The 66,489-nt window shown below is 41.0% G+C and overlaps 4 protein-coding genes across 6 annotated transcripts; all 4 read right to left on the bottom strand.

Moving 5' to 3' along the window:
• Window positions 1–1,995: 1,995 nt before the first annotated feature.
• Window positions 1,996–4,787, bottom strand: LOC121179163 (acidic mammalian chitinase-like). Its single transcript, XM_041033830.1, has 11 exons — window positions 4,763–4,787; window positions 4,650–4,676; window positions 4,335–4,539; window positions 4,102–4,158; window positions 3,519–3,684; window positions 3,286–3,410; window positions 3,071–3,194; window positions 2,799–2,981; window positions 2,566–2,682; window positions 2,345–2,477; window positions 1,996–2,243 (listed from the first exon to the last, which is right to left on the bottom strand). The coding sequence occupies exons 1-11, from the start codon at window positions 4,785–4,787 to the stop codon at window positions 1,996–1,998; spliced, it is 1,410 nt and encodes a 469-aa protein (XP_040889764.1).
• A 3,643-nt stretch (window positions 4,788–8,430) lies between these two features.
• LOC121179161 (acidic mammalian chitinase-like) lies at window positions 8,431–12,485 on the bottom strand. Of its 3 annotated transcripts, none has more exons than XM_041033823.1 (12): window positions 12,461–12,485; window positions 12,278–12,304; window positions 11,926–12,130; window positions 11,657–11,713; window positions 10,687–10,852; window positions 10,459–10,583; window positions 10,216–10,339; window positions 9,434–9,616; window positions 9,222–9,338; window positions 8,997–9,129; window positions 8,735–8,807; window positions 8,431–8,608 (listed from the first exon to the last, which is right to left on the bottom strand). In XM_041033823.1, exons 1-12 carry the CDS (start codon window positions 12,483–12,485, stop codon window positions 8,431–8,433), a joined length of 1,413 nt encoding a protein of 470 aa, XP_040889757.1. The 3 variants fall into 3 exon arrangements, with proteins under 3 accessions (XP_040889757.1, XP_040889758.1, XP_040889755.1); XM_041033824.1 differs by having other exon boundaries at window positions 8,431–8,605; XM_041033821.1 differs by having other exon boundaries at window positions 8,431–8,807.
• Window positions 12,486–18,552: 6,067 nt separating this feature from the next.
• Window positions 18,553–24,912, bottom strand: LOC121179203 (acidic mammalian chitinase-like). Its single transcript, XM_041033893.1, has 11 exons — window positions 24,894–24,912; window positions 24,503–24,532; window positions 22,583–22,787; window positions 21,925–21,981; window positions 21,632–21,797; window positions 21,009–21,133; window positions 20,519–20,642; window positions 19,990–20,172; window positions 19,343–19,459; window positions 18,997–19,123; window positions 18,553–18,761 (listed from the first exon to the last, which is right to left on the bottom strand). The coding sequence occupies exons 1-11, from the start codon at window positions 24,910–24,912 to the stop codon at window positions 18,553–18,555; spliced, it is 1,362 nt and encodes a 453-aa protein (XP_040889827.1).
• Window positions 24,913–30,413: 5,501 nt separating this feature from the next.
• Window positions 30,414–51,306, bottom strand: cntn2 (contactin 2). Its single transcript, XM_041033851.1, has 22 exons — window positions 51,177–51,306; window positions 50,704–50,845; window positions 49,548–49,723; window positions 49,215–49,310; window positions 48,596–48,808; window positions 46,427–46,529; window positions 45,985–46,166; window positions 45,743–45,879; window positions 44,494–44,623; window positions 43,830–43,980; window positions 39,773–39,900; window positions 39,358–39,533; window positions 38,304–38,424; window positions 37,628–37,786; window positions 36,787–36,936; window positions 36,372–36,442; window positions 35,176–35,410; window positions 34,473–34,588; window positions 33,345–33,531; window positions 32,512–32,624; window positions 31,618–31,786; window positions 30,414–30,523 (listed from the first exon to the last, which is right to left on the bottom strand). Exons 1-22 carry the CDS (start codon window positions 51,232–51,234, stop codon window positions 30,414–30,416), a joined length of 3,123 nt encoding a protein of 1,040 aa, XP_040889785.1. The 5' UTR covers window positions 51,235–51,306.
• Between the last annotated feature and the right edge of the window lie 15,183 nt (window positions 51,307–66,489).

Raw genomic sequence — 66,489 nt, 5'->3', positions numbered from 1 at the left:
AGGCAATGAGAACAAGACATTTTTGCTATACTACTTAAAAATGTTTGAAAAGGCACTGACTTAGGTAATGATAGATAAATAAAATAAACAAAAAATACACTTTATCTACACAAAAATACACTCTATCTACACAGATGCCTATACTTATTGCACATGGGTTATATTGCACACAGAAAGACACTTTAGATTATTGCACATGAGCCTCAGTGAGGTAGTTGGTGTGACAGTTCTTATTATTCCTAAAACTCAGACTGACTGAGGCAGGAAAGAAGCTGCTGTGGAATCTGCTTGTGTGACTAGTGATACTGTCTGCTCTGCAGTGTCTCAGGTTGTGTGGTGTGTGTTTGTGTTCGAAGATGGAGTGTGCTGGGTGGTTTGTGTCCTTGTAGCTGTTCAGTGCCTTCTTTCTGAAGCGTGTTGTGTAAATGGTGCCCATGGATGGAAGATCAGTTCTGATGATCTTCTCTGTTGTTTTGACTATTCTCTGGAGAGCTTTCCTCTCTGCCTGGGTGGTGTTCCTGTACCAGACAGTGATAGTAGTGAGGATGCTCTCCACGAGCCCGCTGTAGGCTTGTGTGAGGGGGTCCCGGCTCACCCCAGCCTTCCTGAGCAGTTGGATAAAGTATAGTCTTTTCTGAGCCCTTTTCACTGTGGCAACAGTGTTTTCTGACCAGCTCAGGTTGAAGTTTCTTTTAACATTTTGATTCTGTTCATCCTACTTTGACACTTTTTTCCCCGCGAGTCCGGTTTGCCATTTGATTGTGATTGCTGTGAATACAAGCTGACCGTTAGGGAGAAAGCAGACCCACATTGACCCAGTTGAAATAAAGTCCTCCACATATACCTGCCATGGAAATATGTTTCATGCGTTCAAGCTGGCATAAAAATGTAGGCATCATGTGGTTTGTGATTCAGTGATCCATGTCACACCAATAAGTCATTTTGATAATAAAACTGAACACTTATCAATGACAGCAATGTCTTTATTATCTGTGGGCTCGTGCAAATTCGCTGGACAAAGTCACTTGCTGTAAATGAATATTCACGGTTTCCTTCCTTCTCTTTATTCTGGACTGAACTCAAAAAAGTGTGTGAAAGTTAAAACTGAGTCTTGCCCCTTCACACCCTTCTTATTTTGAAGTTTACTGGTGGCAATGTTACTGATGGCAATGTTATTCTCATTGTTGTATTTGTTATGTTAGATATCAGGTTGTGTTCTCTTTGCTTGAAGTTATTTCTTCCCAGCAGGATTGTGTTTAGTGATGCACTGGTTTGGCAATTTGTATTATATCTTTGAAAAGATACATTACAAGGAGAAGCAGAAACCATTGGCCTAACAAACTGACTGAGAAAACAACCTTTTAATGCCCTGTAGGTGACTGATAACTTGTTTATGTAAGGGAATGTATTACTTCAAGACATTTTATCTCAGTAATAAAAACCTATCATGATATGCACATTGTACATTCATTATTTTTGCCATTTGACCTCTGCACTTAATAACTACCCAAAGCTGGGACTCAGTAGTAAAACACTGTTAGTCTTATGAAAAAAAAAATCTTAGTTAATTTGATCCTATATTTTTACAAAGATCCTGCACATGCAAGTTTTTGTGTTAAGATTAAACAAAAAACAAAAAACTAGGATATCATATTGACACTGGTGCTAAAACAAAAAAAAAAATACGTATGCCAAGTTCTACAACTAAATGTGTGGTAACATGTAGATTTGTGGAACAAATTAGTAGACTGAAATGAGCAAGTACAGTGAAAGAATGAGCCAGTACTCAAGTATTTGTACCGAAGTACATCAGTGCTTTTGTTTTCAATCTGCAAAATGTTACATATTTCACATGAAAATACATTGTATCTGTACACTAATGCTACACTCATTTAGGTAAATGATTATAATACAGTGGATATGAAGGAACTTTTACAGTCTGTTTATTAGTTGACATTTGCTATAGTTGCAATACACATTGCCTCTACTCCTGGCTCAGGGCCAGACGCAGCACTTGCAGCTGTCATCAAAGACAGATCCAGTCCCGCAGTACCTCACATGGGTGATGCCACCAGCACACATGTAGAAGCTGGTCTTATCGTCTGGATTGGAATACAGACCATCAGGTTTGCCATTACAGAAGCCAGGTCCTGGGGCATGGGTGGTGGTGGTTGTAGTGGTGGTTGGGGAAGTGGTGCTAGCACCGGGTTTGGGAGTGGTGGTAGGGGGCAGTGGGGGCAGCTCTGGATAAGAGAGGGAGGAAAAATTGTTTGTTATTGAATGGGTTTGAAGGACTCAAATAAATGCCCACTAATGTTTGTCTGGAAACATGCTACAAACTTACCAATATTAAGAAGTTTGCGGAGATGAGACAGTAGAGGGTGGTTGCCTTGTCCACAGGATCGTCCAGCAAAGTCATCCAAATCGAGAGCCCACACAAAGGCACCGCCAAACTTCTGCTCCTGTAGGTACTGCACCTATTGGAGCAAAAATATACAGAAATTGATGTAACCTTTGATATACTGTTATAATGTTTTAAAAATATAAAACTGACATGCTACCTACCTTGATCTCATAGCTCTCCCTGGTGTCAAATCCCACCCACTCACTGTTCTTGGTGGCATAGGGGACTTTTTGGTCCTCAATCCACTGAATGGTGGTGTCCTTGACAAAATTACAGATCTAGACCATAGACAGTATGGTAAGCCAAAAAATAAAACCCATTAAATCCGAATGCGACTGATATGTATTGTATGTTATATTGTAATGAGTTTACTCTGGTCTCATCTAAACTTTACCTCATAGTAGGACCAGAATCCAGCTTCACGTGTAAATGGTCCGGCTGATGCTGGGCCACTAGCTGGGGCTCCAACACCAGTGTCTGATGATGTCAGACGGAAGGTGCGACCATAAGCAGCAAAACCCATCCTCAGCTTTTCCACTGGGGTGCCATTGTCTCTCCAATACTTCATGGCAAAGTCCTACAAAAGTTGATGGAAAAGGTGAAGTGGAACTCTTTAAAAAGAAGCCCCTCAAATTAATTTTCATTCAGTCCCCAATGTCTACTTACTGTGTTAAAGTAGATTAGATCACCAGAATCCTGGGAGCCACGGTACAGAGGGCTGTTGTGGCCAGTGAACTGCTCCCAAGTTCCATGGAAATCGTAGGTCATCACATTGATGAAATCCAGCTCCCTGAAGAGAGGGAAGAACAGAAATATTCATTTCTAATTACCTTTCCAGGACAGATTTCTCTTTCAAGAGGCATCCACCAAAGCACACTCACTTGGCAATCTCAGCAATCTCATATCCACCATCGATGGTTCCCTTTCCAGCAGACACTGCAGCAGTTAGCATGAGCTGACGATTGCCAGTGGCCTTGGCCTCTGCTGCATAGGCTTCAACAAGTTCCTGCAAATGTCACAGAAGAAGTAAGAATGACATACAGCATGATTTAAGCCATGCAACAGTAGCTGTGAGTTGCAGCTTGAAACTGTAGCAAAAGAGATCTGTACTCACCCTGCAGAGCAGAGTGAACCTCTGTTTGTCCTCCGGGGGACTTCCACGAGCACCAGGGTATTCCCAATCCAGATCCAGACCATCAAATCCATGAGTCCTCAGGAATTTGATACTAGACTGGATGAATGTCTGACGGTTAGCCGGAGTGGACACCATGATGGAGAACCTGCAGGGAACATTGAACTTTTTGGTGAAGTAAGCACACAGGCTTTAGCCTGTAGTTGCCCTAAGTTTTTGGAAAACAAATGACTGTAGTTCTAAAGGCAGTCATGATCCTCTTTGTTTTTTGCTTTTTTTGTTACTAACACATTTTTCATTTTACATGTTAGCTCAGTGGATACTAGCTGTCATGTTCTGAACATGTAGTAAAGCATGTAGAATAATTATAAGTAGCCAGGTGCAATCTAGTTGGCTTGGATCGCTATAAAAAAAGAACAAAATATTTAACTTGTGATAAAACTTCACTGGACTTTCGCAGTGTTTAAACAATGTAGCTAACAGGACACTGGTAACATTACTCTTCACATTCTGTATTTGAATACAGGCAAGTTATACAGTGTTTATGGTTTAAAATGCTACTCACTGTCGTGAACCAAAGTTCCATCCGCCAACAGCCAGCAGAGTCTTCAGATGTGGATTCCTGGAAACAACAAAGAGGGTAGATTATATTTCCATCACTCTTTATTCAAGCATGTAAATCTCTGTTTCAGCAAACATTACTCTGCTGAAGACACTGAATTTCTGCCAGGGCACTGCAGCTCAGCATGACGTCTGGCCTCTATGCACAACAATGGTACCATGACTTTGGCCACTTACTTGGTCTTCAGATTATTGAAAGACTTGTAAAGGACGTCATCATTCCACTCGTAGGTAACCAGCTCATTGTTATGGTTGATGATGGAGAAGGCATAGATCAGGGTGGTGCAAAGGAATGGATCCACATCTTGTGGCATATACTTGCCTTCACCAGGTCTGTACTGGGACCAGTTGGTGAAGTAGCATACCATCTGGGTGGCAGATCCTGTGTTTGAATAAAGGGACATTAAAGAAGCATTGATTCCAGTAACGATATACAAGTGAAAACAATGAAAACAGTGAAAAACTTGTTTATCAGAAACTATTAGGACTTACCCAGTTGGCACAGCACCAGACACAACCCTAAATAATAAAGGAACATGAGAGTTAGAGAAATAAAAAGACACATTCTAAGATAATGTTAGTTGGCATGAAATGAAGATGAATACCTGCTAGAACTGTGAGTCTGGTCATCTTGACTTCACTTTCTCACACTGGATTGTTAAAAGACTGGGACCAGATTAGAGACCCAGACAACAGCAGCAGAGTTTGGCCTTTTATACAGTTGATTGTGCACAGAGAAAGGAGGAGGTGTGGCAGCCTTTGATAAATTGGGGCAATACCTGTAATGATTATTAGAACATGTTTTGATAAGATTCTGCAAAGTCTGAACCGTATGTAGACAATAATTTACTCAGTGCAGCGCTGTTCACAGCATGCACTCCACACATGAGCGTGTCATTTAGGTTAGTGGACCTGTCACTTATCATATCGTTAATGAGCCAAAATGACCTTAGAACACTGACTTATGACCTTAGACATAGCCCTGGTATTTTTACTTTAGTTTCCACAGTTATCTTATTGTTGCTGTTGTCATGGCAACCTGACTAGGGATTAAAATGTACTTTTTAAATGGGTTAAGTAAAAGAAAAAAAGTTTACACTGGAGACAGAAGTGCACTCAGGAAACATGAGACACAAGAGACAGGGATATGGCTTTCAACAAATTCAACAAACAGCACTCTTCACCAGAAATTAACCATGGATATGGATATTTATTTAACTGAAATACAATATTCAAAAATAAAATAATGAACAGGCTGACAACTTGACTGATGATTAAACAAGTATGTTTAAATTTGTAAATATACTTCCATTTTTATATACATTTCTAAAATATATGATTTTCCAAAAATACTTATACTGTATTTCAAAGAAATAGACTTTCTTTAAACATTTTTAGATAAACACTCTCTCAAGCAAGTCAAGCAAGCAACTCTCAAGCAACTACTAATAAACTTGTTTTGACTTATGCCCCAATAATAAAATGAGATGCATCATGAACACATCAACAACTTGAAACCACAAGAGGCTCTCCTGTTCTGCTTCCTAAAGTAGATAAACAGCTTCCATTACTTTAACTCTCGCCTTTGTTGAACACCCATGACAATTGACCACAGCCAGCCACTAGTCTTTATGCTCCACAATAATCCGTGGCTGGCACTGGGATGAGCTGGCGGGTACACCATGAGACACACAAGGTGTTATGATGTTGTCACAAAAAAGAGGGTGAACACAATGTGAACTTCTGTATCACTTCTGCTGTTATGTAGTTTGAATGCACTTATTATGAGTCACTTTGGACAAAAGCATCTGCCAAACTAGTGATTTTAAATCAATGACTCATCTGTGCAAATCCATCCATCCATCCATCCATTCATCCATTTTGTATACCGATTGATCTGTCAGGGTCGCAGGGGAACTGGAGCCTATCCCAGCTCACTGGGAAGTGGGGTACACCCTGGACTGGTTGCCAGACAGTCGCAGGGCTGACCCACAAAGACAGACAGCCACACATGCATGCATGGGAGGAGGCAGGAATACCCTGAGAAAAATACAGGGAGAACATGCAAACCCCACACAGAACCTGGAACCCTTTTGCTGTGAGGCAACAGTGCTAATCACTGCACCACCATGCTGCCCCTGTACAAATCCTTACTTTGAAATATTGTCACAAGAAAATGTTCAGTTAAGACGTTCTTGTTACTTTGTCGAAGATGATAACATTAAGAAAATTCGATAGTAAAATACACACTTTAAAATAAAATAAAATGCAATCAAGCCTGGAAACTGACAACCAGTTTACAAGCTGATTTCTCTTTTCTTGAATTGTATATATAGATAGATGAATTCATTCATTTATAAAGCTCTTTGAGAACTATAGGAAGCTGGATAACAAAACGGAAGAACCTGAGTAATGAAGTGTATAAGCATAGTTCAAAGGATTCCATATGGATTACATCATTACATACATATGGCCTTCACAGTCACCAGCTCACAACCCAACTGAACACCATAAGATGTTAATTATCTTTTAGAAGAATGGTGTTCACCCCTCCAGTAGAGCTCCACACATTTGGAGAATAGGGGGGGGGGGGGGTGGCTTTTGGCACTGAATTTAGTTTCCACAGTAGAGACCTGTATGGCAGCCCTGAGAAGCAAATGAAGATAAAAAAAATTCTGGTGATCCATTTTCTAAGTCTTATCTAAATTGTTTTCTCTCCTGTGTTTATGACTTAAGAACAGGTGTAAAAAGGCTTTGCCAGGATAATCTTTCTAAAGTTCATTCATGTTTTTTTTGTCTGTATAACAGGTGGAAAAAAAGGTTTTGGCCGGTGAGAAAAAAAAGAAAAAGCTGTGGTGGATAAATGGGTCAAACAACGGACTTTTACCCACGACACTGTAGTTCAAACTCCACTTCTCATTCACTTTATTTTTTGGCTGAAAGGCAACCTAACCAAGTAGGTCAGGTGTCTGAATTCTAACCAGAGAGTGACTGAAAATAAAAGGAGGAAAAAATGAAAATAATAAGTTAACTACATCAAAAAACAAAACACGATTCGACCCCCAGTCTCCTGGCTGAACATCCTGTTTGACCCATTCATCCATCTCAACCTGCTCCTGCCTATTAAATGCCTTTTATTTATTGCTGCTACATTTATTGCTAGTGAAGTGAAGCAGCAAAGAAACCAAAGGGAATATCCGCTACTACTGTGTGTATTGTTTAAGATATGCAGGAAAACAGAGCCCAAGGAATAAACTTTAATTAAACTTTGATTCATACATGATTAAAATGGCATTCAGAAGTCCAAGAGCACGAATAACTGGAAAAAATAAACAAGAGGAAAACTAGGGAACAAAATCAGGAACAAAACACATAATTGATCACAGGCAGAAAACAAGGAAACAAGAGGGGACAAGCAGATGAACTGAAAGGAACGTAAGGGAACACAGAGACTTGAATAAACAAGGCAGGCAAAGGTAACATTCTATATTGTTTATCTCTGTGTCTGCTGTCTTGCTTCCTCCTTCTTTCCCACCTTTTCCTGGGACATTGCTACGATTATTACTGCTCTATTGTGTTGCCACAATAGGAGTGTGCATCGTATCACCTGCACATGCATATGAACAAAAGTCTCATTGAAAACAAGTCACTCTGTGCTACAGTAGTTCAGTTGCAAATTGTACATTATGTTGATGAACATAATGCACTTTACAAACAGCCCAGCTTAATCTGTAACAATGCATCATATTTGTTGATTATATTTTGTATTACTAATCTCAACATGCAAAGTTGCAACTACAGCTGTCAAATGTCATGGAGTAAAAAGTACTGCATTTGCCTCTGAAATATAGTGGAGCTCAAGTAGCATAAAACAAAAGTTCACAAATGTCAAAATTATTTTAATTATACCTGCAACAAGCCTGTAAATGTACAGGCTTGCTGCAGAGCAGAGATTATCTAATGAAATGGGGTCTATTGATAGAGTTTTTCTTCTACAAAAAGGGTGAGGTGCAAACATTTTTAAAATTATTTGTCAAACACACATTTGATTTGTTATAGTATATTTATTCTGATGGAACATAGGAACTTGAGTGGGAAAGTGGTCTCAGACCTTTGGACTCCACTTTACACATTCTGCATTTGACTTTTGATGTCTAACTTACAAGCTGTTTTCTAAACTCACAATCTTATAACTTTTTATAGACAACAAGAACAAAAACAGATCTTTTTTTCCAGAGGCATTCAGCGTCTTTGGTCTGTACTGAGATGTCACTTAGGGCCACACACAGCACTTGCAGCTGTCTTCGAAGACAGTACCAACTCCACACTGCCTCTTAAAGGTTCGGCCACCTGCACATATGTAGAAGCTGGTCCTGTCATCTGGGTTGGCGTATGTACCATCAGGCTTGTCTTTGCAGAAGCCACGTCCTGGAATAGGGATGATTGTCGTGGTGGATGGAGCACTGGTAGTGCCGCTGGGTTTGGGGGTAGTTGTGGTGACTGGTGCAGTAGTGGTAACAGCAGGTTTGGGGGTAGTTGTGGTGGCTGGTGCAGCAGTGGTGACAGTGGGTTTGGATGTTGTGGTAGTAGTTTGTGCCGTGGTAGTAACAACAGGTTTCTTGGTTGTGGTTGATGGAGGTGGAGGCATCTCTGTGAGGGGTGAAAGAAAGAGAAAGACAACATTATACCTAAAGGTAACATATATCTTGTATAAAGGGTTCCACTCTAGTTCCAAAAAACCTGTCAAAAATATTGAACATGTTGACTTCATTATTCTTGTCTTACTTTGACAAACTGGGAGCACATTGACTCACAACCAAGATGAGAAGCAACACTTACCAAGGTCAATGAGCTTGCGAAGATGTGACAGAAGAGGATGATTTCCCTGTCCACAGAACTCTCCTTTAAAGTCATCCAGATCCAGTGCCCACACAAAGGCACCACCATACTTCATGTCTTTCATGTACTGGACCTGTGAATTGAAAAAACGATTCTATGTCTTCAGTTCTATCATGCAGATCAACCCTCTGCTGGTAATCACTAGGTATTGATGTGCCTACCTACCTTGATCTCATAGCTCTCCCTGGTGTCAAATCCCACCCATTCATTGTTCTTCGTGGCATAGGGGACTTTCTGGTCATCAATCCACTGAATGGTAGTGCCCTTTAGGAAGTTGCAGATCTGAGGGGACAGATTTATGGAAATATCACTGAATTGTTCTATGGTCCATCCATTCTACTTATGTTATTATGTATTTAATTTTGTTCAGACTTAACCTCATAGTAGGACCAGAATCCAGCTTCACGTGTGAATGGACCAGCTGATGCTGGTCCACTAGCTGGGGCTCCAACACCAGTGTTTGATGATGTCAGGCGGAAGGTGCGACCATAAGCAGCAAATCCCATCCTCAGCTTCTCCACTGGGGTGCCATTGTCTCTCCAATATTTCATGGCAAAGTCCTGAAATTGGGACGGAGGGATGAAAAATGCAGACAAGAGACCTAGACTGGTTTATTGATGGAAAGAGACACTGATTTTCAGGAATCAAAGGGGTATTCAAGGGTTTTGCAATCACACTTAAATAAAGTTGTGGAATCTGTGAGAGATGAAGAGCCTCTTTTTTCAGTTCCTATTTATACTGCAAGCTGCAAACGTGCTAGATCCTACATTTTCATGTCAGTCAAACAAGTAGAACCTGGCTCAACTTTTGATGTGACACACAAGACTTCATCTATCAAGGCACTGCACTGGCTATCGAATACAAATGAACATCCAAAGACTGATGTGGATTTTGAACATGATCACATATTTCAACTTTTTTCACGGCAAACTTGTGAGCATAAGGAAAAACACCATAATTTCCCAGTGTTTGAGTTGGGAGATCCTGACCATTACACAACTGATGTGCTCTTTATAATTAGTGTACAGGCTCTTCCATGTAAAATCAGTTGAGTTACCCTTTAAAGATTATACCAGTGGTATTTATGTAGTCCTCTGTCATGATATAATAAACTTATTCATCAATATTTAAGGCTCCATAGCACCACTAGGTCTCTTACAGTGTTGAAGTAGATGAGGTCACCACTGTCATGTGACCCACGGTACAGTGGGCTATTGTGTCCAGTGAATCGCTCCCAAGTGCCATGGAAGTCATAGGTCATCACATTGATGAAGTCCAGATGCCTGGAAATGCATATGTTATACTTATTAAGACTGTCTACTGAACCAATCTATTATCAAAAGCAAAGATTGATTTAGAATATCAGAATTTAAAAAAAAAAAAAAAAAAAAAGCTGAAGTACTTGGCAATCTCAGCAATTTCATATCCAGCATCGATGGTTCCCTTTCCAGCAGACACTGCAGCAGTTAGCATGAGCTGAGGTTTGCCAGTGGCCTTAGCCTCAGCTGCATAGGCTTCAACAAGTTCCTGCAAATGAAGACAGTTGAAGACAATTTATATATATATACATATGTGTGTGTGTTATATGATACGTCTGTTCCCTATGACTCTAGAGTTCATCATGACCCACCTTGCAGAGCAGACTGAATTTTTTCTTGTCCTCAGGGGGACTTCCACGAGACCCAGGGTACTCCCAGTCCAGATCCAGACCATCAAATCCATGAGTTCTCAGGAATGTGATAGATGACTGGATGAACTTCTGGCGGTTGGCTGGTGTGGACACCATTATGGAGAACCTGGGGAAATTTGTTTCATATTAAGTAGAACAAAGAACTAAGAGTTTGGCATATCATAAATTGTAAAATGGTCGCCCGGGTTCTTTATTTACCTCATTATTTACCTGATTTCTCTACTTAAAGAAAACTCAAAGCTTTCACCATATTTACCCGTTCTCTTTATAAATTCAGTGTTCCACATTTCTCCACAGCACTAATTCCATCAGTACAGCAACAGTCATGTCAGGCCTTCTTTCTGCTGCTAATGTGGAGTTGGGTTGCAGTGGCTGCAGGTTAAGCAAGAAACTCCAGACCTCTCTCTCCCCAACAACATTTTCCAGCTTCTCCTTTGTTCCTAGGCCAAATAAAACATATAATCTGCATGTTCTGGTTCTACCCCGGGGTCTCCTGCCAGTTGGATATGTTTGGAAGACCTCCAATAGTAGGCGCTAGGAGGAACCCTGATCAGATGCTCAATACACCACTGGCTCCTTTCAACACAAAGGAGCTGTACTTAAGGCTCCCTCTGTGCTCTGGATGTCTGTGCTCTTCACTCTATCTATAAGGGTGAATCCAACCATCCTCTCTGGGGATGGTAATTCCACACCCCTCAGTGGTTTTTCACCAGGTTTTTACTCATCCTGGCCCTGCCTCAGATATTATTGAGACTTGGCCATTGTTTGAGTACAAGCTACCATGTGAGAATATCGTATCTTGTGTTGTCAGTTCATCTTTTTCTGAAGTAAACAAAGCTTCCATTCCACATTCAACACTTGAGGAGTTTTAAAGAAGTAAAAGTTCAATAAACAAAGCAGAAATACTCACTGAGTTGAACCAAAGTTCCATCCACCAACAGCCAGTGATGTCTTCAGACCCGGGTTTCTTTGAAGCATAGATGTGGTTCACGTGATTTGCATAACAAAGAATATTTGAGTTAACAAAAGCTTGTTTATCCTACGGTGTGCGAATATAGCTCAACTGGAAAATGTTCAAATTATTAATTTTAACTCATTTTAATTTTAGTCATTAACATAGATTTGAGCACAAGTTTCAGGCAGCAGGGACAAGTATTTCCTACTGTGGAAAGTCCTTACTTGCTCTTCAGGTCATTGAAGGTCTTGTACAGAGTCTCATCATTCCATTCATAAGTAACCAACTCATTTTTGTTGTTGATGATGGAGAAAGCATAAATCAGATGTGTGCACAGGAAGGGATCTACATTTTGTGGCATGTATTTCCCAGTCCCAGGTCTGTACTGGGACCAGTTGGTGAAATAGCACACCATCTGGGAGGCAGTAGCTGGAAACCAGTGAAAGACAATGTGTGGTCAGCAATGCATGGAATTTCTATTATTAAAACAGATACTTAAAGGCATACAGTCAATGTCAATGCAAATTCCAAAGTCTCGTTGATTGACCACATAAGTTTTATTCAAGTTTGACTTACCCAGCTGGCACATCACCAGGCACAAACCTGACAAGAGCAAACATTTGAGGTGATTTTTGTTTTTGTTTTTTTTTTTTCATTTTGGAATGGATAGAATAGATATTTATTAATGCAACTTCTCATTCTATCATGTCATCAAGGCACCAGGGTAAACTAAACCTCTTATGTCTGACAAGGGTTTACCTGCAAGAATAGTGAGTTTGGTCATCTTGTTTTCAATGCTCTTAGCTTCAGCTTCCTTTTTCTAAGACAGACAAATAACAGGCTTGTCAAAGAAAAAACAAAAAAGACAAAAAGATGAATATAATATGATCATTCAAATGATTCTAATGTACAGTATAACTTGACTGAAACTAGTCAATGAAAAGAACTGTTAAACAGTTTCATCTTGGATTCCACAGTTCCTTTGACTGCTGAATATCACAGTCTTCTTTAGAACTTGTTCTTCTTAATAAAATCAAACAAAGCCACCTTGGTTACCTTAAAGATGTGTGACATTTTTCACATTTTAGCTTGTCGTAGTATAAAAGGCATGGGTGTAACTGTAATTGATAACATTAAAAATGAATGCTGTCCATTTAGGTGAGCTATACTTCCAGGATCCTGATATTGTGCATGCAGGCTCACTGTCATGGCTTTTACTGGGACACGTGATGGAACCTTTTCTACTTTGACCAGAGAAAATGTCTGCTGTGAAATAGCATTAACACTGTTCTTAATAAGATTCCTGAAGAAACATTTCAATGATTAAAAACTTGGATTACACTTGAGTTTGTGGGCATTCAGTGCACTTTTCCTGTCACAGCCAATAAGCCACACCCTAATTTACAGGAAGCTGTGTATACATTTATCTAATTTCATTTCCTTTAAAAAACTGTCAAAGAAAAGCACATCATTCTCTTGAGTGATAAATCTCTACAGTCTACAACCAAGTAACTCTAAGAAACGCAAGTGAGGAATTTGGATTCACTGCTGAATTCCAAGTGCAGGCTTACCTCAGGATCTCGGAGGGAACCAACGTGATTTTTCCAGCTTCTTATATGCATCACCAGCTGTGGAGGAGGGGGTCATAAGTCCTCAAGTGTCTTCATTGGGAGGTGGGCAGTGATGACACATAAAGTATATTGTAGGTACAAAAAGATAAAGATAAGTAACAGCAGACCTCAACTGACAGATGGTGATAAGAGATCAGAGACAATCACAAAGAGCTGATGCAAAGTGCCGATGCAGTTGTTTATGAGTCCATTTGAGACTGTATTGCAACTGACATATGTAAATGAGAGCAGTAGAAGTAAATTGAATGGGCTGGTACATGCAATAAAATTAGTTTTTGTATCATATTGAAGTCAGTAAAAGAGATACTTGACATCATGCCTTACAGGGGAAGATGAATACAGATCTGGAGAGCCCAGTTAACAAGGCATGGGGGGGCAGCTAGCCTGGCTATGTCCAAAGTTACACCTCTAAAGCTGAGCTGTGTTATGTTCACATTTATTGTGTTTGGGGTACTGGGCTTTTGTTATCACAGTAACAATAATAAGCTTATAGAATGGTCATGGTTTGGTTATGTTTAGGCACAAAAACCACGTGGTTATGTTTAGGACAAGATACTTCCCAAAGGTTAGAGGATGTTTGTCATCATGGTTACAATAACATGTTCAGACTGTGGAACTGTACGAAGCAATGCTGAATATCAGTTTCACACAGGAAACATACAGTGTTCTCCTGTGTAAGTCCTGTGTGTTGTTGCTCCATCCTTCTGCCCTATCCTCCTCCTAACGTGGACTTTGTCACTCTTTGTACCACGTCACCTGACTTCCTCATTTGCTCCCGTCATAATTACTCTGGCCACTAGAGGTCACCTAACAATAAAACGTAACTACAGGTTGTGATAAGTTGCCCCACAGATGACCTGTGAGCTTTTTTCTTTTCTTTTCTTTTTTTTTTTTTTTTTTTTTTTTACAAGAGGACACTTTCATGTTCAGCTACACATGGATGGTACCAAACCTGGCAGTTAAACAAATAAGATACACTGTGCTAATCAGTCAACTTTTTGAGGTCTTCCAGTCTTCATAGCAACCTGGGATAAATTTGGCTCCAATATTTATACACAGACTTCAGATTCATCCTCTCATTTCTCTCTTAGAAAGAAATTGAATGAGAACATTTCCCAAAAATGGTGTGTTCCTTGAATGCAGAACCTTCTTCTTCTTCTCACGAGATTAATGGAAATGGAACTGTCCAAGAACATGTTTGTTGAGTAATAATTACTGGCTCTTCTTAAAATATTCTGTGTATATCACTACACTTCAGCACAGTGTGCATAAAAGTGCTTTTGTCTGAGGTTTTGAGCTAATATCTAAATTACCTTTTCTCTCTTTTGTAATCAAAAGCTGAAGAACATACCCCTCAAGAAGCTTTGTTTTTGGTAAATATTGCTAAGTCTGATAACACAGTGGAACACAAATAAATGATTAATCTTTCTGTTGATACCATGCTTATATAACTCACTTTTATGTATGCTGGGCGTGAGAGTGTAGTCTACTTGACATGGTTTCATATTTTTCAGTGCAGTTTCATAATGAACAACCATCAAAGTCCTCAGTGAGAGAGAAGAAAAGATGTTGTCTTATCACTGATGACTGCAGAAGAAGTTCCTGCTTCATAAAGATTTATCTAAACTACAGCTGTGTAAAACAGCACAGCTGCTCCCTGCTCATGTTTTTCTTTTTCATGTTTGACAGCTGATGGTTTGATCAAGTCACTACTGACTACTATAGCAGAGTGTTTTCTCACTCATGTGTTTGTCCTTAGGGGCCACCGTAGACTATTCATTATGCACTGTGACAGATGTTAGAGTGCTATCTGAATAAAGATTGATATTGATGATGATGATGATGATGATGATGATGCTCTATTTATTTATCACTGGGTATATATGTGGGTGATGATCCCTTGCTAAGCTCTCTCTCTACATTTATACATTTATACTGTCTAAGTGACGACCGTGTAAATGTGGGAGGGGACACCATGTTGAAAAATAAATGTGCCTGGTTTTCTACAGTTGTCTCCTTCAATGTTAGGGCACATACTTATCAATCACCCTTCATAAATCTCGCTACTCGTTTAAAGTTTTCTTTTCTCTCTTCTCTAAAAACTGTGCTGACCTGGTTGGATGATACATTAACTTTGGCAAGGTCCCCAGTAGGGTTTGGGCTTTGGTGATGGGGTGATATGATAAATCTCATCCATGGCCACTGTGAATGATTTATCAAGTCAAAGTGCAAAATTTCAAATTACATGGATTGACAAGCTCAAGGTTCAATTTATTCATAAATTCATAAAAGAATATTATTTACGGTGCTTCCATCATCAACGACCAAGACCATCATAAACTGAAAGACGATGCTTGTCATATTGTCCACATTTGACAGGAGGTCACATGATGTGACAACACCACATGAACCACAGGCATCAGATTAAAAAGACGATCGTCTGCACAAAGTTAGCTGAGATTGTGTTGAATCAGTACATTAGCTTCATGTCTCATGTGGAAAAACTGCAAAAGCACTGATACTTTAACTTAGCAGCATGAAGATCCAGTTATTATGTAAATGATCATTAAACCTGCTGATTTTTGCTTTGGTGGTCTGGAAGCTGATTTATAAATTGAAAACTGAAGTGTGTCTAACTAAATAGATGAGTTAGATACAGAAATATTGTCCTAGCACATGTTTCGAGCGTCCATAATTAGACAACTTACTCTGTTATGACACCCTATTGTTATAGACAAATAATAAAATATAAATACCAGCACATTCTGACCAGTCGTCATAATTATTACAATGGTACCATGACCAGCTGATCCTGGCTCTATGAGAGAATTAATATAATCAAAGGTTCACTGAATGCACTTTAAGCCGACTGGGTGAGTTGCAGCCGCAGTGGTGATGCAGTTTGGATGACATGGCTCTGAATTTGCTTGATTGTCAGATACACAACCAATGAGTTAAACATTACTCACTGTGTATACCAGTTGCCTGAAAGCAGAAACACGCACAGATAGACCCTAAAGTAGTAATCAGCATGACAGTGTCCCCACAACCAAGCACGGGTTATATGGGTACTGAATGATCATGGGCTTAAACTGGGCAAATTAGCGGGTCCCCTACGGTTTTAGTAACATGGGCCACAGATGGGGAGCCCATGTGGACTGACTACATGGGCCTCATAGGGCATATATATGGGCTAAGTGGGCATGGGCTGGAACTGGGAAACACTGTGTGACACTCATATGATTTCAATTACATGGGTGCCACATGGAGAGCACACGTGGGATGACTATTTGGGCCCCACATTCAATGTAAGTGGGCTAAGTGGGCATGGGGTGTACAGTACCTTGCAAAAGTATTCATACCCCTTGAACTTTTCCATATTTTGTCATGTTACAACCACAAACTTAAATGTATTTTATTGGGATTTTATGTGACAGACCAACACAAAGTGGCGCATACTTGTGACGTGGAAGAAAAATGATAATCCAATGCAACCAACTGCCTTCAGAAGTCACCTAATTAGTAAATAGAGTCCACCTGTGTGTGTACTTCAACCTTAGTATAAATATAGCTGTTCTGTGAAGGCCTCAGAGGTTTGTTAGGGAATGTTAGTGAACAAACAGCATCATGAAGACTAAGGAACACACCAGACAGGTCACAGATAAAGTTGTGGAGAAGTTTAAAGCAGAGTTAGGTTATAAAAGCATATCCCAAGCTTTGAACATCTCACGGAGCACTGTTTAATCCATCATTCGAAAATGGAAAGTGCATGGCACAGCTGCAAACCTAGACTGACAGGCCGGGCAAGGACAGCATTAATCAGAGAACACACCATCCCCACCGTGAAACATAGTGGCGGCAGCATCATTCTGTGCAGATGCTTTTCTTCAGCAGGGACAGGGAAGCTGGTCAGAGTTGATGGGAAGATGGATGGAGCTAAATACAGGGCAATCCTGGAGGAAAACCTGTTAGAGGCTGCAAAAGACTTGAGACTGGGGCAGAGGTTCACCTTCCAGCAGGACAACAACCCTAAACATACAGCCAGAGCTACAGCATTGTAGATCAGAGCTGGAGCCAAATTACAACTGAGCAATCATTTGACCTAAGACTGAATACTGATTGGTTATTATCCAATAACCATATTAATAATAATAATATTGGTTATTATTATTACTTTTATTTATTTATTTATTTGGGTCAAAGTTGCCACAATTAAAGTGCCCTGTTAGCCTAGTTAAATCTCTTTTCAAGCCCATATGGGAACACACAGATGGTGCCTACATGGGACTGACAGAATGGACCCACTTAAGCCACACCTAAAACCCAGTCAAAGCTCACTTCAAGCCCAGATGGCTACACACAGGTAGGGCTTACATGGGTTTCATAGAAGTCACTCACCTGGGCCCCATCTAAAGCCCAATCAAATCCCTCTTCAAGATGCATAGGTGAGGCCTAAATAGGTGTCAGATAAATTGCCAAATGGGGTCCCACTTTAAGCTTACATGGGCACACAGTGAGTACCAACTTCAAGCCCATATGGGTAAACACAGGTGGGGGCACCGTTTAAACTGCGGACAAACCCACTTGGGACACTTATTTGCAGCCCAAGTTTAACCCTTATGGGGCCCACATGGAAATGCTGGCTGGGAGTATTCATCATTGCTGGCTCATGTGCATGTAGCCCAGGAATACCAAGACAGTTTAGAATGGCTAATGCCATTCAGCTAACACAAGTGCAGAGCTTCAGTGCCTGATGTAGTGCGATGCTTCCTTCAGAATGATAATACAGTTGTTGTATTGTGGAGTAGATACAAATAATGGAAAGACACTAATTACCTTTACTTGCATAATGAATTAATTTAGGGAAGTATAAGTTGTATTTAAAAATGCAACTGAAAGTTCAAAATGCATGTAATTTTTTTTTTATAAAACACAAATGAAAAGTATTTAGTTATATTAGTATTTAGATATATAGTTATATAAGGTCATGTAATGATAAAGTTCTGTTGATTTTGTTTTAGAAAGCAGATGAGTCAACTGCAAAGAAGAATATTGCAATGACACAGCAATTTTCTCATTGGTTTACATTGTGTCCCTGTTCCAGCACCATGGGGTTAATCACAGAGTGTGCAAGCTGACACTCTGTGGAAAGATTTTATTGAAACATAATTCACTGTCTTATACATTCATACACTCAGTGTATGTTGTAGTTCATGTGACTCAGGGCCAGTTGCAGCATTTGCAGGAATCCCAGTAGATGAGGCCAGGCTGGCAACGGTGCAGGTAGGTGTTTCCCTGGAAGCACTGGAAGTAGGTGTTCTTATCAGCTGAGTTCTCATACAGGCCATCAGGGCGGCCACGGCAGAAGTTAGCAATGGGGTCCCTGGTAGTGGTTGGGGCTGGAGTGGTGGTGGGTTTTGGGGGGAAGCCTGCAGAGTCAAACATGAGGAAAGAATTGTTATGAACAGAATAAACAGAGGCTAAACCACACAACCTGACTGACCTGACCTGAACCTACCCCCCCACGCAGTTTTAAATGATAGCACAACCCTAATTTTAAAAAATAAAGAAAGGTCTTTTACATTGTTTTCAAGTGTCTGGGATTGCTACCAATCAGTTAATTAAAAAAGTAAAAAGTAAAAGGCATCACAGTGAGTTATTTACCCATGGACATCCTAAGGTGGTTGATGAGAGGATATGCCCCAGCTGAGCAGAAAGATCCACCAAAGTCATCCATGTCCAGAGTCCACACATGAGCACCTCCCAGGTTGTTGGCAGTCATCCACTGGACCTTCAGAACAATAAGAGCAGTTGCAAAGATGAGTAGAATAGTACCTGATACAGACCTATGAAATACAGTAGACCTAGAACTACTCTTGTCAGAGTGCCTGTCATTATTTCTTCTCTGAAGATCATTACAGAAAGAGCATTTGATCACAGGCCACAAGAGTGAGAATTGTTGTCTAATGACATTGTTATAACTGCAGGTGTTAATGGAGCTCCTATTTACCTTGGAAGAAAAGCTGCGCTTGTCATCATAGCCCACCCAGGAACTGCCAAGCGTGGCATACGGAACCTCCTGTTCAGCGATCCATTTAACATCAGCACCGGAGATGAAGTCACAGATCTGGTAGAACAGAAGCATTCAGAGTTAGAGCAAACTACACAGGGCTTGGGGTGGACTCTATGTGACGTTTAATTTACCAACTTTACTGATATAATCCTGTCAAGGAAAAGTTTACCTCACTTTTGATTTCTAATTCTGCACTGTATACTTGTTCAGGGGTGTATTTCTCTTTTTCTCATGGATAGCTGATCAAAAGTAGATGACTGCAAGTTATGCTGAGACGCAGTGGAATTTAACAGCAGAAGTGCTTAACTACATAGGACAAGCAGGGCTGTGAGTCCATCAGTATTTTAGGGGCAGAGAAGAGGAAGAGATGCACGAGGAAGTAATCACAATACTTCTTGGGTTTTGAGTCAAAGGTGTTTCTTTGATTGCAGACATGTACCAGTGTGGCGTTACTGGCCCAGCGTAATGGGTGAGATTTTACAGTGCCATTTTTAATGTCAGTGATCACAGATGTAGTACCCATTACAGGGGAATTTCTGAATTTCAGCACAAACTCAGGTGACTTTTGCACAAATGTGTTGTACCTCATAGTAGGCCCAGAAGCCGGCAGTGCGAGTGTATGCCCCAGCATCAGCAGGGCCATTAGCTGGTGCTCCCAGGCCACTAACAGCACTGGTAAGGCGGTATGTTCGTCCATAGGTGGGGAAACCCAACAGCACCTTCTCAGCTGGTGCTCCCAGAACCAGCCAGTGGGATACAGAAGAGTTCTAACAAAAGGGACATAGGATTTAAACAGTACAGGGTAAAACCATTAAATATTTGTTATTACCACTGAATCAAATGCCTCAATGGAATGTAAGTTTACTAATACTCTCTATACATTATATACTATATTCAAATTATATCAAGGCTAATTGTTGTACGTTTAGTGAAACCTCCTGCTCCGAAGTGCAGGAGGTTTCACTAAACGTACAACAATTAGCCTTGATATAATTTGAATATAGTATATAATATAGCAGTTCCTGCATAGTTTGCATTGCGGACAATATATACACAGTCAAACTAACAAACAGACTGAAGTGAAAGATTGTGGGTAGTTTGTGCGTGTCTTACAATATTGTGATGAAGGTGTGAGCCGGAGTCCAAGGAGCTGCGGTACAGTGGGCTGTTGTGTCCAGTAGCTGCTTCCCAGTGTCCATGGAAGTCATAGGTCATGACGTTGATGAAGTCCAAGTGACTGTTGAGGTTTTATTTTTAGGTTACCATTAATGAAAGACATGTATAATATATGCCGACTATTTGGTTTAACATTAAAAGAACAGTTTTTGGACAATTCTCCCACTGATCCATTATGTTCCCATTGTGTTTTCCCTTCCCGCATGTCTCTTGTTTGTCCCCTGATTGGTCACTCTCCCTGCTTGTGAATGTGTGTGATCTGGCCTGGGCATGACATTCCAGTCTCTCCTTCCTGCTCACAGTCAGAAGAGCTGGTTTATTTGAAATTATCAGTACCAATAAAATGCCTGTGTTTTCTCCCTGATAGCAAAGCTATACCCTTTTGGAAACCTCATTTTTGAACTGAGTCCAGTGAATTCAAACTTACGGTGAAATCTTGCTAACTTCGTAGGCTCTGTCGATGGTGACACGGAAAGAAGCAACGTTGGCCGACAGCAGCAGCTGAGTTTTCCTGTTGTCTCTGGCATCGTCCTCAAAGGCCTTGGACAGCTCCTGCAGGCACAATGGATTAAACACCTCAGATCCTCCACATCAGATTGTTTATGTTTATCTCAAACTACAACACTGAGTGGGTTTTGATGAAGACTGGGGAGACTGCATCTTACAGCAGTTTGTTTGGTCATTCATTGTGCAATATCAACATTTCTTCTTGGATTTTCCAAGCGAGTTAGAATTGCTAACCTATCCTCTTGGGACCTCAAATGTTTGCACTCCATCAGGTGGTCAAATGCACATGGATAATCCCCCCGAAATCCATCAGAGAAATGATGAATGGGCTTAAAGCAACAAAACCTGAATGGACTTTTACATCAACTGTTTCATTTTTCTGCAAACAAAATCTTTTGCCATGAGAATGATGCTATGATCACAAAACATATTATCACTGGCTCTTAGCAAGTCAGCATGCATGAGACTTATTGAATGGTAGTGATACACTCCTGCATTTAAATGAGCGTCCAATTATCATTGAAAAGTGGGGGCCTTGCTAACCGTGACCAGCAGAGTGAACCTCTCCTTGTCCTCCTGTGGGCTGCCATTGTGTCCTGGATACTCCCAGGCCAGGTTTAGCCCATCAAAGTTATGGGTGCGCAGGAAGCTGATGGCTGACCGGATGAAGGCTGCACGACTCTCAGGCTTGGCGACCATGGCAATGAATCTGATGGGATGGAAGAAAAAAAACAAAAACTGTGGTGTCCCTTCTGCTGGTTTCAGATTTTTGCGCTGAATAACTGCAAAATACATTGAGGATATGTGTAGGAGACTCTAGTTATATTTGAACTCACGGGCTCATTCCATTGACTGTGCCTCCGACTGACAGCAGAGTCTTTAGTGCAGGATTCCTAAAAGCAGAGAGCAAGATCATTAAACATCACAAAGTTTCTGATTAAACTTATGCAGATGACATTACAATTTCATTTTCTGTAGATGTCTATTTAACTTATTGGCATAGAAAAGGTATAAATATTGTTAGCTGATTTATTCCAATTATATGGTGATAGGAGTGAGGTCTTCCTATCCTCCAGCCCCGAAATTATTCATACCAAAAATGTTGACTTAAAGTTACTATTGTTCAACCAGCAAGTGCTTTCTTGATTGGAAATGACACAGGCATCTCCCAGAAGATAATAAGACAATGTTTAAAAATATTTCTCAGCTTTTATTTACATTTAAAAGTAACTTTAATATATATATATATATATATATATATATATATATATATATATATATATATATATATATATATATATATATATATATATATATACACACACACACACATATATATATATATATATATATATATGGGAAATTCTTAAGCAGAGACACAGGCCTATACAGTTGAATAGTGGCACTAAACATTGTGTGCTTTCATCCTGAAGAACCCATGTCAGCTATATGCTGTGTCTGGACTGGCTGACTGTACAGACTGGGTAAACTCACACATTCTTCAGGCTGTTGAGTCTCCCATACTGCTGCTCATCGTTCCACTCGATGGGGCTGATCTGGTTGAAGCTGTTGATGGTGGCCAGAGCGTAGATGACATGAGTGCACAGGAAGGGGTCGATGTTGTCTGGTGTGAATGTGGCAGGGGTCGGCCTGTACTGGGCCCAGTTGGTCATGTGGCACACCAGCTTATTGGATGAAGCTGAATAAAGGCAGAGACAGACAACAGTGAGACTCTGACTCTACCTGTGTTTGTTCTGAATGTTTGATGAAGAGGAGTCAACACCTGTTATACAAAGCAAATGCTTACTTCTTCTGAATTCAGACAAAACTGAGGTTATTTTGTTTGGTCCCAAACACCTCAGAAACAGTTTATCTAATCATATAGTTACTCTGGATGGCATTAATTTAGCCTCCAGTACGACTGTGAGGAACCTTGGAGTTATTTTTGATCAGGATCTGTCCTTTAACTCACATATAAAACAAGTCTCTAGGACCGCCTTCTTTCACCTGCGCAATATCAGTAAGATTAGGAACATTCTGTCGCAGAGTGATGCTGAAAAATTAGTCCATGCTTTTGTTACTTCTAGGCTGGACTACTGTAATTCCCTATTATCAGGATGTCCAGTTAACTCTCTAAAAAGCATCCAGCTGATCCAAAATGCTGCAGCGAGAGTACTGACTGGAATTAGCAAGAGAGATCACATTACTCCTGTACTAACTTCTCTTCATTGGCTTCCTGTAAAATCCAGAATTGATTTTAAAATCCTTCTCCTTACATATAAGGCCCTCAATGGCCAGGCTCCTTCATATCTCAAAGAGCTGATAGTACCATATCATCCTAACAGATTGCTTCGTTCCCAGAATGCAGGTTTGCTTATGGTTCCCAAAATCTCTAAAAGTAGAATGGGAGGCCGAGCCTTTAGCTATCAGGCCCCTCTCCTATGGAACCAACTGCCAGTTTGGGTTCGGGAAGCAGACACCCTCTCTAATTTTAAAACGAAGCTTAAAACCTTCTTGTTTGATAAAGCTTATAATTAGTTGTAGTTACAGTCCTAGTTATTTATTAAACTTATAGTTAGTCACAATTATCTCTATAGACACTGTTACAGTTAAGGATATAGCCCTTAGTAGGGCTGGCTCAGGCAACTGAATCATCCCCTAGTTATGCTGCTATAGGCCTAGGCTGCTGGGGGACATCCCATGATTTACTGCGCACTTCTTCTTCTTTCTCTTTCTCTCCTCAGACCCACTCTCAAATTTATTAGCCTTTATTACATGTCATTAACTCTGTGTCCTCTCTGTCCCGTAGTCCTGTGCTTGTTTCTCTCTGGTCTCTCTTTCTCTGTACCTTTCTGCAGGTACCTCTGGCTCCGGAGCTGCTTGTCCTATGGTCCTGGCTCCACCCACCTGCTGCTGTTTATTGTTTACAATGATCTATTTCTAACATGTTTAATGTTCCGTTCTGCTACAGATAAATATTTGATTAATATTCTTTGCAAACTGTAATGTAAATACTTACCAGTCATGACAGCTTTTTGCCTCCGTGCTCTGTTTCATAATTCTAATCTGCTGAGCACACATTATCCAATAACTGTTCACTAACTGTAATGTAAATACTGACCCACATTGTCTGTATTATGCTGCATGTCTTTCTCCCCCTCTCCTCCATTCCTAGCTGTCCTATCTTCCTCCTTTTCCTCCTTTCACCCAGCCCGGCCATCGGCAGGAGGGTCCCCCATCTGAGCCAGGTTCTGCTCAAGGTTTCTTCCTGTTAAAAGGGAGTTTTCCTTGCCACTGTCGCCTTAAGTGCTTGCTCTGGGGTCAGGCTCTGGGTCTCTGTAAAGCGCTTTGAGACAATTTTGATTGTGGAAGGCGCTATATAAATAAAATTGAATTGAATTGAATTGAACTTACCCATGTGCAGAACGAGCAGAACACCCAGTGCTGAAAAAAGAGAGAAAACATGAAGAATTGGTCAGAGTAGATACAGAGCAATGTTAGGACATATGTTACAAAGTTGTAATTATATCATAAATGTATTTGTTATGATTTTACATAATAATCTATCATCATTATTATTATTTTTAGTAGTAGTATCATTTACCACTACTAATATATTCTTCAGTCCTTCCCCCCAAAAAAAGGATTTTTTTCTCTTTTTTCTTTTTTACTTATTAGTTTGGAGAAGTGATCATCAGGACAGAGGGGCAACTAAGAATTTCATTGCACTTTTAACTTATTTCTGCATATGACAATACAATATTTGAATTGAACCGAACTGAGTGAGTCAGTGAATGGCATTTACCTGTGAGTAGTCTCGCCATTGTGCTCTGTGGATATCCCACCAATCTACAGCTGCAGGAATGAACCTCTGAATGAGCATAAAACTTTCACATGAGACATAATGACAAATAAATAATTTGAAGACACTGACTTAGTCTGATCAGATTATTACAAAGTACGATGCAATAACTTTCTTCCCTGTTTTAAAATAAAACATAATATCTTTGCACATGTAGCAAGTTGCAGCTAAATGCTAATAACTGACACAAAAACAGACTTGGTGATAATCTCATTACCTTTCTTCAAGAGGAACAGAAGCTGAGTCCAGAACTCAGTGGAGATGGGTCAGATTTATATCTTAGTCATTAATGACTAATAGGTGGTGACAAAGTGCAGCAGATAAGAGCTCAGGATGGTGGGAGTTTGTCCTCCTAATAACTTGCCTAATAACCTCACCTCCAGCTGTGACTGGGAGAAGCCTTGTGAGATTCAGACTTGTTAGGAAATGAGTTTAGTGTCTACATCATAGATACCTGCAGTGATAACTGCAATCAGTGCACGTCTGCATGAATTAATAACAGGAAACAATGATGAAATAATAAAGGTGGTAAAAGGGTGATAATGGTGTCTCTAAACAATGTACTCAAAAATCTAACATGTAGTGTCTGCAAGTATCTGTCTCTTTCCAAGTGTGAACACATCATCCTCAAAACTTGCTTTGAATTAGTATGTAGTATGAAACCGTTGCTGTGGGTATGCCTGGTCCTTGGAGGATGATTGCAAATCACTTTTGTTGATACTCTAACCTAATATCTAAACGACTACTGGCCCACTTTTCTTAAAATGGAGAGTAGATATTCATAGTCCCCAGAGAATGAATTCTAATGATTATGAGAGCTCCCTGACCATTTCTGGAGCAACTGAGCTGTTTACTTGTGCACAAGAGATCTCACACTCTGATGAGGTGCAGCTTTACAGAGAGGTCAGTGATTGCAACGTCTTCATTTTGTGTCAGGCCACCCTCATGGAGAAATGACAGTGTGACCTACTGTAATTTATTTGTTTGTCAGTACACATGGTTGTGGATGTAGTAAATGCACACATTACTCACAAATACAATTCCAATGTGTTTATTTTAAATCATATTTACAAGTAGTACCCCTCCCACAATTCTGAAAAAGCCCAAAGGCAACAGTAGCCAATGCATGTCAGCCCAGCCATGTGAAACACAGACTCACTGTGACCATCTTCAGCGAGTGATGAAACCAGTCAGTCCACCTGTAAACCTGAACCTTCAGCCAGATCATTCAGCGACTGAGTACTCAGACATGGTGAAACGACTTTATGGCTCTTGAACACTAAAGGCATCGAGAAAACACTTTGTACAGAGTCAAGCACAAAAACACAAAACATGGTTCAACAGGTCTGAAAGCTTTTCCAACTTGTGGACTAGTGCAAAGATGAAGCAGCCACGTGATGCTCAACATATATGAGTGAAAGACAGTGATGAGATTTAAATTCAGGTTTAGGTTTAGCTCAGCAAGGAAGCTGACAGCAAACCCAGGATCAGTATTTAGAGCATTATGGGACACTACAACAAAAGCCAGAGTATTCAAGTGCTTGTAGACCCAGAGGTGGACCACACTGAGAACAGAACTGAGACCTGTTCTCAGTCTCCAAATATCTGTACACTAATCAAAGAACATGTGGTCAGTAATGATAATTACTACGTCCAGCTCTCAGCCTACAAACTGAAATTCAGGGTGAACATGTTTTGACATTAGTGATATTTTACTTTCCAGTGTAAAAAGAACATTTTTCCTAAAGTTTTCCTAATGCATTGTTTTTGCTACACCCACACTAATGTAGGTTAAATGACTCACTAACAGTAACATTCTGGTGTAAATTCTGAAGTACGTGATGAATAAAGCACAACATCATACAATCAAGTGGTCTATCATACAACCACTTGCAAAGTGAAAAGAATACTTAATTACACACAAAATACTTTTGGCTGTCCAGACCATTCAAATATTTAAATACCATACAACAAAATAAAATCTTAAATAATAATGTTATCAGAGGAGAAGTTCATTTGGTTCGGTCCAGAGTTAATGGGTTAGAGAGCTACCTTCAGGTAAATTACCTGACAGGCTCCGAAAAGGTGCTCTGATTTTAGCTTTAATCATCTTTCACTTTTTTGTGTTTCTTATGTGATTCCTCAACCCTTGATACGCTGGGGACTGTAAGTAAGTAAAATCAGCCTTGTTAATGATGATGGGATGTTTTGGGTGCTTGTAAAATTTGTGGGTTTGTTTGTCATTTTGTGTATGTGTGGCCAACTGTTAGCCGTTAACATGCGACGCAAGTAGCCACACAGCAGGATGTCACAGTGACGGTGTTTGAGGGAGGCCTGAGAAGGCAATCCAGGTGGAGGTGAGAGCTCATCAAGGTGAATGACAATTGTTAGGCTGGAGACTTGACCAATAGAAGGGAAGGGGTGGGACCAGCAATACAAATTTTAACAGGACCAATACAGGATTCAAGGGCTCGAGCTTCAAACATCAGGTAAACAAACGTTTTTAATAAGAACACCTTTGATTGTTTTCAAAGAACTGCTCTTCATTTGTGAGTATAAACAGATAATGATACATCTGCACTGCACTGGCATCAGACAGTAAACTGTAACCAACATAAGCTTCTCAAACAGAAGCTTCAGCCAAGAACTCTGCTATTTGATGGAGCTGGGAGGGATGGATCTCAACCCCGGTTTCCACCTTACAAACCCTAATGGAGGCTCCAGTCACGTCACTATAAGAACATTCGTCACTTTACTCTTCTCACAACAGGTAAATAAAGCGACTGTCAAAAGAAAAAGAAAAACAAATTTTTTTTCCTGGTTTTCAAACAAGTCGCATTTTTTCCTCAGTGAACAGTTTGCTGAGTCGCCATGTTCGACATTGTCTCATAGTGGCAACTGATCTCTATGACAACTGAGCAAAAACTATGAGATGCAGCTGAAAGACAATGAGCGGACCTGGAATTAACCGTTAAAAGTCTCATGTATCCACAGCGAAGGACGGACTTTGTTAAGAGACTTTGTTAAGATGATGTCATATAATATCAACACAGACTGAGAGTGGGTGTGAACCCATGTGACTGATCTAAAACAAAGGAACATGTGACATATTAACTCATCCACCACCATGATGTCTCAGCCTTCCTTTTTAATGCACTATATAAAGTATATATATGAACTACTTCATGCACTGGTACTGATTTTTGGCAACGGATGTAAACCTGCAACAAAGCACAGAAAATCAGAATTCAGACTAGACTGGGTTGTTTTGTTGGTGTTTTGTTGGCAGCTACAGAAAATCAGAGCAGCTGTTCCTGAGTCGGACGAAAATGGTTAAATCGTTAAAACTGCCGACAGCAAACAGCAAATCAACAAAACACTGAGGCAACAACAACAAAAGACACAAATTACAAGCACTACTTGTCTACACTTGACAAGCTAACCAGACCTGATCCGGACATGATAAACTATGAATAAAGAATACTGCAATGAGTTTCAGACAGATCTGTCTGCTAGAGGTCACATCTTTCCTGTAAACTGCAGCTGTTGTGTTACACAAGAGCTGATAAACACTGACAGGTTTACAGTGAGCTGGATATATGACACTATTCACCGTATTCTCTGATAACTTTGGTGACAAACTCTTTCATCTCCTCCAGTCATTCAGTCCTGCTGCCACAGACATTTCATATCAACCTATCAGCATAAAAGCAGCTGCAATAAACCCAATAAACACTGAACATAAGCATTTTTCCATTGTTGTCAGAATTATTCAAACAATGCAGGCACAACAAGTGTAAACGCAGGATTAAATATACTCTTTCACATCCTCCGGTTTCACTCCCCCCAAAATGAAACATAAATAGAAAAAGTAAACATTCATTTGGACCAGCGGTTTTGTAGTTTGCTATAATTACAGCCGAGGCAAAAACACAAACGAGCATACAGGCGTTATCAGGAGCTCAAAAGTTCTTTCAGTGCTTCGATGAATGACTCTTATTCTGCCTTCACACTACGAGCAACGAGACCAGGAGGTACCATAACAAGTTCAGTTGGGTCAATACTTTTCTGTAGGGGGAAAAACATCTTTGCCATCTAGAATTCTTTGACTGAAGATGCAGAAGCTGAGACCTGCCAACCACAGAGAGCAAATTTGATGTTTGAATGCTGCTATTCTGATGAGTTAACCTTTACTCATATTTAACGGAGATGAGAGTGATTTCAATCTTTGAATCTAATTTCAATCTAATTTTGTCAACATTTGGTGCATGTTTGACATATTGATCGTAGTAGTAGTAGTAGTAGTGCTCCAGCTGGCACTCACACTTTGGGTCTAGTCAGGTGAAGTGTATGGATCTTCATGGTCACTGAGTAATCCTGACTTTTTATTACCTGGTAAAGACGTAATGTGAAAACCACGTAGCTGTGTTCAGTAAACCCGCTCTGAGAGGACCTATTCAGTGTGCTGCTGTCATGTTTCTTCATCATGTTTTAGCCTTTTTTGCTAATGCAGCTGCATTAATGTTTTCACATTATTCTGAATCCTTGACTCTCACTGCAATCCATAAATATATTTTATTTTTGGCTGCTGATTTCTGACAGCTGGACTTGGAACTCTGCTGTGTGAAATTCTAAGTTTACACTCATGTTTCTGAATGATACTTGCCCACACAGGAAGTGGAACAGACAGCATTACATAAGAATTGGGGGTGTTGTTTATGCTAACAATCAGTGCTACTAATGAACAGGTAGTTTTCGTGAAATGACTGATTAATGTCAGTAAGTCTGTGCAGTTAAGAGTTACGTGTAAATACAAACCTCACAGATTTCTGATAAGAATAAAATGTTCTTGCATTACACTCATCAGCTGACTTCAGTCATTTCATAGGGCTTTTCCCAGCTGCATTTTAAAGTTCCAGGTTTTTCAGGATGTGGGGAACAACTGCACACCACAACTGCTCTGAATACAGAGGCTCATCAGTCAAGTTGCTCTCAGTGTGAACAGGCAGACCTTCATCACATGAAAGTGATAAGACAGTACTCTATTTACACAGGTTATACACACCATTGATTTTATGAATAATTTACACCTGAAGTCTGTATCCCGCCAGCTACAGTTTGGAGAATGTGAGTATGAGAGGCGTCAGCCACAGATGTGATGGTCCCCATAAGGCATGGTTTTTATTGACACAAGTACATGAACACACAATCAGACGGGTCTGTCCTGCTCCCCGTCCCCCTTTTAACCCATCCAGAGATTTAAAAAAAAGGACCTCTGTGTTTTTATTATATATAAAAAAAAATAAAAATAACCCCCACCTTCCTCCCCCATCCTTCCAGTCCCTGCAGTGCTACAATCTTCCCCAAATGCCAGAACCCACCCCAACCCCAAACACAGGCTGAGACACAGCTGAGCTTTAGCTTCAAGCCATTAAAAGTAAAAAGTCCAAAGACTGGCTGAGATCACAGGCCTGACAAAGACACGAGAGAGAGGAAAAGCAAACCAGTGAGGAGGTGCAGAGGGTGACTGGACAGTGTGGAGGAGGCCGTGTTCTGTACCATCATACCAGTTCCTGTGAGACAGAGAGAGAGAGAGAGAAAGAGAGAGAGAGAGGGAGGTTATGTAATGACTCCACTCCATAGTCAAAGTTTTGGATGTAGGAGAAAAGAGCAGGTGTAAAAACCTGAGCCATTCTGATAAGGGTCAAAGAGCTATGGCCAGACAACTGGGTTGGAGCATCTGTGAGGTGTTCCCATTCTGCAGTGGTGAGGACCTACTGACAGAGGTCTGATCAGGGACAAACCATAAACCAATGTGTCATTAATGTGCAAGAGCAACAATGGCTATCCCATCTGGTCCAAAGTGCCTGCAGGGTGACTCTGATACAAACTGCAGAACATTCTGATGAAGGATATGGGACAAATGTGTCCCATCACACAATGCATGGCATCCTGCTGCAGACTGGTCACAGTGTTGGTCTTCATAATGTTTTGGCTCATTAACATTTGTATCATTTTGTCTCCTGACGTCCACACTTATTTCCAAAATAAACAAGACTACAGCGTAAATTCAGGGCATCTATTTACTTTGTTCTTCAATGCACAGTGTATGAGGATGACTTACAGGTCACTCACAAAACACAGAATAAGCAGATGGAAAATGGAAATGTACCAGGACGAACATGGGACTTAGATTATTGTTTTCTAATCTTTACACGTCTCCTTAAATATTTAACCATGTAAAACTCTTTCTGTCCTGTATTTCTCACAGATACTGCTGACATGTTTATGATCTGCATGATAGATATGTTGATGTTCACATCTCTGAGATACCATGGCCTTGGAAGAAAAATAGTCTTCAGTCTCGGAAGATCATGCTATCATCAGCATAAGTTGTATCAGACACATGTACATTACACAAAGCAACGATGTGCATGAATTGAGAAGTGAAGTCTTACATGTTCGCATACATAGATACACATCAACTATAAGTGTTAAAAATGTGCACATTAGAAGGCATTAGAAAAGCTCTCTGTTTGAGTAACCTAACTTCCCGAAACACAGGAAAATCTTTTTTTCTTTTCAGATTGTCTTATTAGTGTGGGTAAGGCCTAAAACATCTTCATCAGGCAGAGATAGCTCTGGTGTGTGTTTCTTCGTTTGTCACCTGAGTCCCGGGACACAATGATCTCGTGTGCCGGCCCGTCCCCGCCTTCTCCCCAGGACCGAATCTCCAACACAACATAGCCGTTGTCTTTTGGCAGTGGCAGATTCACTGACGTCTTGGCCTTGTCCAAGACTTTCAGGGCTGTCTGGCCCTCATGTTTGTACAGAACCTGACACACAGAACACACAATTTTGTTAAAAAAAAACTATACTAAGAATATATAAAGTTATTGCAAATGTTTTTAGTGATCTGCATACAATCCCATTGTTTGTTTTGGAATCTAAGGACTGTTGTTACAGCAGTTATCTTCGGATAATCATCTCTGGTCTAACTACATTAGCTGGTGTGAAGCTTATAAACATGATCTTTGATTTTGTTATGCAGCATTTTTATTGCTTTCATATCTCACATGCACGAGACAACTAGTATCACGATGGGACCTATCAAAAGCAAATAATCAGCTAGCAAGAAGGGCCAAGCAGACCTTGCATTATCTTATTCTCCCTTTTTTTCTCGACAGATTTTTCCAGTTCAAACTGTCCATCAATAAGGAAAGATAAGTCCCACAGAATTTGAGACCAGGTCAAGCCTTAAGTCTTCACTGTGTTACCTAAGTTTGACTTCTTCAAGTCTTCAAGGCCGTGAAAACTTTGCTGTGGGTCTTCAGGACTGTGCGGGTTTGGTTTGGTTTGGTTTGGTTTGGTTTGGTTTGATTAGATTTGATTGACAGCAGCCTCACAGATGTCATCGGTTTCTAAAATATTGCGAGATCCTGTGATATCTGAACCCCTCCCACTTCAAACCAGTGAGGACAGCACAGAGAAAAACACACACTTTAATGCAGTGTGTGAAGAAAACCACAAATGCACACACACTTGGTCAGACAGCACTCACTTTGTAGCCCAGTACAGCTGACTCGTTGTGCATGGCCTTCACATGGTCCCACCGCACCTTCACCCATGAGCCATCTGCCTTCCATGACACATTGCCTGGAGGGCGATTAGGAGCTGAACACAGAAACACAGAGATGTTTTCAAAATCACTTCAACTTTAATTACAGAAGAAAAAAGAAGATGAAAAATAATAATATGAAGAGCAGCTCACTTAAAAAAAGGACATGACAAGGACAGGGTTTCCCCAAGAGGGAAATCTGTTACTGTAACAGGCTGTTTAAGTAAAAGGTGGGTGAACTCCCAACATCTAAATAACTATCTTCAAGTAACATGTAATCCAATACAATCCCACAACATGTATTGATATGTAGGTCGTATTTTGACAAGTCTACATCTACGTGATGACGTGGCTCCAGGCAAAGGAGTGTCTCCTGCTCTGAAACAGAGATCACGTCTAACCCTATAGTTGGATTCATTTAGGGCCACAGGCCCAGGAAGTGCTAAGCACCAACTCTCCTTCCTGAGAACTGAGAAGACCCATTGGCTGCTGCAGCTAAGAGGGATAATCCATTTCGGCCAGGGGGGGGGGTGGAGAAGGGGACTACATGGGTCATTTAACCCTCCTAAGTGTCACTCTTAGGATCATGAAGACAGGTCCATCCTGAGGGGATGACTCCTGTGTCTGTGGTTAAGGAAGTTAAATAGCAACAGCACTGCTGACAGTGGAACTCATCTGTAAATGCACAAGTGGTTTAGAGGTCTGAGTGTAGTCAGTGTTTTAAACCTGTACAATTGTGTTTGTGCATATGTTGTGTGTGAATGCTACAGCCGTACGTGGTTTCCTGGTGGTGACGGTGGTGCGTGGTGAAGGTGGCCCGGTGCCAGCACTGTTGTATGCCAGTACGGCAACGTGGTACCGAGTACTGGGTCGAAGTCCTGACACCCTGGCTGTTGTTTCCAATCCTGCTGTCCTCACTCGGTCTGCTGCTGCTTCCCGTTCGTGCTGCCTCCAGTACCGGATCTGACCACAACACATGATGCTAAAAACACGTTTCCAAACCTTGCAAATCAACCTTGCAGTGCCAGTTCTTTACTGTTTTAAGATCTAACACCCTTCAGATTCATGAATCTCTTCACACACATCACAGCAAATGCACCAAATGTGCCAAGATTTTTCTCTGTCTGTGGTTCTGCTGTCTGTCTCATGATGTAATCCATCCTCATCAATGAGGAAACATAAAAGTGATTTTCCCAGCAGGTAACGACTGTTTCAAGCCTGTTAATATCAGGCTAATACCGTCACAGCACTAATGAAAGGACACATTTGTTATGAGCTTGGAGATTAAAACAATCAAAACTGATAAGGTGAGTTTGAACTGCGGCAGCTTGCAAGGCTGAGAACAGCTAATAAAATGATTAGAACTTTAATGGCAGGTCAGAGGACTGCATGCACATCAGACAACAGACGACCTTGCACATGAGACCAAAGTTTGAGATCTTTTTTTCTTTTGCATGACTTAAGCTCAGAGGAAAAATCTGCTGCTCAGGAATAAATTCTGATCAAAAACAAATAAGCGTCCAGCCCTGCCCTGCTGATCCTCAGGTTTCAATGCTAATGATATGATGCAGACAATGAAGCCTATGATAATGACAACCCTGATGAAGGCTGCCTCTGATGAAGGGTGCCATGACGTATTTCCTCCTTCACTGTCAAACTTCCACATGACCCTGAAATAACCTAAAACCCTCTGGGACAGTTTCATGCTTCCTTCCTGTTTATCAGGATGCTGGTAAAGAACCTAGCTGGACTACAATATGACTGGAAATTAACATCTCTTTACTCTTTGTAGAAGAGTTTAGACTGTGTGTGACTTAAACATGTAAGTTAACCTATTTTTGACAGTCAGTTACAATGGGCTGTGCTGGGCAAACATCCAGATGTGTATTTATGCAGCTCTTTACCTCGTATCCTCTGAGGATGCCGTTGGCGCTGAGCTGCTGGACTGGCTCCCATGACACCAGGATCTCAAAAGCAGTCAGTGCTGTGGCATTAATGTTTGATGGTCCCACTGTTGGCTCTGTGAGGACACAGTCAGAGGTCAAAAGGTCACAATATGCAGCATACAATATACACTGCCTTAATATTATTAACAGAGGTAAACCATTTTCATTCACTGTGTCAGTGAATTCCTGATTGAGCTGACTGTGCTGAGTCTAAAACAAGTTGTGCTTGCCCCCTAGTGGTTAGAGCAAATACTGCAGGTGGAGACACAGCTTATGTTTGTTTCACGTCACTACAAATCAAAATTGCAAAGTTTACCATTATTGAATTTCAGTATTTTGAATGACCAATTTTATGTCTTCTTAATATTCCTGGAAACCAACAGCTGTCAGATGGTTGATAAAACATCAAATAAAGCTACTAAACAGTGATGTTAGATGATGAACACTGTTTGTGGATTTTGTTGTCAGTGTTAAATAATCACACTACTTAAAGTTCATAAAAATAACTATAACAAGTATCATTGTGATACCAATAACATGAACAAGTTGCTTTGTTATGCCAAGTTTACTAGAGTTGCAGCTACAGACACGAAGGTGCAGTTTCAATTTGAATCTAAGCATTGGTTGGAATAAGCACTGGTTAAACATCACAGAGTCTCACCTTCTTCTGCAGAGTGGACCACAGCAATCTGGCTGAATGGACCTTCTCCTCTGCGGTTATAAGCTTTAATCTTCACCTCAAAGGGACTGTAAGGTGTCAGGCTTTCATTGTAGTAGACATAGCGGGATGACTCCACTTGAGGAATGCGCACCGTTGTCCATGATGATGTGTCTTTCTTCCTAAATGCCAGGATGTATCCAAAGCTGTCCCCATTCTGGTACTCTCTGGCCATGGGCTGGAGGGATTCAGGAGAAAACTGAGATGTGAATCCGCACAAAGACAAACAGGCCCAGGCCCCATGATCTAAGATGAATCTGAGTGTGAAGACTGAGGGCTGTCCCACTGTAACATTAGCAAACATCTCAAGGTTCTCCCTCAATGAACAATTTCTATAGGTCCACAGTCCTGCAGATGTTATGATGAATATAAAACTAGAATTACCACCTAGCTGTTGTTTGCCTGTATTTTGTTAATTAATGCATGAATACTTGAGTCATGGCCAAAATTGTGTTTTGTGATGTCACAGTGGCTTTCACCTTTGACCATCAAAATCCAATCAGTTCATCCTGGAGTCCAAGTGAACATTTCTGCCAAATCTGAAGAAATTACCTCAAGGTGTTCAGGAGAATTGGACAGATGGACATATGGACAGATGGACGTATGGATGGACAAAACAAAAACATGCTACTTCCAGCCACAGCTGTCGCCAGCTGGAAGGCATTAAAATGCTGACCCTATAGATATACAGTGAATGTCCAATTCAGAGATAAAACATTTTTCACATTTGTACTGTTTTTAAAGTTATGGGTGTTTACCATGGAGGGAGGGTCTACTGAAAGATGCTATTAAGTTGCATTATGGGAAGTGTAGGATGCAGCAATTGTGATTGTGGAGTTGGATATGTACTACAGACTAAATTTCAGGACACCACCACTTCTGCTGCTTATGGCAGTGCACGTCCAATCACTGTAGCTCCACTTTCACTGAATAAGATATAAATTATAGCTTTGTAATAAAGAAAACCTGGAACCACTACAACAGAAACTGAGACAAAAGCACAGAGTTTTCACATTTCAAACTACAATGACTTGAAAGTGAAAGAAAGGAGATGAGATGATGGTAAGGTAAGCTATGTCCACATAGAGCACATACAGTATGCACATACTGCCACAAACCAGTCTGAGTCATGCACTCACCGTCCAGGTGACAATGAGTTCATTGCGGTCTCCTCCTCCTCCTGAAAGTCCACTGGGGGCCACTGTGGGAGCTGAGGGCCAAATATACAGACACGAGATGATATACATAATATAATTCACAAAGGTGGAGCAGGTGAAAGGTCCCTGAGTGATTTGTGTCATGTCTGAGACCAAAGGATATTTAGATGTGAAATACTGAGACGAATGTGCTTACATTTACAGTTTAACACACCCTTAACTTCAATTCTGTTTCTAACTGATCCACGTCTTCAGAAAAGTGAAGAAATCTACAGTACCACCATGACATCACTGCTCCTGACCTGCTTTGGTATGTGGTTCTTTTCAAGCTGTGGACTGATTTTGTTTTATGTAGTATGTTCAAGAATCCAGACTATAGTGCTCCAGTACACCTCACCTGCTTGCTGTGTGCGAATGGTGTGTGAGGGCATGCTGGGCTCTCCACTGCCCAGGATGTTGCTTGCGATGACCTGGAATTCATAATCCATCCAGGGGGTCAGTCCCATCACACGAGCCGACTCCGCATTCCCCTCGATGTTCACTGGGTCTGGTGTACAGTCAGGAGACGGGAGTCATGAATCATCAACATCAAACTCAACTTGTGTTTTTTTTTTCAATTTAGTCAGTAAAGTATGTATATGTATTGAAGTAGTATAAAGTGAATGTTTCTTTTTTTTGGAAATTGTCATTGGTTAGTTTTCACTCAGTTTACCAATACACACTCATTTAGTGTTACATTTCTTTTAATCTACTTTTTACGTTTCCACTCTTGCACTTTTTGTCCATGCCGCATTACTTTCTAGACATTTGTTTGTTTTTCTGTGGCTGTGGCTCAGTCCACTAATCAGAAGCTTGATCCCCGGCTGCTGTGGTCCACGTGTCAAAGTGTCTTTGGGCAAGATACTGAACCCACAAATTGCCCATGACTTGCCCATTGGTTTGTGAACGTGTGTGTTAGTTTAAAGTGCTGTATGCTTAGAGTTAAAAGCACTGTTTGAATGGGTGCATGTAACTTAGTCGTAGTGTAAAAGCACTTTGAGTGGTTGAAAAGACTAGAAAAGTGCTATATAAAAGCAGTCCATTTACTTAATGTGTATTTGTTATCATTACTATTTCATAGTATTTTTTTTCTTTTGTCCTTCTCCTTTCCTAGCTGTGTGCTGAGAGATTGTAACAAAGCAGTTCTGCTTCTGATTCATTTTCATTTGCTACACACACACACACACACACACACACACCTGTCCTCATCTCCTTCCACTGTGATGATAGCGATGACCGGCCCATGATGATATATTTTCCAATGGGACTGTGATTGTCGTAGCCACGGCTCCACCTGAGCTCCACTGATGTCTCAGCAACGTTCTTCACCAGTAAACCTCCGGGAGGTCCTGGGGGGCCTGGAAACAAGGAAAACACATTTCAGTGTGTATCTATCTATTTATCACTACAGTTGAAAACTGTATTGACTGTAAGAGTACCTGTGACACACTGCAACCTGTTTCCATTTTGTGATACATTTACTACATGTATGCTCATTGTGAGACACATACAGTGCCATGTGGTTCACTGGTTTCAGGTCCCAAAACACTTACTGCCACATCATTTCTATAAACAACAGTTTAACCAGAGGAGTGGTTGTAAATGTTACCAATCACAGCTTTTTTCACATCAAATCATGGACCAGTAGTGTTTGCCTTCTATCTCATTCTGTAATATAGAAAATAATAGGGAAATGGGATCCATATTAAAGAGCTGGAATCAATGACCACCTCCTCTGTGTTCACATTTACTTCTGATTATAACCTCCTTCTCCTTGAATTTGGCAAGCATGCACTGCTGAATTGGATGGCTGAGGTCTTCCTTCTCTTGTTTCTGCACAGGTAAATGCAGTGCTCTAGAGAATGAGAGTCTTACCTCGAACCACTAGTTTAGCTGAGGCTGAAGCACTGTCCACCACAGTCTGAGCTGTGCAGGTGTATATTCCTGCTTGACTCAGGTGAGCATTCACAATCAACAGATCACCAATGTTTTCCTTCTGAAATACAATAAGCAGAGGGATGGAAAGAAGCAGTTAGGTCCAATACTCACTAGATATATATATATATTTTTTTTTTTTAGTTTGATTTGGTAATCCAAACGTTGGTGCCAGTGTAACAATGTTTACTTTTGGGACCAGATTTCAAACAATAAATAGAGATGAAACCATATTTTCATATTAATGAGTGAGAGCATTGCTAAGCTGTACCAGCTAAGCAGCAATATACAGATTAATCTGTAGGTATTAATCAGTTCATTGTGTGGCCTATAAATGCCAGGAAATAGTGCATAATACTAGTTACAATTTCCTAAAGTCCAAGTTGATGTCTCCAAATAACTTGTTTAATCCGATCAAAAAATCCCAGGTTATTGACTTAAATTCACACAAGTCAAAGAAAAATTCAAAAGCAAATCCTCAAAATGAAGAAGCCGGAACAACTTGCATGCCACAGTCAGAGGCAGGGAAGTCAGATAGTGTTACTGTGATAGTGCCAATTTTTAATACCTACCTCTCAGGAGAACTATATTACCATTTTTTGTCAGAGTAAACACAGCTGAAGTTTTCAGAATTTGGTGGAGAGAGTGAAAGCCTATGTGAAAACACAGTCCCAAAAATCCCCACTGTGTTTATCTTCTTCAGTAAACCTAGACGCAAAAGCTCTGATCAAAGAAGCAGGAAGGTTTTTACACTCCTCAAATCTGAGGTGGGCTCTGTTAATGGTCAACCATGGTCTTATTCATTGTTTTGAAACCTGGATGGAGCTAATGAACAAATGTGAGAGCTTCAATTATCAATGATGAAAATGACCAAATCAGTCACTCACATTTTACAACACACAGGGCAATCTCTGACCTCCATGCAGCAGAATCATTCTGCAGGATCAGACATTGTTCCAAACACTTTCTCTCCACCACGCAGCACGGGACTCACCCCCTCCACTCGATGGTACAGCCCGGCAGAGTCCTCCACATCCAGCGGGACCCCGTTGAGGGCCCAGGTGAAGGTTAGGTCCATGGTGGGGTCGTGGGAGGCATGACACTGCAGTGTCACATTCTCACCCTGATTGATGTCAGCGTTGGAAGGAGCCAGCGTGATCTTGGTGGCATCTGCAAGAACATATTCAGATGTTCAGATGAAATCTAGCAGGGGACTGTCCCGGCTACATGTCTCAGAACATTAAAAAGAATGGTTTGATGTGTTAAAAAACTCCCTTCTGGAGTCAGAGTATCCAGATATTATCTGAGGTGACGCTGAAGCGGAAATATAAGAAATAAACAACAAACAGCAGCCACAGCTGACTGTGATTTATTTCAGTGGATATGTGTGTGTGTGTGTGTGTGTATACCTCTAACAGACAAATGTCCAGTGCTGTTGGCTTTGCCCAGGTAGTTCTCAGCGAAACAGGTGTATTTCCCTTCATCTGCTCTGCTGATGTTGTGGATCCACAAGACTCCATCTGAAGTTACAGTGACTCTGAGAAGACACAAGCATGCAGCGGGTCAGGAGCCTGAAGCTGGCTGCTACCAGCTCAGTGCTAACTCTCAGGCAATGCAAGCTAATACAATTTCATTAAGTATGGCTTTAAATAGAATCAGTGTGGACATTTTTGACAAAGAAAATAAATATTACACACATCACAAAGATAATATTTGTGGAAATGCTGCCGTATTGGACTGCTTTATTTTGTACGCGTGTTCCTTTTATTATGTCCACCCTCTGTATGTCTGTATGCTCTCACTTTGTGTATCTGCACTATAGCACTGACAAAGTATTAACTGTTACACATCCTCCTGCATATTCATTCCACACCACACTGGAAGGTGATTGTTATTCATTCACTTTCAGTTGGTGTTTGGAGCACTGAAATAATAATCATTTTTGCTGAATCTATACCTTAAAGCAAAATTATTTACAAATGAGGTCTTAGTTTTGCCACTTTAACCATCATTGAGACCTTGGGCTGTGGTAAAGCTGCTAGTCGTTTTAAATTATAAAAGAAGTAAAACATTTAGGCTACAACTTGATGCTGTAAATGTCCCTTCATGACTACACACTCTGTCACCTTTGACCTACTGTACCCACATGGAACAGTTACATTGCTATGTGACCTTGTCACTCCCTGCATCGCACACTCCCACACAACCTCTCTTGGGAGAATTAAAGGATACCACTTTTAAAGGTAATCAATACATTTGGGTAGAACTATTACATACAGACACAGTTTAAGGTGTTTCACATCATAACAAAGCAATAACATTTAAAAAGGTAAAATACCTATAATTCTAGTTCAGTAGTGAAACTGAAATTCTCCAGTCTTGTAAATATCTGGGAATCTGGCTAGACAGCAGTCTCACTTTTAAACTGAATATGGAACAACTGGCACAGAAATGAGATATTACACTTGTGTTGTATGGAAATAAATCATGAAAATAATTGTACAGTCAACAGCTTCATGCAGTTTATTATTATGCCTTGTGATTTATTACAGGAGATAAATGTTGTACTCATCACTCTGCACTGCATGAAAAAGTAGACTGGTCCTGAAGTGGTCCGCAACCAGAAGAGAACTACATTCTGTAATTTTTATATAAAACAGTCTCCTGCAAAGGCTGCCTCAGTTTATCACTGCTCACCAGAGCAGATCTCAGGCCTGTTTAAATCTAGGGTAAACCCTCAGGGTAAAATACTGAACTTCGGAAAAGATGACCTTCCACCACCTTATAAATGGAATAAATTACAGATGATTTTAAAACTTGAATGTGTCTTGTCACAGGTCGATTCTAAACTTTCATCTATTCAGTGATCAGTCTGTGATGCTGTATGTGCTTGTTATGTCTGGCCGTGTCTGGCTCACAAAAAACATCTCAATGAGATTACCTGAGTCATTTAAGGTTATCTATTAAATATGAGAGCTGATGCAGTATAATGCAATATTGCATTCAGTGTGAGGAGTAGCTAAACTATGGCAGCTTACATGTAAGGAGTGGAGTATGTTAAATGGATGGGTGAGAAATTTGATAAGGTTTCACGTGTATGATTATTAGGTACCTCTAGATGTTGCAAATAAAACTAAATAAAGCAGCAGCAGGACAAGGACCCTAAATATCAAAGCAAATCTACTACAGAAAGACCTTAGACAAAGAAAATCTGCCTTTTGGACAGGCCCAGTCTGAGCCCAGACCTTAACCCCACAGATGATGATGTAGAATGACCTCAGGAGAGCCATTCACTGTAGATATCTTGTGACTTAGAGATCAGATCACATTTTATGACCAATTGATGAACTCCAAAGAGTTCACATACTCCTTACTTGCCACTGTGTCAGGCCTCAAGAATGTTTGGGTGACCTGGGAAGAAAGTACTTTTCTTCCCATGTCTACCTTCATTTCCAATGATTGTTCTGCTCTCATGGGGGTCTGACGCATTTTCCTCCTCATGCTCCATGCCAGCTAGTGTTCTCAGAACTTTGTTGTGACACCACCTGGCGAAGTGTAGTCTTGCACCTGACCCACTGCACCTCTGGTCTTTTCATCCGTGAAGTCTTTGCATATAATTTCAACCTTGCACTTTGCCGTTTGTTCACTTGCCTCTCAACTCCTTCCGGTGACATCACAAGCATTTTGTAAGTTGTAAGTAGTCAAATGAGTCTGCTTAGTGGACCATGCTGGAAGAACCAGGGCTTCAATTTTCCTGGTAAACCTGATCTCTCTATGCTCTGTTTCCTGTGGTACAAAACAGCCCTCTGCCCTTTTCCACGATGACTGGATGATGTCTTTGGTCTTTAGGTTTCCATAGCCTGCAGCGTAGCATCAGCCATCTCTTGTATCCTTTGTAAGGTATACCACTTGGTCCAGGGGCAGATGCTGATCGGGTTTTCTGTAGAGTGTCTTGGGCTTCTCTCCGTGTTGATTCACTGGTATCAGGAGGTTCAGTTCTGCTGATCTTCATGTGTGCAGCCTGGCTTCTAAGAATGTCCTCTCTTTGAGGAATACCTCCACACCTTTGGGCTGATCAGTCTACGGCAGGGGTGTCCAAACTGTTCCACAAAGGGCCGTGTGGCTGCAGGTTTTTGTTCCAACCAAGCACCAGCAAACCAGACTTGACTCATTTAATCAACCGATCTCAGCCTTCAACAGTTGATTGGTCAAACTGTGTGCTCTTCATTGGTTGGAACAAAAACCTGCAGCCACACGGCCCTTTGTGGAACAGTTTGGACACCCCTGGTCTACGGGATCTAGCTTCACCAAATACAGTTTTGTTTTTTTTACTGAGCTCTCTTTGCCTCTTTCTGCACTTCTCAGTCAACAAGCTGCCCGCAAAGTCCACTGGTCCCTCCTTTTCTACAGGAAAATGCCCTCCTGCTCTTCTGAGCTGCTTATTGCTTACTGATTTCACTTCTCAGATGCAAGATCTCTCCCTCCGTCCTCCTGGGCTGTTTTCCAGGTGATCTGCTGCTGCCCTTCCTCTCCTCTGTGCTGAAGCCTTCTTTGGCCACACTGAAAACTACTGCTGTCATGCTTTCAATTTTCCTAACATCTTTTCCTGCTAATGTGGCTTCTAGAACTCTCTCAGGGTCTTGGTCCAGTTGTTTCCATCCTGTGTTGTCATTTGCTGTGTGCCTTTTCACTTCCTCTCTCGCAGGTTGTGTACCTGAGGTGGCATTAGAAGAGTCCCTCCTTCGGCTTTGGGTGGAGCAGCTACTGACAGGTCTCCTGCCCTACGGGGTACTTCCTGACTGGAGTCCTACATCTCATCAAGTGTTTCCAGTCTGCACTGCACTACTTTGCATTTTTACAAACCTTCCCACATTGGCACTTCACTTTTAACACTTCTGTTGTGAGTGAGTGGTATGGTTGTGTGTGGGTGTGTGTCCCTCTGCCAAGTGAAGCCACAAAAACTGCCTCTGCATTTGCAACAAGAGAAAGTCTGAACATGTTTTAATGTAAATGTAATTTTGTGCCAAAATGAGCACCAGAATTGCACTGTGCTGCTTAATCAGCATAAACACAGACTCAGCTGCGTCTCTCCACCCACATCTGGCACACACTGGCTTTGTGCCAGGAAATTACCAAACATATCAGATACAAACATAAAAATAAATAAATAAATAATAAAAACTGTGTTTGCACTGACACTGGCTTTGTGGCTACAGTAAACTAGAGCCAACTGTCATTTAAAGTACATGGTCATATCCTACAGTATAGCATGTACTAACCATTCATTATTTCCTGTATGCATTTCAAAGTATCCTGTAAATTTGATGGTGTATGTAACACTGTGCATTATAGTTAATTTATATATTATGTGTTATTTATTTGTTTTACAAGTTACAAAGTTTTAAAATGTGAAGCAAATACATTGCACTATGAATGAAAACCACACTGACCCAGTTACTGTACTACCTGCTGCTGTTGGTGAGCAGCTCCGTTCCACGGCTCCAGAACAGGCTGGGTTTTGGAGCAGCTCGAGGACGACACTCGATCATCACCTGCCCCCCTCTCGCTGCTGGGATCAGCTTTCGTACCGGATTCAATCTGAAGTCTGGGGCCTGAACTGGAGGAGGACAAAGCAAGATCGAGGGACAGCAGAGCGAACAAAGGTGAAAACAAGATGATTGATGGATGAGATGCAGGAGGGAAGGCAGATAGAGAAAAGGATGGAGAGAGTCAGATTGAGGGAAGAATAGTGAAAGATAGAATGCTGTTAACTTGAACTTGAGAGTGCAATACACTGTTAAACTGCATTAAACACAATTTGCATAAATTCAAAGAAAATTCACTAACACTTTGCTGATATATAGTGGGGTCTGAAAGTCTGACTTTCCCATTCATGGTCTCAGACTTTTGGGTCCCACTGTAGCACTAATTATGGAATAGCTTTATTAGAAATGACTGGGTGCTTCCATTGTAAAATGACATTTTGGAGATTAAAAAAATACATAATTTTAAATACTATTTTGTATATAGTCCCAATAAGGACAACATTAATCCTTACTAAACACTGGTTCAGCATTAGAGACAGTACCAGAGTAAAGGTGGCAGTATTGGATGGAAAGCTTCCTCCTACCTTGGACTCTGAGCTCAGCAGCGGAGTAGATGGTGCCATGCTTGTTTTCAGCCACACACTGGTACATTCCGGAGTCCTCCAGGGCCAAGTTACTGATCTTAAGATGAGCTCCATTCACCTCCACCCGGTCCTGAGAGGGGCAAAGGGTGAGGTTACATGGGAGGTGGAGAAAGAAATAGAGAATGAAGGGAGTTGGGGGCAAATGAAGCATACATGTATTGTACATAGTCTTCCTTACCAAATTAATCTCATTATACTTTGAGACTTTGCACAGTTGTTCTGTAGATTTGTTCTTACTCCTTCTCAGAGTGTGTCTCCAGCTAGATGAACTCCCTATATGTGTGCCCAGCTCTTAACCCCGACTCTCTGAGTAGGGGTTGTTGGTAAGACATGGGACTAATAAGACGAAATTACCTCTGTATTTTATGGAAACGGTGGGTAATGTGCAGTAAAAATTTTATGCAACAGGGCACGACTTGGACAATTTAGCTTGGTTTAAGAACACAGACGACTTTGTATGAGGGGGTGGTGCAAGCTGATTCCAGGTCTGTGTCGACGGTGAGGATTCACCCTGGTATTATAGTGTCAGTAATCACACCAAATACATTATGTGTTTGCAGTAACAAACCACATTTATTGTCCACATGGTGAAGTCATAATCATTAGTGTGTTGTCTCATATAAGCCTCTTTTAAATCAACCGCTAGCAGGCACTGAGCAACAGCCATTCTACTTAATCACAGGAAATGATTTCCTTCTAAAGCTGCAAGTTAGGATGGAAAATGTTAGAGAAGATCAAGTCAAATTATTCCCCCTACTTTAACTTTATGGAACAAAAGGAAGATAAGAAGAAAATTTCTCAATAGCACCATTTGGTACTCAATCCGTCACAGCAGGGAAAACTCTACATTTCCTTCTACTTTAATGAGAAGCTGAGATTCTTGATAAGAAATGGTAGAAAACTCTACCTTTCCTGGGTTTAATGTGCTGTCTAATTTAAAAGTAACGTACCTGCTCAGGGAACGAATATTCCCAAAATGCAAAATGACAACAAGGTTAGATATTAGCACTGTTTACTGACCACTGGTTGAGGCAGAGGAAGAAGAAGAGAGGGAGAGACAGAAATCTACACATTTTTGAAGTGTATCTGTAAACGGAAAAAACTTCTGGGCTAGGATGAGCATTTTAACATAACATGTAGAGATACTGTATATAGAGCACAGTAAGAAAGTATTGCTTGCATGTGTGACCTGCGTGCTGAGCGGCTGTCCATTGCGTAGCCAGCGTATGGAGGGTCGTGGTTTACCAGCAGCAACACAACTCCAGTGCAGCTCTGAACTGATCTCCACCTCTGAGTCACTCATCACCTGCAACCACTCCGGCTGAGCTGGAGGGTTGGAGAAGAAAAATGAGCGGAAAATAACAGCCTGAAAAAAATAAGTGCTTTGCTACAATATAATAAATATGTGTTCACTGAATGTGGTTCCTTCACCTTGCACAGTGATGCGTCCCTGGTAGGTATCACTTCCCTCTGAGTTGTAGGCTTCACACTCATAAATACCCTCATCGTCGAAGGAGAGATCTGGCAGGACGAGGGTGGGACCCTCTGCAGAGGAGCCTGACTTGGACGGCATCAGTCCATCCAACTTCCTCCATCGCAGTTTTGGAACTGGACTGTTAAACAAAAAGTAGAGAGATGATGGATAGAAGTTGGAGGTGAGGTAAAAGGTGAGGATGTTTTAGGTTAGAAATGAAAAAGTACAGGGACCAGAGGGGGATAATCAAACGACAGTAAAAGGTTGTGAGAGTACAGTTAAAGAAGTCTGAGAGGAGGCCAGACAAGTTAAAAAAGAATAAGTGTTACCCAAACTGAACAGCGTATAACCCAAAATAGCTTGACACATTATTCTATGATTTTGGGGTTGGAAGCTTACTTTCCGTAGGCGAAGCACTCTAACTGGGTGGTCTGTCCTGTGAGGGCGTAGGTCTCTGCTGGGAAGCGCACTTTAATGGTTGGAGTTGACTTCCTGGGATTAGCTGAAATACAATAAAATTGTAAATGTTCAGATGAAATCCCATTCACATTCTGATTTACTCCACACCACTGCCATATCCAGCCCTACAAACAAGCAAACCCTACAAACAATCTTCTAAAAAAATCTATCTCTGGTTTCCATAGTACACCTTCTACATGTTCACGGTCTCCTGGTCTGTGCTTTTTATAACAGTATCTTGCTGTCCCATCCATGTAATGCTCATTGCGGGTGTTCAGGAACTATGAAAACCAGCATGTATTAACCCGGTGATGAGCAGTGCCTGATGTTCACCATAATGTCTGCCCAAAAGGTTTTATTGCACCAGACCGGAGCATCTTCTTCCTCATGCTGTCAGAGTCTTCTGTGGAGTCCATCCACAAAAACATCATGGCTTGCTTTTTGTGACATGCAGCAAGAATTGTGGGACCTTTTCTATGCAGGTGTTTATCATTCTAAACTATGTCCAGTCAATTCAGTTTGCCACAGGCGGACTCAAGTCAAGTTATAGACATATCTCAATATGAATTAAAGCAAACCACCTGACCACAATTTAGAATGCTACAGCAAAGGATCTTTTTCTAAACACTTGCTTTTACTTTGTCATTATAGGTTATGAATGTAGACTATTAAATGGCAATTTTATCCATTTAAAATTTAAACTACAATACAACAAAGTGCAAAACATGAAGGGGTCTGAATACTTCATGAAGCCACTGCATACCAAAGAACTGGTTCCCAGACCTAATTCATTTTTATGTTTACATGCGGGCGATAGCCAAGGCCGGAGGCACTGTTTTCAAGTTGTCCGTCCATCCATCCCGGATTCTTCTACGTGCAATATCTCAAGAACGCTTTGACATCTCTCTGTAAAACTTTGCACAAATGTAGACTGCAACTTGAGGCAGATCCGAAAGGAGTTTGGAGGCCAAAGGTCATAGGGCAAGGTCACTATGACCATATTTGTTTTGCATGGTAATGCAATATCGTAAGAACCGTTTGAGGGATGGCTTTCAAACTTTGCACACATGTAAACTGTGCCTCAAGGATGAACTGAGTCGATTTTGGAGGTCAGAGGTCAGAGGTCAAAGGTCACGGTCGCTGTGATCGCACATTTAATTTTATGCAAGCGAATGTGATATCTGAAGAAAACTTTGAAGGATGTTCTTTAAAGTTTGCACAAATGTCCACTGTCACCCAAAGATGAAGAGAGTAGATTTCGGAAGTTTGAGGTCAAAGGTCAAGGGCACTTTGACTGTGTTTACGCTTTGCTTGGCAATGCGATATCTTAAGAACCTTTTGAGGGACTGTCTTCAAACTTTGCACAAATGTTGACTGTGACTCAAGAATGCACTGAGTAGACTTTGGATGTCAGAGGTCAAAGATCAAGGGCGCTGTGACCTTATGTTCATTTTATGTCTGGATGGTCTTCGAACTTTGCACAAATGTTGACTGTGACTCAAGGATGAACTGATTAGATTGTGGAGGTCAGAGGTCAAAGGTCAAGGTCGGTGTGACCTTAATACAAATGTTGTGCTTCAGAATGTTTTATTTCTACAATTCTTGGAGCGATGTACTTCAAACTTTGCACATATTATCACTGCTTGTCAAAGATGGAGTCAATTTGTATTGGAGGTCAGAGGTCAAAGATCAAGGCCACTGTGTAAGTTTTGCATGTGAACACCCAACACTGACCTTCCCAAACATTATCACTACAAAACACCCATAACCTCTACATCTGCTACAAACAGGCACCCAACAGTACGGAGGCATACCACCGCCATGAGGTACTTCTAGTTTATTTTTAGAAAATGTTTTGCTTGGCTGTTTATATTCTGAAACATTAAACACCTGTTTTGTTACATTACATCATTTTTTTATCAAAGTAAGTTTTGGAAAACCAAACTTGAGGTCTGTTTGAATCAGTATCAAAAATATCTGAACTCAGGATAAAGAGGCCTAATTAATATACAGGTTGCTTAACTGCTCAGTTACTGAGTTACTTCTACTGCACACAGCCAGTGTTCCTGCAGTGTTAGTATCAGTGATAGCACTGTAGAGCATCCATACCATCAGGCAGTACAGTGAGCTGGTTGGCCTTGCTGAAGGTGCTCTTCGTGCTGATGTCCATGTTGATGGTGGTGAAGCAAAGGTAGTTCCCTGTGTCGTTTGGCTCTGCTTTAGCCAGATACAGGTTCCCTGTCACCTGTGACACAAACCAACGGCCGTCGTCTTTCTTGATGAAGTTGGGAAACTGATTGATTAGCCAGCGGTAGGACAGAGCTGGAGAGAAAATATTGGTACAAATTACATTCATCAGTAACAGAACTGGAACTTGCTGGGGATACTGAAAATTACAGTCAGCAGAGTTAGTTTAATGCAAATATTTCATTTCATTGATACATTTTGATTTCATATTCACCTGTCTTCCAAATTCTGCCCATTTACAAACCTCTGACCCATTAACCAGCTTTTGTCCCTAATCCCACCTGTCAGGTGCATGCTGTAGCAGATTTTCTGATCATTCTTAGTGAAGGTAAACACTGACAATGTTAAAACTATGTTAAAACTATTCTACCAGACAGCACCTCATTTCTCTGCAGCACTACCATACAGCACTCTATTTCTCTCATCTTACAAAAACCTAATATAAGATTGTTCAGATTTTCCACCTGAAGTGGAGGAATACCTGGGTAATGTGGAGGTGGCTGGCAGGCCAGGAAGGTTCCTATGCCCTCATATGCCGTCTGAGGACTCCTGCTGTCTGGTGGGAAGTCATGGAGGTCTGGAGAAAGATCCAAAGATAGAAAAAGAGAAGGAGATGAAAAAAAAATTACTATAACATAAACATTGTAGAAGAAGTAGCAATGAAACACACCTGGTAGTAACCAAAGTACAGTGGAGAGTTAAAGTAAAAATTCTTCATTCATTGTCTGTGTAATGTCTTTTATCTCTGCCACAGTAGTGACCAACTCAAACAGCTCAAACAGTTTTAAAGGTTGAAGGTCATTTGTTCTCTCACAGCCAAATTTGAGGTTAGCTGCTCTGCTGATGATGGTTCCACAGCGGTTGATGGCCAGACACTGGTATGAGCCTGTATCTCGAATAGAGTCTGGGCTGCTGATCACCAGGTTGCCGGCCACCAGGGTGTACCGGAGGTCCAAACCGAGCGGTACATCAGTGCCATTTACGAGCCATCTGCAAGACAAAGAGCAGAGCAAAATGATGATACCATCTCAAACAGAAGGTGGTAACCATAACGCATTTACAAGGGTGCAGCATGTTAGAGGCTGAGCTTATCCCTTTAAGAAAGAGTCAGCTTGTAGGTAACCTGCGCCTATCAACTTTGCTCTGAGAGTCTGCCCCGGGGTGTGTGGGAACTGTCAGCACATACTATAGTTACAGCCAAAGTAAAGTTGTAAAGTTGTAAAGTATCTAAAGCTCAGGGTGCAGGAGAGGCACGTGTTTTTTGGTCAGGATTCTTTTCAATGTTTGTTTTTCTCATTTCAGTCAACACTGCCCCAGTCTAACCAGGTACATATGTGTGTTAGCAAGCTGTGTAACATTTCTGTCAGGTCTTTCTTTTGGCAAGAAATATATCTTAATCAGTTAAGTTTCTGCCAGAGAATCTGTCGGAAGTCAAAAGCCAAAGATCAACCTATGAGCAGGTCGAGGTGGATGAATGTGCCAGACACAGGGTTCACCCAGCCTCCTGGGTGAACAGGAGGCTGGGGTTTGAATCCCGCTGTAATTGCTGACTTAAGATTGTATTTTCAGGTTTTTCTTTATTTTTATTTTCAAGCTTTCTGTCATAAGTCTTGAAGGCAAACTTCTCCCATGTGCAGGAGCTACACACTGTCTTGTGCACCTGGAATAACGGGCACACAGAGAGGACTGGTAAAGAGACAGAAAGGGATGGTTAACATGTAGCGACCCATTGCTCCCAGTGCTCTCGATGGCCAATCTGACTGTGCTCAAAGTCAGTGATGAAAGAGGTGTTTGAGGTTTCAGACCTAGGATTCTGGGTTTAGGGCTCAGGTTAGAATCAGGTTTAGGTTAAGGCTAGGGTTCAGGGTAGGGAATGCGTCATGACAATGAGTGTCCTTACAAAGGTGGAAATATAATTAACTGTGTGTGTGTGTGTATGTGTGTGTGTGTGTGTTGTGTTTGTTCCCCACCTGTAGGAAGCAGCTGGACTGGCTCTGGCCTGACAGCTGAGGGTCACTTTTCCTTCACTCAGGCCTTCTGGATAAACTGAACTGCTTGGTTGCTCTTCAAACACTGGCCCGCTGTCATGACCCGACACACACACATCTCCACCTGGAAACATTTTTAACAACACAAAAAATTACACGCCAAACCCTGTGCCAACGCTTTCGTAACAGTGAGGGCCTACAGTTATTTTTACCTCGGTATATATAGTCCTTCCTATCAGCCACACCTTTCTGCATCTCATCCCTTCTCATCTTTCTTGCCTTGAGGTTCACTCCATGATTTTGATTTTTTAAGCTCAGACTAAAGATGTAAAACTTTTCCCTGGCCTAAAAACCAAGCCTAATTCTAAACTTCATTATCAACACCAACACTCATTCTGCCATCAGTCTTAAAACCCACACAGATATGCATGTGTGGGTGTTAAGGTAGAACTTACCCACAGCGTCCCTCAGCGCCACTGAGCTGAGAACCAGCAGACACAGCAAGCGCTCCATTATCTGGATCCAGCTGGACTACAGGAGCAGATGGGATCAAAACCTGTTCACCTTATCTCACAGGAAGAGGAGGCATCCAATACGGGCCTGTGCAGAAAAAAGAACAAGACAACTTTCATTCATCAAGCACTGGTTGCTGAGTGAAATGTAATCAAAGGTGACTTCACCTTTCATCACTCAAATCCCCTGGGAAGATAACAACTAACATTTTTTTATCAGCATAACAGAGTGGTATCTGTACTCAGGAAGAATTTTTATGTCCAACTTCACCACCTTAATAACTAACATAATTTCATTAGATATGTATGGAAATAATAATGTACATACATATGCTCCAAAACATTCCTGTCTTTTAATTTTCAGACTGTTATACTCACACACACACCCCAGTTCTAACTTGCAGTGTGTTATTCTTAGTGCACATCATCGTGTAAAGAGCTGTGTCAGTGTCTCAAAACCTTATAGGGACATCAGATTATTTACAAAGTATCTAAAATATGGATTCCAAATTCTCCAGTATCCATTATCTGAACTTGAACTGACAAAAAAGATTAACATACAGTCCACTTGTGAGCTTTTTCAGCTGTGTCTCATCATCTTCATCCCCACATTAAATCTTCACAGCTGTCATGGAGATGGCTAGGTTGTCTGAAGTTACCTCAGTATGTTTTTAATCTAACTCAAATTCCATCAGCTGGAGTAGACTGAAAGGTCTTCACCAGTTCTTGAAACAGCTAGTAAGTGGACCATGTGTTTGAGATCTGATATCAGATGTTAAGCAGGATGAGTCAAACTGTTCTTTCAAAGGTAAAGAATGATCTTCACACTCAAACGTTTTGTTTCATTAAAAATCTTTGCTAATATCCATGAATAGAGGAAAAGAGTTTCCACTACAAAAGAGGACCTTAAACAGATTTATCATAGACTGAACACACAGACTGTGATGGACACACACGGGCACACAGGTTACATCACAAAAGACAACCCCACTTCATCCACTCACTCACTAGGATCACAGTTCTCCATGTGTCATAAGGCCTAAATGACTTTGGTGAGCTGAACACACGCACGCATTGCTGCGAGGCTGCACTCTCACACAAACAGCTGAGAGTGAAGGGAAGGGTACAGCAGGGGAAGAATGAAACAGAATAATAATGACAGGGAAGCAGGGGAATAAAAAAAAAACAAGTGGAAGACTGTACAGAAAAATCGTGACAATGGAAGAGAAAGAGACTGATAAAGAGAGAGGGAGACAGAAAGACGGAGAGAGGCCATGAAATCAGTTTACAGTGTAAGTGGAGTAGGAGGCAGAAGCAGTGTATCACATAACTCTAAATGACTGTCTCACTGTCTGTGTATGAATCACAGAGTACAGTACAGCAGAGCACATTCATCTCACAATGTCCACAACTCTTGAAACGAGATCATTGTACTTGAATAGGAACTTAGTGCTCCTACTTTCTGAAGCACTATTGTTAAAACTGGAATGTGACAAGCTGAAAAATAATCACGGCAATTAAACCATAAACCATCTGTGCTCTGATTGGACTCTGCTCTTGTCCAATCATATTCAGGAGTAAAGGCAGGGTCAAAATTATGCACTTGTAACTTCAGGGTCACACACAGTGTGGGATCTTTGAGCGCTGAATTGTACTCGCTGTTTTCTGCTCTGCATCTGTACACAGATATTAAGATAAGCTTTTTTGTCTGATCTCTGTTTCAAGACAGTTCATAGACTAATTAGTAAGAAAACTCTACACCATGAGATAAACTGAAAGCACACTCTATATAATGTAGTAAAATGCCCAGATATTTGAGAGTCAGTGTAACACACATGCCACTTCATTTATTTTTAAGGTCAGTCAGTTCCTCTGTAGACAGATCAAAAGCTGAACATCTTCCCTTTTGAATTTCTTTTGACTCTGAGCATTTACTTCTGATGGCAGACTGAAGCTCTGTGGCCGTCCCTGTGGGTCTGTGTAAGCCTGGCTCAGACTGAAACTGATTTACTGTCCCCCTTGTGTCCACCTATCTGTTTTCTCTGTCTGTGTCTCATAGGAGGCAGAGACACAGCCTGGGATAACACTGAAAGAATGAGAAGTTCCCACTTTTGGAGAAGGTTGCCCCCAGGCCATCAATTAGATGGTGCTTCACTGCCTGCTACTAAATGTCTCAGGTTAGAGAAACTTGCTTTAGTGTGGAGAAAACAGCTGCATTGTTCCTTCATTAGAGCGGTTCAAACCTCCTACACTGACTAATAAGTCTCTTCTTCCATAGAGAGAGGACAGTGTGTGTCCTTCCTACCTCTGACACTGAGAAATCCTGCTAACTGTGGATGCTGAGTGTTCAGTGGCTATCTACAAATGATGCTCTGATGCAATATGATACTGTGCAAGAGATGGCAATGATAACACCAACCAATCAGAACAGTGCAAAGATATGAAACACTGCTAGAGACTGTTCAGTCCACAGAGACAGTGGAGCCGGCTCTTTTACAATGTCTTGCAAATAGTTCTAATGGGAGACAGACACAAATATAGTGTATTAGTCTTCTGAAGTAGCTGCCATCTCTGCTCATCTCTCTGCTGTCTGCTCTGAAGTTGAGGTTGTTTGAGAACAGCTGCACAACAAGTCATGGCTCCTCACATTCAGAGTTAATCTGTGGGACACACTCACTTTATGTGTCCTTCAGCACAATGCATCTCTCTCTTTCTCTCTCACCTTCATGCTCCATAAAAGAGCAGCATTGCCCAAGGCCATGGAGCTTTCAGGGCTGTGTGGACATCTGCTGAAAGGGCACACAAGCCCCAAGGACCACACACCCACACACACACACACACACACACACACACACACACACACACACACACACACACACACACACACACACACACACACACACACACACACACACACACACACACACACACACAAACACACACACACACACAGTCACACTTTGGCTGAGATTAGAGAAAAGGTTTTTGTTCAATTAGGTCAAGAAACAAGTTTTTTCTTGAGGTTTAGGCAATGAAAACCCTGATTACAATTGAGTGTTGAAAACAGCCACTTGAGCATTTGACATCTATATCATCCCTGATAAAATGTACTGGAAACAATGTTTTTTTCATCACACACACACACAGGATTCTTGACACATATGTATTCCGTCAGTGTCACAAAAGTGTCACAGTTAATGTTCGCTTTATATTTGATGTGACATAGATACCTACACCTTAGCTTTAAACTCGGAAGCTGAATGTCTGTGGACAAGTAGATTTATGTTACCAGAGGTATAAATGTGACACAGGTACAGACACAGACGCCCCTGTTGCTGATTGGCTGGAACAATGTTGTGTGACTAGGTCCAAGTCACTTTGTTTCCGGTTTACAGAGCCAGGGCTGTGGAGGAACACATCACACATGCAGAACAGACAGCTAGAAGTGTGTAAGGAGATATTTACTGAATTTGTCAGAAAGTGTATTAGAGGATTAGAGTCACTTACTGCACCTTGAATACTAAGTTTATCTGTCATTTATTTTGCCCAACATGTCTACCAGTTTCTCCCAAAGAGACTGGAAACACTAGTCTCTGTATAAGATGGACCAGCTGTCCTGCTCTCCTTTGTCTGGCAGCCATTCATGAAACAGCTCCTCCCTCCATCTCGCATACCACGCAGATGGTCAATCAGTAAGATGCTCAGTTCGGTTCATCTGAGGCACACTAACCTTATGCATGTACAGTGGAGACTATATAGGAATACATGTGTCTGTGTGTGTTTAAAGAATAGTAAAATGAAATAGTGGCTCCAACGGTTGACCTTTGAAAAAGGTGGCATGAGAGAGTCTTCTGCATTCAGACCAAATATCTGAGATTAATGGTGCATTTGTTCCCCAACTGGTCTTTCTGTCTTTGTGAGAATACTTAAATTCTCCAGCTGAAAAAGGAACTATTGTTACCATCTCAAGAATCAAAATGTCAAGAGCGATCAGTGATTGGAGTCTTTGCAAGATCTGTTGTGTGTGTGCATTTCAATCTTATCTTCAGATTTTCATTTATGTATCTATACAGTACATCTGTTAGTTCTGAGGCTGACCCTCACCACCCTCCATGGATTTTCAGAGAAGTAGTCGTCTATACCTTTTCATCAGTTCTGCTAATCGAATCCTTCACCTTAGCAGTACAGGCAGGCAGTACAAGCAGAGAGATTTCCTCTGTTTTTGTGTTATTTTCCTTGGGCTTTGTTACAGAAAAACAAAGCTTTCTGTTTCAAAGGAGGTTTCAGAAGTGTCAACTGGCTGTTTCACAGCTTGAAGCATGGAGCTGATTTATCTATTAAGGATTAAAACTTTGCCTTGGACCAGGGCCCAGAAGACTGTCCTTTACAGCTTCCTAACAGTGTCCTTCAGACCTTTCTACCTTCCTGGAGAATCTGCCTGAGTGACTTTAATCTCATGTGCCAGGACCAGACAACAAGAAGGCTGCAAATACAATGACACTAAGCTCAACAGCATAGTGATGTTATTTTGTGCCATTTTGAATATTTATACCCATTTTGTGAATAAGATGAATCATATCAGCTCTAGCATCACTCCTCCAATTTAGATTCAGACCCACAAAGTCACTTTTAGCTAACACCTTTCATGATTTTACAGAGGCTGTTTAGCATAGAAGGACCTGACTGTGATCTCTCAGGGTGGTAATGTGCACTTACACAGCACTAAGCCAACCTTCTTTGGGTTCCACTAATGTATTATTGATGGGTGCCGAGTCAGGAGAGGGCTGTGTAGCAGCACAGTGTTGCTTGAAGTCTGGCCTTTAGCACTGCTGCCCAATACATTTCAGACAGTGGGGTGGTATTTCTGATACTGCCTTGGACTGGTTTCATTAACTGTAACATAGGAAGATTTTTTGGGGGGTTATCAGATGATGAGTATATCTGCTCAGCCAGACACCTTGAAGAATACTTCAAGGATCAACTCTCGAATCAGTTCTGTTCTCACTGTATGATACCTCCTAAGGCATATCTTTTTTTATGGATTTTAGATATTAGTATTGATAAATTTATAAGCAACAACCAGAAAAAACCCAAAATGCTCTTCTCAACTAGTAATAATTTTATTAAGCCTGTTTTTATGTTGTCATCTCTAAATGAATGTTAGCACCCACAACCTCTGTTTTTATGTGAGGAAACAGTGGAGAAATCTGTCCTGGTTAATACTGAGATGCTTGGCAAAGTAATTTTCCAATTAAAACCAAGATTTACTTAAAATTGTAAATTACTTTCTTCAGATGGGTGTCTTCCCTACTGCTCCTAAGACAGCCATAGTTAAACCTCTTCTGAAGAGAAACAATTTAGATGCTTCACTACTTAATAACTACAGGCTAATATCCAATCTACAATTTTTAAGTAAGATTTTTGTGAAGATTGTTTTTAATCAGTTAAATGATTTTATGAACTGTCACAATATTTTTGAAAAATCTGGCTCTCTGACTAATCATAGTAGTGAAACAGCACAAGTCAAAATTGTAAGCAACCTCAGGTCCAATACAGATTTGAAAAAAACCCTCTGTACTAGTAATCTCTGATAGGGTAGACCACTTGATTCTTTTAAGCAGACTTTACACTGTGACCAGTCGCTCTGGTGCTGTTCAAATCAATCTTCAATATTTCTCACAGATTTTTTTAAGCATGGATGAATGTTCATCTAAAAGCTCTAAAATGAATTGAGGTGTTTCCCCAAGGTTCAGTCTTCAGTCCTACACTTTTTAACCTTTACATGCTGCCACTTGGCAATATCATCAGTAGACACAGCACCAGCCTCCATAGCTATGCTGGTGACACACAGCTTTACATTACCACATCTCCTGTCATTGGTCATTGGTACAGGTCAGATCTCAGATTTGAGCTTCACATTAGAAACACAACACAGAGATACTACTGCATGTTCTTATCACCTGCAAGAATATATCTCAGCTACAGCTACTTCAAAACTGAGAGGCACGTGTGTTGGCTAAGACCAGAAAGAGACACACAAACACATTACACTGAGTCTTCTATACTGGCTACCTGTCTGCTTCAGAACTGATTTTAAAATCCTTTCATTGGTTTATAAAGCTCCTAATGATCTGGTCCTACCTATTTATATAGTTGTGCTTTCATCCTATGAACCTTCTAAGGACCCTCAGGTCCTCTGGTAGAGGCCTTTTAAAGTCAGAACAAAACCCAACAGTGAGCCCTCCTTTTATCACTGTGGTCCACTACAACACACTCTCTGGAACAGACTCTCTGAAGACATGAGGGCAGCAGAGTGCTGATATTTTTAAAAGCAAACTCAAGATCTACCTCTTCTTTATTCAAATGAACTCTGATTGATTTCTTCCCTCTTATTATCAGCTTGTCACTCATCTGTAAAACATGAAATCCTGAAAAGGATTAAATGTGTATGAAAGGTGCAGTACAGGTTTGACTGGCTGATTGATAGTATGAAAATGACTGGAAGTCCCAAAACATTCAGCAGACTTCTGACAAGCTAGTTTGTACCAACTGTCATTCAAAGAGGTCTTTTTGGTGGAACAGAAATCTCTATCATGTGCCTTGAACACCTCTCCAAACAATCACAGCTGTTACTTGGTCCCCTGACATGTATACCACTGCCAAAATGTGACTTTAAACAAGCTGATAGTTTGATCTAACTTCCTGTCAGGAGTGGAGTTTAATGTGGAAAAGAAATCACTAAAACACTTACCTTCTGCACAAGTACAAAAAAAAGCATCAACTCATCATTATGTAATTATTAATTAATAATTGGGATCTCTAACCACTAACACACATGTAAATGTTACAGTTAGTTATTAAAAATAATGAGCACCTAAGACCTTTAAAGCTGAACCTTAAAGCTTTAGCTAATTAAAAAAGAAGCCAGTGTTTTCAGCCAAACACAGAAAACAAAATGGATCCTGTTCTGATTCACTAAAATGTACCATAAAATGTGAAAAATAAATTTAGACCATGGAGCCGATCGAGCAGCTAATTAGCACTTCAAGGTAAGATCAAGTAACTTCCACCACTTTAAGCGATTTAGGCATTAACTTACCAACCACATGCAGGGAAAAACACAATTACTGTAACATTCAAAGGATGGAGAAAATGAGCAATCATTGCGAGACATACTGAACTGTTCACTAAGTACATAGATAAACCTGGAGGAGGCAGTGCATGAAGTCCTGTACCAGGACCTAGGCAGCCAGCCCTAGGGAAAGAGAAACCTCTGCAGGCTGCCCTCAACCAGCTATTAGTTTCCCATCCACTAACAAGGGGAGCCTGAGAGCAGGATGACTTCATGCACACTGTAGCTGACTTCATCAGGACACAGAGAAACACATCTATTATCTGTGTGTGTCTGTGTGTGTGTGTATGTGTGTCTGATCATGAGGGAACAATAGATGGTCTATGAGTCCCTTTTGCCACTTCTTGCCCTGTTAAACAGAGAACCATTTACACACGTGCAATACACACTTACAACACTGACACACACACATACACGGAGGACACTTACATAGTGGCATACTACTGTACCATTACAGCAGCACTCACAGAACCCAGTCAAATCACAGTCACCTGACGTGACTTCAGTGTAAATCTGAGCTTATGAAAACAGGTTCTTCCTTCTATACTTTCTTACACACATATGAAGGTTAGTGTGTAGTCAGTACTCTCACAGAGAGTTTTGGTACTTAGAGGTCCAAGGTTTTGGACTCAATCCAAAACAAACCCATGGAAAGCCTACCTGAACATTATGCAGTAACAGCAACAGTGGAAAGGACTTTCTTCGCCTCTACCCCAAAATAATAAGAGTCTAGCAGCATGTGATCAGAGCTGATCCACTTGGGCATTTGACAGACTGACACACGGCATGGTAATGAATATAATCTGGACCTGACCACAGCAGAAACAATTAGCCAATTAATCAGTTGATATAAAATGGTTCAGCAATTATCTGTGTCAGTCATGTTTCAATTAAAAATGCCAAACTTTCATGAGCTCCTGCTTTTCCATTGTGAGGATTTGTGTTTTCTGAATCAAAATTAGAATCAAATGACTTCCATGACGATTCAAAAACAAGACTAAGAACCTGACCAAGCACCTCAGTGGTCACCAGAATCTCCTCAGACTTCCTGTCCTGGCTGCACACAGGGCTGACGTACAGCTGACCTCAGGTCAGAGAAGGTTGTTGAGTGGAATAAGGTCAGTGGTACACCTAGGGCCATGGATGGATGCCTCAGCCACGGAAGTTCTTGAGAGACAAATGTGTGCATTTTTTTCCCTTCTAGGCCTTTATTTATCAAACGTCTACAAACAATCCAAAAAGTGACCCAACACTTTGAGTGACACATATTTGGTCCTACTTTTAAATATAAAAGTAAACTTATTCAGCTTTCTTAACCTTGGAAAGTCATCCTTCCTTCTGCCAAACTGTCCTGACCTCACATCCATTCAGTCGGAAAAATAAACTGTGCTCATCAGAGTCATGGCTGCTCAAACTGGAGACAATCTTGCGATGGGAGCCACACTATCACACATACGTATAGAATCCTTTTCCCATATTGAATGTAAGTCCATTATTTTCTTAATTTATGCTGTCCCTCCTTTTGTGTTTCATCCACATTATTAGTAGCCACATTAAGCATCAACAGTGACACACTGGGTAATGTTTTGGTCAGGATTTCTTCACCACTCACAGCTGACAGGGTTTTATGTACCTGAGTTCTCAGGTCAATGCCATTCATTTTCAACAATGCTACATGAGCACATGCAGAACACAGACAGGGACAGGAAGGTAAGAGCTGGAGTTACACTGATGAATGAGGCACATTTTAGTCCCTGTTCACTGAATCTGCTTTTTTTGTCCTCTCATCACTCAGTCTCCAGTTTTCTGTCCACTCTTCTTCCCCACTACACAGATAGCCAGTAATTCCATAATCAGGAGTGTATGTTTCTTCAACTCAGCCACACACTGTCTTCCTGGTGCCACGATCCCTGATATCCTGGAACAGCTCCAGGACCCACTGCCCTCTCATTCAACACCCATCAAAAGAATTATTGTTCATGTGGGAAGAAATGACACAGTCCGTCACCAATCAGAGCTGATCAAAACTGATATTTACACCCTATCAACTTTCTCAAACAATCAAATCTGTTTTTTTCTCAGGTCCCATTCCCGCACTGGGGCAAAGTGCCGGTTGTTTGAGCAGAACCCACAGCCTTTAGACCCCTAGCCTTCAGATCCTTAGGCTGCAGAGTTGGCTTCAGTCCACTTGCAGGGCTCATAATCTTGTGTTTTCTGGGTCATTTTAATCTGTTGTGGAATCCCCCTCGCCATCTCCCTCCTCTTCTCCGGTTTCAACCAAGGCGACTTCTTCCAGCACTAGCCCCGCCTACTGTCCTCCCCTGGCATCACCGCTTTATCTCCCTGTTCACACAGCTGGCACAGACAGGGTTTCCCACCCACACTGAACCAAACAACAACAATCTTCTTCATATAAAATGCACCAGTGTCCCATCACCAGTCACTATGTATAAACTGGCCCTCTTTGATGTGAGGTCACGACACTGGCAAACCAGCAACGACAATGGTAGAACAAGTGGCCATGCTAAGTGGCTAACGTTAGGCTACTGACGTGTTTCAAATATCAGCCAAAATAATTGGCTGATATTTGGAGGACAAGGGTTCAGACGACTCCATTATTATAACTTCCAGTATTATTGAAGTTTTGAGTCGTTTGGCCAACACCAGTCCATTCTAAAGTGATCCAGTGAAGGTTAAGTACAGGAGTGAGAATCATTGTTTATACTCCACCATCAACCCATCAGGGAATACAGAACCTAAGCATATTCCCTCCCACCATTACCCAGTTCATCACAGTGCTCATTTCATCAGCTACTAGTTACCATTATTCACTTGATCCAGTGTGCACCATTCTTGAGTTCAACTATTAAATTTATCCTGTGTTAACAGATAGCAGTTCATGCATTTTCATTATTTAAACCCAGTCATTGCTGTGATCAGATCAGAGATCCATTGAATTGATATTAGACTGATAAAAATTAAGAGCTCACGCAACAGATCAGCTCATCAACTGCTTCGGCTGCAGATGTTAAACCATCCATTGGAGCTTTCACTGCTCTTCTTTAGAAAATAGCACAGAAGCGTTGGAAGTGGACCAGAACAGATCCTGTGACACTGAGTCTGAGTGCCTGTACACCATCACTACAGTCCTTCATTCACACATTCTTCACATTCAGTGTGTGTGTGTGCGTCCAGCTGTGTCGCTGTCAGAGTGAATTAAAGGTAAGGCGAGAAAGCTGGCAAAAGAGTAATGAAAACATTTCAATTCAGCATTGATTTAAACTGAAAAATCTATATTTTTGACAACTCCAGTGGGCTCCCCATTTCATCCTGCAGGCATATCTAGCTTTAGCTAAAATCACTGACAAAAGGAGCTTTGGCTTCAATAGGTAAAATGAATACAGTGTTGTAATGTTCCTTTAGTGTGGGATGGTTGGCATTTCCTTCAAATCCATCTAAATCTGTTTTAAAAAGGAGAATCAGGAAGAGTTAACAATAATACCAAGTCTATGACTAATCAGAATTAAGAGTTAAGCATAACCAAAGAAATGTGGAAAATAGCAGAATATTTTTGTTATTTTCTTGCATTTATTATTACATAAATGTAAAGCTTATATATGCTTTACATGTATGTATTCTGTTGTAGAATGGGGTAACTGACACATGATCCAATGACCCAGACCAATAAAGGATTTCTACTTCTGATTACTGAAAAGAAATTAATTAATGTTTTCATTTTCTTCTTAATAGGTAAAGATATAAAGACAGATAATTCTCTCCCCCTTTATCTCTCTCCCCCTCTTTCCTCCTCTGTCTCTGTGCCCACATCACTCTCTCTCCCCCTCTGTCTCTGTGCCCCCCTTCTCTTTCTCCCTCTCTGTCTCCCCCTTGATCTCTCTCTCCCCCTCTCTGTCTCTCCCATCTCTCTCTCTCTCTCCCTCTGTCTGCCCCTTGATCTCTCTCTCCCCCTCTCTGTCTCTGTGCCCCCCCTTCTCTCTCTCCCCTCTATCCTTCTCTGTCTCACCCTTTATATCTCTCTCCCCCCCTCTGTCTCTCCCTCTCTGCAGAACTTCTCTCCTCCTACTCCAACTCTAGGCCTGTTGGATCCAGGCTGGAGGCTGGTGTGTAGTAAGCTCGTGCCTTTGAGGTGGCAGCTCTAAAGCTTTGGCGTAGCCTTCTACCTTCAATCAGATGTTCCCCCTCCACTGACAAACTCAAAATGGCCTGTTTTCAATGACCTTTGGATGCTCTTAGTGGTCTTGGTATTTTAGTATTTTACATTTATTTTATTTTATATGTTGATGTGGAAAGTAGAACTCTCAGACAAAGCCTTTTGAGACACACAATCACAGACTTCAGAGGAATTTCAGAGACAACTAGCAAAGACAGCTGTGGGTCAATTCATCTGTCTGTTGTGTGGATGCTTTCTGTCCAGAGGCTGTCACTTTGGACTATGAAGTTACCAAAATCCAGAGGAGAGAAGAAGAGAGAGAAGAGAGAAAATGTTGATATGTTCCTTGTGGTTTGTCATCTCAGGCTATATAAAGGCTCCTGACTTTGGAGTGAGAACTCTCGCATTAGCAGCAACAACCACCAACAAGGGTCAGGGCCAAGGGCCAGTGTTTTTTTTTCTCTTCTTGTAGCAAACATTCTTTAAACCTTCATGACTGAAGTTGCAAGTGATGATGACAGTCTGTTGGGGTTTGTTGTTGGTTGATCACTGCTGCTCTAAGCAGCTTGATGTTCCTGTGAGCACAGCTGATGATAAGATAAACTAAGACCCAACTAAGACCAGCCATGTTGGGGTAATCAGAAGATTATCAAGATGTTCTGCTGTGAAACATACTGTCCAGAGTCAGAGAGCTGTGTCTCAGTCACAGGTCACGGCACCTCCAAAAGCATAATGACCCAGAACATCCATCTAAAAGCAGCCAAGCATGGATGAGAAGAAAAAGTTGGGCCATTCTGAAGTGGCCCATCAAACCTGAGAGAAGTGGAGCAGTTCGCTCAGGAGGGGTTCAGATTACCGGCTGAGAAGTACTGAAGTTTCATTAAGAGCTACAAAAAGTGCCTTGCAGTGATAACATCAAAAGACTGGACTAGAATATTTAAGTTCAGGTCAAAAGAAAGAAAATCAAGATATATGTGTCTTTTCTGTCACTTTTCCTGTCTCAGGCCTGTTTCTGTTGGCTTTCTGTCCCCTGTCATACTCCACCCGCCCACCAGATGTCCCCAGACTGTCCTCCTGCTCCCACATCCACCTGTTCACCTGCTTCTGATTCCCATTCACTAGAACTTCCGCGCACTACCCACACACCTGTTTCTCATTTCCCTCATTTCTCCCCTGTATTTATAGCAGCCCTTTATCCACCATCAGGAGCCAGATTGTTTGCTAATGTCTCAGCGTGTTTCTCCAGCTGCTACTTTGTGTTTTAATGTTTTAAGCACTTTATACAATCCATTTTAGATTGTATTAAAATCTCTAAACAGGGATATGTTTGAGGCTGTGAAGTAGTGTTCAGTTAGTGAACAACGGTATCCATGGTGGGGAGAAAGGACCAAGTTTACTTATAATTGTTATTATACTTATGACTCTCTCATCTACTGACTGCTTTGAAAGAAACACAAAGCAACAACAAACCACCAAACCACCAAAACTGTGTGTTGAAATTACATTCAACACTAATATAATAACTATATCATGATATCTTGCAGTATCATCTCTGAAAAATAATCACACACCACAGTACTGCATTATTTACCTATTGTGATACTTCTGAATTCATTCAGCCTTGACAACAATCATTCTAAACTGAATTCAGTAAAATATATCCCAGTGCTCCAATTAGGATTAAAATCTCACCAAGCAACTTTCACGGCTCTTCTATTTGACTCTCAAGGTGATGAACATGGTTCAGTCCATTGTCAGTAAGCACTGAGGTTCTACACTCATCCACTGCTGTATTCAGTGCTTTTGACAGACTTGCAGTTGTAAAGTTAAATGTGTCACTGAAGAAAACCTCACACCAGTTCCACTCTGCTCAAAAGCACTTAAGTAACACAGATAGGTGAAATGTTACTGCTTCACAGGGTCAGATGCCATTATATTAGTGGAATAGAGAAAATGACTAGAAAATAGTTGGTGGTTCTGTTAGCTGACGTAAAGCCAGCAGTCAAGAGTCAAGAGTGAGATGAGGACTCACTTTGACCGATGAGAATAAAAGACAGACAGCATGATACTAAGAGATATATATACTGAGAAAAGAAATCAATGGGCAAGTGCTGTGAACAGGCTATGAAAGAGACATGCAGACGTACAGATGCAATAAGACCAGCTGCGCTGTTGCTGGAAAGAAAGCACACCCTTCATGTAGTGGTTCTTGGAAGACTGCAGAGACAGACAATCTGTGCTGACTGCTGCTGTGACTTCAGTGAGAGGACTGAAAAGGATCTAAATAGACCTTTAAGTTATTTTATCCCCCCAGGACTGAATGTGCTCCATACCAACACTCATATTACCCTCGTGCTGTGGTAAACTGAGACCAAAGAGTAGCTTTTTGAGTCAGCACTCTAAAACTATTCCCAGAAAATGCTTTGGCTTGACAATGATTAATCCAGGTTTATGTAGTCATTCTAGCAGAAAATGTGAAATGTGACTCATTTTTGTTTAGCAAAGGATATCTGATTCTTATTCAGCTTTCCTTTCCGTTCTGCCACTTTATGTTGATAACTTGAACATCCTTACAGAAAATGTAAAAAACTGTAAAACTGTTTGGTACTCATCAAATCTGAACATGTCATTTACACTTTTACATGACATTACATCCATTCAGCAGTGGTTCATCCCTGTAAAGAAGAAATCAACTTCTGCTACATCAAACTGATGGCTGCAAAATGTGAATACACTATAGGAGAAAAGCAGGTCTGAGATCAGTGCTCTTTACTCTTATTGTTCATAAAATGTAATTCAACACTTGACGCTTCCAACTATCACAAGCAGCTTAAGCTAGCTAGCCAAACAGTCAGTAAGACAGACCCTTCCTTTGTGACATTTAGGTATAATGTCTAGGAGGGAAGCCAAATCCTGGAGGTCATGATGAATAGGAAGAGACTACTAACATTCACGGCTCCCATGAGTCAAACACATTAGCGCAGCCTAAGATGGATAGAGCACAGGCAGCAAACAGCCAACTTGCATTTTGTAGCTTTGAATATGTCATCATCTCAGGATAGCCACTGGAGCAAGAACAGCAGCCGGACTGAACAACTTTTCTGGAGAAAACCCTGCAGTCCAGAGGTGACAGAATGGGGCATTTAGAAGGCAAATAAGTTAAGAGTAAAGAGGATTATGTGTTTAAATTTACATCTCAGAGAAGTTCGGAATATTCCTCCAACCTTATCCTGGTTTCTCATCCTCACCAGGTTATTGCACACAGGATACAATGTTTACATGCACTTTCTACTTCACATTCAGCTTAAAGCTTAACTACTGCATGTTTCACTATAATGACTATAACAGGGACATTGGCATTCGAGTAAAAATAGCAAAAGCTCCAGTGAGTAAATGCCTGAAGCTGCCTTTCACTCACCGTCAATAACGGGTAATTCACAGGTGGTAGACTGTATTTGCATCTTCTCTCTATTCCAAGCACCCTGGTAAGAAAAGCCATGTTTTTTTTCTTTGGCAAATGTAAGTTCTCCTTCATCCAACAACTGTTGTGTTGAAGGCCTCCTATAGTGTTGGTAAAAATGTGTTTTTCAGATTGGACTCCCTCTCTTCAAAAGAGAGCAAGTAAAAGAGAGGATCTGTATCTTACAAATGAGATTTATGAATACAAAATGTATTCTACAGTAAAAGTATTAAGTAGGTACTTGAGAATTAGTGCTTGAGAAGTATTTCTTAGCTGAATCCTAAAAGATAAGCCACAGCAGTTTCATTAGAGACAGATCAGGCAAACAATTCAAATTTTATCATCACAAAAATCACGTTCCAGTGACTTGTGATACTGAGTTAGCATATAAATTTGTGCAGAGCTGCGATGATTAGTCTCTTACTCGATTATACAATCAATGAACTGTTTAATTTTTGAAGAAGGCAGCAATAATCTCATAATGACAATAAAC

Source organism: Toxotes jaculatrix, chromosome 3 (assembly GCF_017976425.1).
Source record: "Toxotes jaculatrix isolate fToxJac2 chromosome 3, fToxJac2.pri, whole genome shotgun sequence".
Lineage (NCBI taxonomy): Eukaryota > Metazoa > Chordata > Actinopteri > Toxotidae > Toxotes > Toxotes jaculatrix.
Note: the sequence above shows the minus strand (reverse complement) of the source record. Positions and strands in the feature narration are given on the sequence as shown.

Coding starts and splice junctions, on each gene's coding strand:
- LOC121179203 (XM_041033893.1), bottom strand. Junction 22,788..24,502: donor TCTGCTCGTTCTGCACATGG/GTAAGTTCAATT, acceptor GCCTTTATTCAG/CTTCATCCAATAAGCTGGTG. Junction 21,798..21,924: donor ACAGTCAATGGAATGAGCCC/GTGAGTTCAAAT, acceptor CCATCCCATCAG/ATTCATTGCCATGGTCGCCA.
- LOC121179161 (XM_041033821.1), bottom strand. CDS start 12,485: ATGACCAAACTCACTATTCTTGCAG. Junction 12,305..12,460: donor CAAACTCACTATTCTTGCAG/GTAAACCCTTGT, acceptor TGCTCTTGTCAG/GTTTGTGCCTGGTGATGTGC. Junction 11,714..11,925: donor TTCAATGACCTGAAGAGCAA/GTAAGGACTTTC, acceptor TATGCTTCAAAG/AAACCCGGGTCTGAAGACAT.
- LOC121179163 (XM_041033830.1), bottom strand. CDS start 4,787: ATGACCAGACTCACAGTTCTAGCAG. Junction 4,677..4,762: donor CAGACTCACAGTTCTAGCAG/GTATTCATCTTC, acceptor TTTATTATTTAG/GGTTGTGTCTGGTGCTGTGC. Junction 2,683..2,798: donor GATTCTGGTCCTACTATGAG/GTAAAGTTTAGA, acceptor TCTATGGTCTAG/ATCTGTAATTTTGTCAAGGA.
- cntn2 (XM_041033851.1), bottom strand. CDS start 51,234: ATGGAGCGCTTGCTGTGTCTGCTGGTTCTCAGCTCAGTGGCGCTGAGG. Junction 34,589..35,175: donor GGTCCACTCTGCAGAAGAAG/GTGAGACTCTGT, acceptor GTGTCCTCACAG/AGCCAACAGTGGGACCATCA. Junction 33,532..34,472: donor GCATCCTCAGAGGATACGAG/GTAAAGAGCTGC, acceptor TGTTGTGGTCAG/ATCCGGTACTGGAGGCAGCA.